The sequence below is a fragment of the Microtus oregoni genome, unplaced genomic scaffold (genome assembly GCF_018167655.1).
Source record: "Microtus oregoni isolate MIOR12 unplaced genomic scaffold, Mior012 000029F_ref0000214, whole genome shotgun sequence".
Classification (NCBI taxonomy): Eukaryota; Metazoa; Chordata; class Mammalia; order Rodentia; family Cricetidae; genus Microtus; species Microtus oregoni.
The window spans coordinates 1,017,572-1,078,990 of record NW_024543088.1 but is presented as its reverse complement, the minus strand read 5'-3'; the positions used below and the strand labels follow the sequence as shown (position 1 = coordinate 1,078,990).

General features: G+C 54.6%; 2 protein-coding genes across 5 annotated transcripts; one reads left to right on the top strand and one right to left on the bottom strand.

The window, feature by feature from the left end:
- Window positions 1–4,681: 4,681 nt before the first annotated feature.
- On the top strand, window positions 4,682–33,407 carry LOC121465001 (protein tweety homolog 3). 3 transcript variants are annotated; one of them, XM_041678154.1, is made up of 15 exons: window positions 4,682–5,024; window positions 17,570–17,739; window positions 17,990–18,101; window positions 18,207–18,427; window positions 18,762–18,857; window positions 19,982–20,054; window positions 20,306–20,381; window positions 21,419–21,474; window positions 22,138–22,230; window positions 24,171–24,263; window positions 24,457–24,593; window positions 27,111–27,284; window positions 27,873–27,948; window positions 28,882–28,984; window positions 30,478–33,407. In XM_041678154.1, the coding sequence occupies exons 1-14, from the start codon at window positions 4,902–4,904 to the stop codon at window positions 28,960–28,962; spliced, it is 1,581 nt and encodes a 526-aa protein (XP_041534088.1). In that variant the 5' UTR covers window positions 4,682–4,901; the 3' UTR covers window positions 28,963–28,984; window positions 30,478–33,407. The 3 variants fall into 3 exon arrangements, with proteins under 3 accessions (XP_041534088.1, XP_041534089.1, XP_041534090.1); XM_041678155.1 differs by lacking the exon at window positions 28,882–28,984; XM_041678156.1 differs by lacking the exons at window positions 27,873–27,948; window positions 28,882–28,984.
- Window positions 33,408–38,270: 4,863 nt separating this feature from the next.
- LOC121464623 (beta-1,3-N-acetylglucosaminyltransferase lunatic fringe) lies at window positions 38,271–46,644 on the bottom strand. 2 transcript variants are annotated; one of them, XM_041677651.1, is made up of 8 exons: window positions 46,131–46,644; window positions 42,008–42,056; window positions 41,500–41,599; window positions 41,252–41,405; window positions 41,059–41,144; window positions 40,570–40,735; window positions 39,504–39,589; window positions 38,271–39,383 (listed from the first exon to the last, which is right to left on the bottom strand). In XM_041677651.1, exons 1-8 carry the CDS (start codon window positions 46,557–46,559, stop codon window positions 39,317–39,319), a joined length of 1,137 nt encoding a protein of 378 aa, XP_041533585.1. In that variant the 5' UTR covers window positions 46,560–46,644; the 3' UTR covers window positions 38,271–39,316. The 2 variants fall into 2 exon arrangements, with proteins under 2 accessions (XP_041533585.1, XP_041533586.1); XM_041677652.1 differs by having other exon boundaries at window positions 41,255–41,405.
- Between the last annotated feature and the right edge of the window lie 14,775 nt (window positions 46,645–61,419).

Here is a 61,419-nt window from a genome sequence, read left to right as displayed (position 1 = left end):
ATGCATCTGCCAGGTGTTTCAATGGCCCAGGTGTCACGGTGCCACGTATCAGCATGCACGGGTGGTGGGGGTCTGGGCCTCCAACCCTCTCCTTTTCCTGCTAGTGCTTGTGAGTTCTGTCTCCGGATATTGCGAACCTCACTGGATGAGGTCCAAACACAGGGAATTCCATTGTTCTGGCTGAGGCCCCAGCATCTGGGGGCTGGGCCCAGGCTGGACATAGGCAACTGGGTCCTGGCTTTCTCCCAGGGGCTGAAGGGAAAGCCACTCAGGAGCCTAACCCCACCACCTCCCTTCCTAGGGGGACAGCCCCTGGAGGACTCCTGACCTCAACCCCAAGGTCTTTTGTTTCAGTTGTTTCTGCCTGGTGTGCCCAGTAGCTCAGCCTTCAGTGTTAGCTCCACACCAATTTTTTTTTATTATTATTCTTTCCAAAACGGGGTTTCTCTGTCCTGGAACCCACTATGTAGACCAGACTGGCCTTGAACTCAGAGATCCACCTACTTCTGCCTCCTAAGTGCTGGGATTAAAGGCCTGCGCCACCGTGCCATGCTCACATAGACTTTCTTATTCCTGCCTTAAAAAAATTGTATGTGTGGTATTTGTACATGTGTACATTGCTGTGCAAGTACACTCATCCATGGAAATGGCCATGGAGGCCAAAGGCTGACATCATGTATCTTCCTCTACTATTTTCCACTTTATTTTTGAGATGAGGGGGGTGTCTCTCACCAAAACTGGAGCTCACCAATTGACTAGACTGGCAGGCTGGCAGGTCCCCAAGATCCGCCCATCTTTGCCTCCTACCTCCAATACCTGGCTTTTTTTAAAAAAATTTAATTTAATTTAATTTTTGAGAGAAGGTTTCTCTGTAGCTTTTGTGCCTGTCCAGGAACTAGCTCTTGTAGACCAGGCTGGCCTCAAACTCCCCAATACCTGGCTTTTATGTTGAGTATTTAATGAATTTGACTTCAGGTCTTCATGCTTGTACAACAAGCACTTTACCCACTGAGCGATCTCCCTAGCCCCTCATCCCAGCCCCTCATCCCCATCTTTGGCTCACAAACCCTACTTTAGTCAAATGAAGGAAGAGAAGGAAGGAATGAGGGAGGGAGGAAGGAACCAGTGGCGGCCTGAAGCTGAACCATGGTGCTTCCTTGACTAACTGGCGACTCTGAATTTCCTGGACAATGGTGAGGCCTAGGTCTCAGTCTCTCTTCCTTTTTTTTTTTTTTTTTTTTGGTTTTTCGAGACAGGGTTTCTTTGTGGTTTTGGAGCCTGTCCTGGAACTAGCTCTTGTAGACCAAGCTGGTCTCGAACTCACAGAGATCAGTCTGCCTCTGCCTCCCAAGTGCTGGGATTAAAGGCGTGCGCCACCACCGCCCGGCATCAGTTCAGCCTCCAGCTAGAGTTGTTCTGGATGAGCAGGAAGAATAACAGCTCTGGCCGGACAGTGCTAGCCAAAGTGGGCAGGGCGGAGGGCCTTCCTTCCTGCCCTGTGCCCGTAGTCACCACTTGGCATTCTCTCCTTTAACTGTCTTTCTCCCGGGAGATGGGTTCCTCTCTCCTGCAGCTCTCTGACCAACATTAGGATGGGGGCTCTGCTCCCCCAGGGGAGGTGCTGGCTGTCCTGGTCCACACCGTGTATTAGGGAACCTTTTCTCTATTATGTTCAATTTTTTTACTCTGTGCACAGTGCACACAAGGAAGTTAGAGGAACAATTTGTGGGGTCTCTCCAGGACCACGCGGAGTCCAGAAATAGAACTCAGGTCATCAAGTTTGGCCGCAAGCACCTTTACCTGTGGAGCCACTTTCTCCTCCGTGCCTTCTCCACTTTAGACAGCTCTTTAACTCTTCCTTCTTTTCCTTCGAGGACTCTCAGGAAAGGAGTTCACTGACCAGACACACCCACCACTAATTAATCAAATTAATACATTTCCTGTCTCCCCTCCCTCTCCGCTGTCCACCCGCGCCCTTTTAGAAAAGGTCTTACAATTTAACCCAGGCTGACTTCAAATTTGCAATGTTGCCCTGGCTTCAAACTTGTGATCAGCTGGGCAGTGGTGGCGCACACCTTTAATCCCAGCATTTGGGAGGCAGAGGCAGGCGGATCTCTGTGAGTTTAAAGCCAGCCTGGTCTACAGAGTGAGACAGAGAAACCCTGTCTCAAAAAAACAAACAAACAAACAAAAAATTTTGCAATCATCTTTCCATGTATGTATATCCACACCTGGCCTTTACACACATCTTTTGGGGAATGCAATTTGCTCATCCTTATGAGTTATCTAATGCCAGGCTTTGTGGGCCTTATCAGAAGAAAAATCTCCAGTTTGCTGAAGCTTCTGGAAATGAGGCAAGAAACCCCTAAGCGTCATGCCTACATGTATGAACTCTGTCAGTACCATGCCATCATCACTGTTGTTGGGACCAAGCAAGCATACAGCGGCTCTCTATGGAAGGTGCTGTAACAGGGACCAGACACTGTCCCAGCCCATCACTATCCCTGATGTTACTGTTCATCTTTGGAATTTCCAAATCCTGATGGCAAGGAATGGGGTGAGACAGGGCTGGTTTTCACTGTACAGGAGAGTCAGGGTGACAGCCTAGCCAGGTCCACTGGTGTGAGCATCTTACCTGCTATCTTAATTAGGGTTTCTATTGCTGCAATGAAACACCATGACCAAAAAGCAAGTTGGGGAGGAAAGGGTTTATTTGGCTTACACTTCAGCATTGCTGTTCACCACTGAAGGAAGTCAGGACAGGAACTCAAACAGGGCAGGATCCCGGAAGCAGGAGCTGATGCAGCCAGCAGCTATGGAGGGGAACTGGCTTGCTTCCCATGGCTTACTCGTAGCCTGCTTTCTTATAGAACCCAGGACCACCAGTCCAGGGATGGCACCACCCACCACGGGCTGAGCCTTCTCCCCCTGATCACTAAATGAGAAAATGCCTTACAGCTGGATTTCATGGAGGCATTTCCTCAGCTGAGGCTCCTTTCTTTGATGACTCTAGCTTGTGCCAAGGTGACACACAAAGCCAACTGGTACACCTGCCGTACTGACTCCAGCCAGCATTCATCAGACACCAGGGAGGATTGGCCACTGGGGAGGATAGCTCAGCTGGCCAAGTGGCCTTAGTCTTGGGAAGCTTGGAGACAATTCACTGTGATTTGGTCCTAGAGTCAGAAGAGTAAGCCAGATTCCAGGCTTTATGGGCCTTTAGGGATGGAGAACTTCTCTTCTATTGCTCCAGGCTATTTTCCAGCTGTGTGGCTTCTCCCAGCCACCCAAAGCACAGAAACCCACAGTTCTGTAAGGACCTCTGCCCTAGTGCAAGAAAGCAGATGCCTCAGGCAGTTGGATAAACTCAAATACAGGTCTGTCAGGAAACCACTGCCCTGCTGGTCAGGAGGCTGCCTGGCATACGGAGGACGTGTGGCCAGTTTCTAAGAAGACAAGGGGTCCTGCAATAAGGTCTCAGGGTTGTGAGGGGACAGCACCTCAAGGATATGCTGGTCAATCCGGGAGAAGAGCAAGAACATGGAGGGGAGGGCACAGAGACATGCAGCTTTTGTGCCCCTATCCCATTCCCTTTCTATAGGTTGTGTCCTGACCAACAGCCTAGTTTCCAAGATGGGGACTGGGAGCCTTCTGTCATAGTCTTTAAAACGATACAACCCTGTGGAGTGTGGTGGTTCGGGCCTGTCATCCCACTACCTGGGAGGCAGAAGCAAGAGGATTTTAAGTTTGAGGCTAGCTTGGGCAACTTACTGAGATTCTGCCTCGTATAAAAAAAATGTAACACGGGCGCACACCTTTAATCCCAACACTCGGGAGGCAGAGGCAGGCGGATCTCTGTGAGTTTGAGGCCAGCCTGGTCTACAGAGCTAGTTCCAGGACAGGCTCCAAAGCTACAGAGAAACCCTGTCTTGAAAAACCTATGGGACGGGGGAGTAGGCCAGTGGTAAAGTGTTTGCCTTGCATGAATAAGGCCCTGGGTTCAATTACAAAAAATAAAGCAGGCCTCCCCACAGAAAGGGCAGGTGGGTATACAAGCCCAATATCGCCTTACACATGTCTTTGTGGCTTATGCGCCGGGGGCTTTGTTTCGAGCACTAAACTCGTTTTAGTTCCACAACGATTTTTCTCACACTACTACACTCACTGATGCTGAGAGGCTAAGTCATTCGCTCAAGATCACACAGCTAGCTGCAGCTCCCGAATGCAGAAAAATCATGTCCATCCTACAGACAGGCTACTGACTCTCTGACAGACTCCTGCGAGAAAACGTGTAACGATCGAACCAGTAATCAAACGCAGGGGACGGAGAGCAAGCTACATGTGAGATTCGGGTTCCAAGCTCCACGGTCTACAGGGAAGAAATGGCCGAAGACGCTGACGGTCCTGCCTAAGCCGAGGGTTGGAGACTAGTAGGTAATAGGACCAATGGCAATGCCGGGGCGGGACAATAGGCTTGCTGAGGGCAGGGCCTATGGGAGATACGCCAATGGCAGCCCAGGGGCAGGGTTTGCGATTGCATGGGCGGGGCCTGCGGGCTGCCGGCCAATGGCGGCGTGCAGGCGGGGTCTGAGCCCGGGGAGGACGGCTAAGGTGGGGTCTGTGGGCGGCGAGCCTATGGCGGTGCGGGGGTGGGGCCTGAGGGCGAGCGGGCGGGGGCGCGGAGGGGGCGGCGGCAGCGGCGGCGAACAAAGAGGCGGCGGGCGCGGGTGACCGAGAGGAGCCGAGCGGAGCCGAGCCGGGCCGAGCCGGGCCGAGCCGGGCCGGGCCAGGGCCCACGATAGCGGGCACAATGCGGGCAGCTGATCAGGCGTCGGCGGGTCCCTGAGCCCAAAGCACCGGGCAGCGAGAGAAGCCCGGCGCAGCGCCCGCGGCCGCCCGCCATGGCCGGGGTCAGCTACGCGGCGCCCTGGTGGGTGAACCTCCTGCACCGGCTGCCGCACTTCGACCTGCGGTGGGAGGCCACCAGCAGCCAGTTCCGGCCCGAGGACGCGGACTACCAGCAGGTGACGCGCGCCCCTGGGTGCGGGATCAGGAGTCCTGGGTCTTGGCCCCTCCCGAGGGACTGGAGCCTCTGCATCTCTATGTGGGGTCGTGGCCCTTTCCTTCTAGGGGGTCCCCTCTGGTCCTCTCCAGGGGTTAACGTCGAGCCACCACCCCCCCCCCCTTTAGAAGGTGTTCAGTCCCTTCGTGTCACCAGGGCCTCCTATCTGGATTGGTGGAGCCCCCTCCCTCCCCTCATGGACCCCTTCGGATCCTATGGGTTTCTGCCAGGCTCGTCTCCATCCTTTGGGCGATCAGCTGCTCCCTAGCAGAGAGCCCCCGCTAGCCGAGGCTGGAACCCTGGGTTCAGGCAGAAGGGGATTCCTCACCTCTTCCCCCAGCTAGGGAATCCCAGTGCCAGGCTGTTGGTGGGTGAGTAACCTGGGCCATGGCCAGCCCTCTGTGGCTGCTAATGACCCCTTGCTTCATGGTCGGCCTGTGGGATGTACACAGGGTGTCCTGCGGTTGTGGGAAACCAGGGTGCCAGCAGTCTTTCAACCCAGGGTGGGAAATGAGGCCTGGCTTGAAGTGGGGTGAAGTGGGCCTCAGTCTGGGCTGGGGGCCATGGGGCACTTGGCAGCCCTCTCCCTGCGAAGCCCTAAGCCTGGCATCTTGCCAAGTCCCAGCACCACCCCCACTTACTGAACCACTGTCATTTGAGTTCAGAGCAGGGGGACCAGGCTGTGGGCTTTTCCTTCCCGCTCCGGATTCTAGAAACAGAGTAGTCAGCCACCTGGTCCCCCAGCACCTCAGAGGTGTCCCTGGACCACAGCCTGCGAATCGTACTCCCGGGACTGTGTCACATCTCTCTCTGCAGCCACCCTCATCCTATTGAGAAGTTCAGGGTGAGAGCACAGGGTTGCCCATGCTCCCACTCCCTGATCCCACTCGATGCCACCCTGAGCCCAGGATCGAGGGCTTAGACCAAGCTTGAGCCTGGAGAGGCAGCAAGGGGGAGGGAGATCTGAGCCCACCTGGGGATTTTTTGGGGAAGACAAGCCCTGGGTGGGGGTTGGGGAAACACATGTGCTTCTCTTACTGTGTGACGGTGTTGTCACCCTCCTTCCTGGAAGAACTGTGTGAGCTATTCTTAGAAAGTTGCCTACTTAGGGTTTACCTGATTGTCATTTCTGATGGTCCACCGACACCTGGGGCTACCTGTGTAGCATTTCCTGTGGTCAGTGGGCTGCCACCTGCTCCTGCTGCAGACTTGAACTTGCTGTTGCTTTGTTGGCACAGTTGTGACGGAGAGGGTGAGGGCCCAGTGCCTGCAGCCCTTGGGAATCTGAAGCCCAGGCCCTTAGCTCCATGGGCCCTCAGCCCCGTGGCCCTGGCTGAGCTTGGTCCTGCCTGCTTTTGCTCCTCTGCTCTGGGCTCCGCTGTGGGAGGCCTCTGACTCACTCTCCCTCCTGCCTCCTCTCCCAGGAGCAGAATTAGCCACTGAATAATTCACGGTGTGGAACCCAGCCTGGCTCCATCCCCCACCGCCTCCGCTCCTAAAGTGGGGCTGTGGATATGCATGGGGTCCCTGCCCTCTTTCAGCAGGTGTTTTAGGCAATTGCTCAGCCTCTCAGAGCTTCATCCCTTCATCCCGGAATGTGATGGTTGTCCAGGGTCACCTGTCGGGAGGAAGGCAGGAGCTCCCTTTCTGAGCAGGGAGGGGGGCAGTGGATCCTCACAGGCTCCATCACGTCTTCCCTGGGGAGGTGTTGCAAACTCTGTGGGTGGGGTTGTATATACACGCATGTGGGGGTGGCCATCCTGTCCCACTGTGTCTAGTGACCTCTCACCCATCTTGACCTGGAGTACCCTCTCCGCTATCCACCCTGCCCATACCTGCACTGTGCCCCATTAGGGAAGGAAGCTTCTATGTCTCCCAGCGTGGGGATGCCAGGCCTGTCCTTTGCTCTCTTCTCCATTCATGGCCCACTGTCTGGAACTTGGTGGAACCCACAATTAGACTCCCAGTCAAGCCCCGTGTGGAGCTGCCTGTACTCGCCTCCTTTCACATGGGGCTGTGTAGCTGTCTGTAGTGTCCAGACTAAGGCTTAGCCTCCTTCAGGGAGCACTGGGGGCAGAGTCTTCCCTCGGACTATTTATCCTCCGTCCTGGAGACCCAGCAGGGCTGGGCTGGCTACTCCAAGGGTGCAGAGCTTCAGCATGCCATGCAGCTTTTACACGGGTGATGGTACGAGATCGGGGTGAGATCCGGGGTGTCGGAACGTGACGCGTGCCTTCTTAGAAGCCTGTAATGGTGCCGAGTGGAAGGGCCGCCGGGAGTCAGTCGCTGGTTGAGTTGTATGGATGCCGATGGCATCTTCGTGACAGAAGGGGCTCCTCCAGTCTCGTCTAGTTCTGTGCTGGTTTCTCGCTAGACTGTCCCCAGGAGCTGCTGACTGCTCTCTTCTGGGATGAGGCCATCCTCAGCATGCCCCAGCTCCCCTACCTCCTTCCCTCACTGAGGTACTTGGAATTTAGATAGTCTGTGTGGTAGGTGCCTTCACCTGCAGGGAGGAACTGAAGTTCTAGCGGCAGACAGCACAGGACCCAGAGACTTTGGACCTGACATGGTGCGCAACCATCTTGTCCTGACTGAAGTCTTGATTTTCATTTGGGCCTGTCCTGGCGGCCTGCAGTCCCTAAGTTTGGGCATCAGGCCCCTCTCCGAGTAGATTATTGACACCTGGATACAGCCTGCTGACCTCATTCTGGTGTGGGGGGAAATAGCTGTTTTCTTGTCCTCCATTAGCCCTCGTGACCCAGCATGACTCTGCTGCCTCAGATACAGGGTCAAATTCACACTCTTTGCTTCCAGTTTTCGCTGTCTCTCAGTTCGAGGCAGGCCAGGAACTGTTTGCTGACAGAGAACTGTTATGAGTAGGGATGGGATCTTGAGCAGGAGCTGGCTGTAAGGCTTGGCGGTCTGGGGCGGGGGGGGGGGGGGGACTCCTGAAGCCGTTATTACCTAGCCTGCCATGGAAACTGCCAGCCAAGGCTTGGAACTCACCAGCTTCTCTCCAGCTCACAGTGCTCCGGCCAGACCTGGTATACAGTGGGCCAGTGGCGCATTGGCCATTCATGTAGTTGGTAGCACTTGGCCTGCTGTTTAGCCGGCGTGTGGGACCCATTTCCCATCAGACTTAAGGGAAGTCAGCCATGGTGATACAGACCTGTTAGCCCAGCTGCTCGCCAGAATGAAAGTTCAAGGCTAGCCTAGCTTGCAGAATGAGTTCAAAACCAGCAATTGAGTTGATCTTTTCTCTTAGAAAAGCAGGTGGGAGTAGAGAATGCTCTTAGTGGTAGATCGCTTGCCTAGCATGCACAGGGCTTGGGTTTGAGCTATAGCAACATCGACTAAGAGGGGGGGAGGGACCCAGGTGGTATAGTTAGGGTTCGAGAAAGGGTCTTAAAGGGTGGAAACAAAGTAGGCAAAGGTGTGAGGCAGAGAAAGCAGGTATACCCTCTGCCTGCGTGGCACAGGGAAATATGCTGCCTAGGAGTACTGGCCATCCTGTGTCACAGACTACTTTCTAGGCTCCAGCTTAATGTCCCTCAGGACCAGCTCATAAGAGTTGGGCCTCTCAATGTACAAGGTCAGCGGCATGGTTGGCAGCTTGGCTGTGTCCTCTGGGCAGGGCTGGGTTCATTGTCATCCTCCCGACAACTCAGGAAATGAGCTCTGTCTGAAAAAGCAGCCTTATCGCCTGTTTCCAGCTTATACAGGCAGCGCACGTCTGTGGGACATTCGGGTGTGTATGGGGGGGTGACCATGCGAAGACAAAGGAGCCACCCAGCTGGAGTCCGTCCATGCACTTGCATTTTTGGGATGACGCCACTTGAAACCAGAGTTGTATTGCATACTGCCATGTCACGTTCGTTCATCCTTTCCTTCCTTCCCTTCTTTTCACCCCCCCTCCGCGTGCTCGAGCTCAGACTCAGGGCCTCCTGCACGCTAGGCAAGTAGTCTGCCACTGAACCACACCCCAAGCTTTGTCTCCTTTTTTTTAAATTGTTTGCTTTGTTTTTGAATTGTGTATATGTGTGTTGTGTGATGTGTATGTATATGGTATGTATGTGTGCATGTTCAGTGTGTGTGTGTGCATCCCTGTATGTGATTGCAGGCATGTATGTACCATGGTGAGCATATGACGATCAGAGGGACAACCTTAGATGCCAGCCCTTGCCTTGGACCGTGTTTGAAGTAGGGTCTCTTGGTGGCCAGCAAGCTTCTGGGGATTCTCCTGTCCTTGCCTCTCATCTCACCATACACAGGAGTGCACACTACCCCATTCAGCTTCCTATTGGTTCTGGATATCTGAACTCAGAGCCGGCTCACATAAGGGCTGGCCTTGAACCCAGCATGTTAAGGATGACCTGGTCTCCACTGCATCCATACCCCTGGTCTGCATGGTGCAGTAGATAGAAACCAGGGCTTCATGCCTTCTAGGCAAGGGTTCTCCCAACTGAGCCATGCCTCCAGCCTTTGTTGCCTGCCTGAGCTTAGATACTGCGTACTTTAGACATGGCCACTCATGTGCTTCTGGGTGCTTCCCCAGCGTTTCATGGTGCTGGCCAGAATTCTGAAGTTGCAAGGGAGAGAAGGAGGCCAAATACAAACCACTTCTACCACGACCACCCTGCCTTCCTCCCCATTCCCGGTTTAGTTCTAGATGGAGGCTGCCAGAGCAACCCCTGGGTGGGACATTATGGTACAAGGAGCAAGGGCCCTAGGCTGGAAGAGGCAGGTAAATCCCTGCCAGGCCCAGCTGGCTGTGCATGTTTGTGCATTATGACCAACACTGAGTCCCAGGGAAGAATCATGGAGCAAGTCTGAATCAGTACAGCCAGGAGATGCTGAGACTGACTCTGGACCATAACATCCACTCTACTGGGGGTGGGTCCTAGGGCCTCACTGCTTGGACCTGGAAAATGCTATGCCACTGTATCGGGCCCTGGTGTTCAGCCATGCAGTGGCTGCTGCTTTAAAGCCTCAGAATGACAAAATCAGCCCAGGGGACATGAGACTATGAATCTCTGGTCATGCAGCCCTCGGCCCTGCAGAAGTCCCAAGAAGAAGGGAGTCTTTTTTTTTTTTTTTTTTTTTTTTTTTTTTTTTTTAAATATTTATTTATTTATTTATTATGTATACAATATTCTGTTTGTGTGCATGTCTGTAGGCCAGAAGAGGGCACCAGACCTCTTTACAGATGGTTGTGAGCCACCATGTGGTTGCCGGGAATTGAACTCAGGACCTTTGGAAGAGCAGGCAATGCTCTTAACCACTGAGCCATCTCTCCAGCCCAAGAAGGGAGTCTTTAAGGTTTGTGCAGCTGGGCAGCGGTGGCACAGTGCACACCTTTAATCCCAAGCATTTGAGAGGCAGAGGCAGGTGGATCTCTCTGAGATCAAGGGCGGTCTGGTCTACAGAGTTCTGGGGCAACTAGATCTGTTACACGGAGAAACTCTTAAAAAACAAACAAACAAACAAACAAAAAAAGAAGGCTTCTGCTAGCCAGGAGGTGGTGGCACATGGTTTTAATCTCAGCACTTGGGAAACAGAGGCAGGCAGAACTCTGTGAATTCGAGGTCATCCTGGTCTACAGAGTCCTAAGACAGCCAAGGGTACACAGAAAACCCTGTCTCAGAGTGGAGGAAAGGCTTCTGCTGTCGAGGTATGGTGGTACATGTCTGTTCCCTATAGTCCTAGCATTTGGAAGGCCGAGGCAGGACTACCATGAATTTGAGACCAGTGTGGCTACATACCCTGTCTCAAAATCAAGCAAATGGGCCAATGAGATGGTTCAGTGGGGTAAAGCGCTTGTTGCACAAGCCTGAAGACCTGAACTCAGTCCCCAGACCCCATGTGAGGGGGAAGAAAAGAACCCTCTGACTTCTGTGTGTGTATAGTAGCATATATGCCTCCCCTACACATAGTCAATTTAAATAGAATGATCAAATTAAAACAGCAAATCGTGCTAAGGCTGTAGCTCAGTTGGTAGCAGGTTTGCCCAGCCTGTGCAAAGTTCAGCACCACAGAAACCAGGGTAGTGATGCACACCTGGAATCCCAGCCCTTGGAGGTGAAGGCAAAGGATCAGGAATTCAAGACCACCCTTCCCTACATAGGGAGTTCGAGGCCAGCCTGGGCTACATGTGACCCTGTCTCCAAACAACCACAGAAATCAAACCCAAAGGCTCCTGAGTAGAAGTCGGGGTCAGATGTCCCCAAGGCCATTGTGAGCTTTCTCCGAGGATGCCCGCCTCCCTCTGGCTTCCCGCTGGGCTTGCAAGTGGCACTGTCTGCCAACCTTTCCCCTTCCTCTCCCCTCTCTGTCAGGGACCCTGTCTCACCTGATGTGGCACCCTGCTACCAGGGCCAATGCCAGTTTATCTGGCCACTTTTTGGAGCTCTCTCTCGGTCATGCTCTGGGGAGCTGTGCACTTTGTTGCCCTGACCCCTGGACGGCAGCTGCCTCGCTGAAGGGGCTTATATTGTTCATTCCTGCAGCTCTTTGCTGTTTTCTAGCCCCTTCTCCTAGTAGTCCCCTCTAGGCAGAGGCCTTTGGACTAGACACAGGGATTAGGGCTCCTGGCTTCTCCCAGTGAACCCAGGTTTGGAGCAGTAGTGGTTCGGCTCTGCATCAACCCCTCACCCACAGGCAGTTCTGCTTAGGCTTAAAAAAGGGACCTTGCTATGTAGTTAGGGCCTTGGGGTCAGGGATATGGGAAGTACCTCATGTGGTCACCAAGGGATTGGACATGTGACCATAGAGACCAGACCATACTGGACTTCTATAGCCCTGTCAAACTGGGGGTGCACATGTCCCTTGGTGGTTTCTGATGTTGGTCTGGGTTGGGTGGCTGCTGCAGCCAGAACTGAGAAGCTCTGACGGTAGCTGTGTCGCAGGGCTGGGAGCCACTTGTCCTGCTAGAAATGGAGATGGAGCCACTTTCTGGAGGGTTCCCTGAGATGAGGGTCGAGGAGGGGCCTGTCAGCTTATCTGAGCGGATTCCTCCAGAATGAGGCCAAAGGGACACTAGTGTATGACTACCCAGCTGTGGTGTCTCGGCTTCAGACCTCAGGGTGGGGAGACAGTGGTAGTAAGTTGGGCCCCCACTCTCCCCTTCTTCCCCTGGCTCCCGCTATCCTGCAGCCATCCGCTACACTCTGTCTAGGCCCTGCCACGAACTCACTGTTATGGAATTTGTGAAACCCAAGCCTGGCCTGGTGGAAAATCTGTTTTTAATTTCTGGCCGGCATCACTGGTTCCTCAGCCCAGTGTGTTGGGGGTGGGGGCGTCCGTGGTCATGCAGCCAGCTCAGCACCCTGGCAGCCCATCCAGGACCCCCAGATCCCCACTGCGGGGGTGAGAGTGGGCTTCCTGGCCAGCACTAGATGTCTAGAGGCACAGATGAGTTCCTGCTTGGTGATCTGGGGACCCCCAAGCCTCAGACTCGGGGAACCAGGCCTGCGGCTTATACATGCTGAGCCAGCCCTATGCATGCTCAACTAGTTGCGTGTCCCTCGTGATCCAGAGGCATGGCTCAGCCTGGTGGGCCCTCCCCTTTCCTTACTCTGGCCCAAGATGCCTGTGGAGTCTTAGCCTAACCCAGCCAGCCTTCTGGACAACCTTCCTCCCCCATATGTGGTCTCTTCCTCTGGCAGACGGAGGTTTCCCATTAGAAGCTTTCTGTACTAGGAAGGGGGGGGGTCCCGCTTCCCTGCTTTCTCTTACCCATACTGTGCATGTTCCAACCTTGTGCCCTAAATTCCTTTTTGCTCCCTGATCCCGTCCTAGTCTCTAGATCCCAAAGCCATCTTTGAGCCCTGGCTTTTCTAGGTGCCCAGCCAGAAGCCTGTGACCCCACAATGGCAGTCTGAGACCTACTTCTACTTAAGATTCCCAAGGCCGCTGAACTGTGCTGCTGGGGGTCCTTGGAGCCCTCTGGTGGCCCAGAAGGAATGCACTCTAGCCTACATCCTGATTATCTTAGATCCACTCGGTGACTTATCCCTCCTTGGAGAAAGCTGGTGCGATGCTGCGGTGACTCTTCCCTACTCCGAGCAGGCAAACGGGACCCTGGTAGCCCATCTCTATACACAAAAGTAGATGTTACTGGGGCCGTGCACTCTCTCTAGACGATTACCCAGATGCTTCTGGCCTTTTGCATGTGTGAGAGCTCACAGGTATTTACATCCTGGGGAGCTGGGACAGTCACAATAGGAGGCCACTGGGAGCTGGAAAGGAGGGTGCTGTCCCTACCTACCTTAACCAAGAGCCTGGTTCCTGCAGCCCACACTGTGGCCAGGAGCTTAGGACAGGGATGGGTGCCTGCCTCACCCGCCTGAGCCTCTAGATCACTTTTACCATAGACGGAAAATTCCATGTGGTCAGAACCTAGATGCTGAGTGGCATTTCCCATTATCATCCTCAATGGCCTGTGGGCAGTGGTGGCTGCTCTGCCAGTGAATACATTGGCCTGGTGCCCCCACAGAAGCATGTTCTGGGGATCTGGCCTCAGAGGCTAGGAGGAGGCCATGCTGTCTCAGCCAGCTGTCCCACAGGGCCTCAAGGTGTCTATGCTGACATGCTTTTTTTCAGTGTAAATCAGAGGGTGCTATCCCTTCCATTCCTGGAGCTGGGACAGATTCTACTGGCTGCCCCTGGACTCAGCACTCATTACAGTTGGCCCCATCTGGGAGGAATAGATGGAGCCAGAAAGTTCCCCCGGCCTCTTGGAAATCGGGGAACGGAGATCTCAATTTATCCCTGCTATGGTTGAACACATTCTCTGAGCACAAGTCCTGAGTTGAATGGATAGTCTCCCCTTAGCTTTCAGTAGCGATGTTAGTGTCGTTCCTGCCCCATCTGTGAGCTTAGCAACACCTTCCAGCCATCCACTGACAATATGCAAGCTGACCCCAAGGCACGAAGGGTAGAAACATGTTCAGAAAGGGCATCCCATCAGGGCTGGAGAGATGGCTCAGTGGTTAAGAGCATTGCCTGCTCTTCCAAAGGTCCTGAGTTCAATTCCCGGCAACCACATGGTGGCTCACAACCATCTGTAAAGAGGTCTGGTGCCCTCTTCCGGCCTGCAGACATACACACAGACAGAATATTTGTATACATAATAAATAAATAAAATAAATATTTTTTTTTAAAAAAAGGGCTTCCAGAGAAGGCCAGACCAGGGTGGAATCAGGGAGAACATGGACAGACGGGTATTGAACCCTTGGCTGCCATAAGAGTAAGAAATTGAGAATGCTAGACACCTGCTGTGACTGTCACTACTTCACGGGATTTGGGATTTGGGATGACTCCCTTTCTTTGAGCCCCAGGGTACCAGTTTTGGGTGACGGATTTATTAAGGCTTTCTCTCTCTCTCTCTCTCTCTCTCTCTCTCTCTCTCTCTCTCCTAACTGGAACTTACTATATAGCCTAGCCTGGCCTCAAACTCACACAGATCCGACTGCTCTGCCCCCAGTGCTGGTATTAAAGCCGTGCACACTCACGAAGCCACACCTATTGGCACTGGTGTGTGTGGGTGCAGCTGTGAGCAGATGTATGGACATAGGGCCAGAATGTTTGAATGTGGACGAGGGTGTGTGCTTTCCCTGGCTTTCCCCCCACACCCATCTGAGGACATGTAGATTTTCCTAGGGGCTCCCCACAAAGGTGGAGCTCAAAGCCTTTATTCCCAAGTCTGTATTTCCCCGGGGACTCCAGAGACTCAGTTTCACACACTGACCTTGCTGCTCTTCACTACAGATGACCTGACATCCCTGCCCATCTTTTTTATTTCTTTTCTTCTTCTTTATGTGTTGTACATGTGTGTCTAGTACACCCATCTTTCATGCCATGGTGTATGTGTGGAGGTCAGAGGACAACTTGTAGAAGTTAGTTCTCTCCTTCCACCATGTGGCTCTCGAGAATCGAACTTGGGTCTTCAGACTTGACAGCAAGAGCCTCTGCCTGCTGAGCCGTCTCACAAGCCAGCGTTCAGCTATTCGTGGCCTGTCTCCTTCCCTTCAGTAAGCTTAGTGCCAAGATCACCTCCCTGTACAGGGGCTGTTGCCAGCTGGGTCCCTGAATGTCCCTGGCATCTTGTGGCATTTTGTAAGTGAGCATCAGCCCTCTGCAACACAGTAGTGCCATTTGTGAGCAGAATTGTCACCCCCACCCCAGATCCTGCCATGATTGGAACTTATCTTATAAAACCTGTTTTCTCTTCTAGCAAATGGGAGGATGTGGTCTTAGCATCAACCAAGTAATACTGGGTACACAGGCCCACCCTGGCCACAGAGCCAAAGCCTGGTGCCTGCCATGTGTCTGGGACCCATCCCTACTGCTCTCCAGTGAGAAAACGTACATTCTAGATGTATGGCCCAAATTGGGACTGGTTGACATGGGGAGCCCTAGGATGGCCCTGTTCATGGAAGTGCAGGTATCTTTGGCCCCCAGGGAGAGAGTGATCAGTTGCTCTCACAGGCTTGTATAGCCCTTTGCCTCTGACTTGTGACGAGGGAACCTGCAGTGGGTTGGCACCTTTGGCCCAGGCCTAGGTGTAAGCAGGCGACAACAGATCCAGACGAAAGCCAGGGGATATTGTAGCTCAAGTGTGCTGGTGATTACTCATGGCCACTGTGTGAGAACGCTGTGACTGGCCTGTGCCCTGTATAGGCGTGTCCTAGGTTCTGTCTGCATTGCCTGCTGCAAACTGGCATGCTCCTGTCCCCACCTCCCTGTGTACTCCTGGGCCAGTCGTCCTGGGCTTTGGAGGCCTTTCTGATGTAAGCACTAGGGCTCACAGGGTAGCTCTGGCACCCCTACTGCACCTATTCCCCTCTGTGCAGGGATGGTGGGCCTATACTGTACACTGCAAAAACAGTAAGATGCCTGTGTCTGGTGCCTTGCAGCACTCAGACTGCTGGGTAGCTCCAGGGTACAGGGTAGAGGGACAGGGTGAAGCTGGTGGGGGATGGATTGTAGCATCAAGGTGGAGCTGGCCTTTCCCTGAGGTTTTTTCTGCACTATGCCACAAGCAGAGGTCTCATCTCCAGTGGCCCATCAGCCTCCAGGGCAGCGCCATGGCTCTGGATTACAGAAATCTAGTTCTTGGCCTTCATTGACTGGACGTGCAGGCAGCACCTTCATGGCCAGATGGAAAGTGCAGAGGCCTGCCTCCAGGTGTGGGAGCCAGCTGGCTTCTGGGAGGGCAGGGAACGCCATCCTTTTGCTGCATGGCAACTGTCTCCTGGGAAATGGCCCACTGGGTGCCAGGGTTGTTGATGGAGCAGCCTGTGGTCCCAAGGGGGGGGGGGCAGGCAAAGGGTTGTTCTGCCTCTCTAGCTCCTCAGGCATTGGCCCCGAGGATGGCGCATCTGTCCCAGGGCCATCAGCAACCCCTCCCTGACTGAGGAGGAGCAGAGGTTGGGATGGGGCCAGGAGAAGCGCAGAATCAGGGAGCCTGGGGACAGTCTGGGTCACGTCAGAAAAAGTAACTCTTCAGCATCCGTCCGCTGCCCCATTGACCAGTAACTGACACTGAACAACACCCTGCTTCCGTACCCTGCACAGGAAGTGAACGGAGACCACATTTCCTGTCATGTGGCTCCTAAGAGAATGCATGGTTACTAGCCTGTCCTTTCTATTTCTCTGACACATGATGGGGGGGGGGCATATTCCACAGAGTACGACTAGAGAGAGTCAGGGGCGTACTCTCCTTCCACCATGAGAGTCCTGGGATTGAACTCACGGCGTCCGCCTTGGTAGCAGGCACTTTTATCTGTTGAGCCATCTACAGACCCAGCTTTTTGTTATTGTTGTTGTTGGTTTTAAATTATGTATTTTTGTTTTATGTGCATGGGTATTTTGCACCACGGTGTGCCTCATACCCTCAGAGGCCAGGAGAGGGCACCAGGTCACCTTTCAGTAGTGTTTCAGACAACTCTGAGCTGACCTGTGGGTGCAGCGTATGGAACCCTGCTACCTGGGAAGAGCAGTCAGTGCTCTTGGCCACTACTGAGAGCCATCTCTGCAGCTCCACCTTTTTTTTTTTTTTGTCGTTGTTGTTCTTTTTTTAAGACATGGTTTTTCTGTGTAGCTTTGGAGCCTGCCCTTGAACTCACAGGTTCAGGCTGGCCTTGAACCCCCAGCCTCTGCCTCCAGAGGGCTGGAATTAAAATCATGTGTCACTACTGCCTGGCTTTTTTGTTTTGTTCTGTTTTGTTTTGAAATAGAGTTCTGTCGTGTATTCCATAGCTTTGAACTCACTGTATAGCTGGGGCTGGATGCCACCTCACAGCAATTCTCCTGCTTCAGCTTCCCGAATTTTGGGGTTACAGGAATGTGCCACCCAACACGTGGCTTCTGAAGTTTCTTTACTGGAGAAAGCACGTGGTCAGGCAAACTTAAAAAAAAATGCAGAGCCCTTGGGAAGAAGGGCTGACATGGGAGGCGCCCTAGCCCCACACCCTCCAACGCCCTTCTGTCTACCCCTGCTCACAGGCGCTACTGCTGCTGGGGGCCGCCGCCCTGGCCTGCTTGGCCCTCGACCTTCTTTTCCTGCTCTTCTATTCCTTCTGGTTATGCTGCCGGCGGCGGAAGACAGACGAACACCTAGAAGCCGACTGTTGCTGCACCGCCTGGTGCGTCATCATCGCCACGTTGGTCTGCAGGTGAGCAGGAGAGGGCCGACCCAAGCCTGTGACTGTTCAGGAGGGAGGGGCTGGAGGCGGGGTCGCTTGGGGGTGTGGTTAGGGAGGCTAGAAAATGGGGCGGGGAAGTCTGGGCGGGACCAGGGCCTAAAGGATGGGGTGGGGCCATTAAGGCCTCGGTTGAAGAGCGTGAGGGGTAGGGGCAAGGAGGGGGGGAGCGGTGGGAAGGTTTGGCTGCAAGCCTTGCATCTGATGGCTCTACCTCCCCCAGCGCGGGGATCGCCGTGGGATTCTATGGCAACGGGGAGACCAGCGATGGTGTTCATCGAGCCACTTACTCGCTCCGCCATGCCAACCGCACAGTGGCAGGGGTCCAGGACCGCGTGAGTGACTGGCTGGGGAGCGTCCTGTCTGCTCTAGAACCTTCTGTGTGCATGTGGGTTGACCCGCTCTGTACCTGGCTCCGGCTCATACTGCTCCCCTCACAGGTGTGGGATACCGCTGCAGCCCTGAACCGCACAGCAGAGCCCAACCTACAGACCCTGGAGCGGCAGCTGGCCGGGCGACAGGAGCCACTGAGGGCCGTGCAGCGGCTGCAGAGCCTTCTGGGGACACTGTTGGGCTACACTGCTGCCATCCCCTTTTGGAGGAACCCCGGCATATCACTGGAGGTGCTGGCTGAACAGGTGGACCTCTATGACTGGTACAGGTGAGCCAGGTGGGGTGGACCCTTCCCCCTAGGGCCCACTCCACCTGGGTAGAGCATCACCCTCCTGGACCACTTTGTACCTAGTACCTAGTGCCTGAGGTTGCCAGCCATAGTAGGAATCCCTGTGGGAGGAGGTGGTGCTGTCTTTTTCAAGAACTGACTTCAAGTCAGACTTGGTGGTATATAATCCCAACACAGTAGAGGCTGAGGCAAAGGGGCTGGGAGCACCAGGCTAGCCTGGGCTAAATGGCAAGACCCTGACCCAAAAGACTAAGTCCTGGGCTATTTGCCCAGCCATTATCCATGCCTGGCCCACACCTGTGTGTGTCCACAGGTGGCTGGGGTACCTGGGCCTGCTGTTGCTTGATGTCATCATCTGCCTCCTGGTGCTGGTGGGCCTCATCCGCAGCTCCAAGGGTATCTTGGTTGGGTGAGTCAAAGGGGAAGATGGGCCCTTATGGGCCCACAGATGGAGTGATGGTGTGCGATAACATAACTCTGTCTCCTTCTGTCAGTGAGACCCACGAGGCTCTGGCCATGATCATCTCCTAAGGGCAGCCTTCTTCCCAGAGATGCCGTACTGCTGTGACCAGTGCCATGAGCCACTTGCCTGTGTATAGTCTTTAGCTATGCCCCTCCGCAGGAGAGTCTGCACAGGGTTTATGTATAGCTACTCTGGTGGGGGACACCAGGCAACCTGACTGGGTCCCAGCTCAGCTCTGCTTCTTACCATGTCAGCCACTTTGAACAGCTGACCCATCGGGGCCAAACCCGTCTTCTCTGAAAGACAAAGATGTCAACTTGCCAATGGGGTGGCTGCGGGGTGATGTCACTGTCCCACCTGAGCAGCCGCCTTTCAGTTACTGTGTGGGTCTGGCACTGTGGAGCCCCCATGACCCTCCAGCCTCTGCACCTCCATGCCTCCCAAAGATGAACAGATGAACCTGCCGGGGCTGAGGGTCAGGTGGTGGTGCTGAAATGGGAAGCGGAGCCAGAGCCAGGGCCCTCTTCAGTGTGTGTGATGCAGCCAAGGCACTCTAAGAGAGGGGATGGCGGGGCTGAGGCCCTCAAGAGCAAGCGATGCATGGACCCTGGGAAAAGATGTGCAGGCTGATAGGCAGACCTGCCGCTGGGTGATGTGTGGAAGAGCAGGGAGCCCTGTGTGGCTGGAGCAGGCCTGAGGGAGGGAACAGCCAGCCATGCATAGGAATGGGCGTCATTGGCATACTCAGAGGGGTTGACGCCATCAAGGGCTCATGTAGACAGGATGTATGAGACCTAGGGTGCCACAGGGTCTTCCTACCCAAGCCTAGGTTGCTGTCACTTGTCCCTAGCCACGCACTCACAGGGTGAGTCTCATCCCTGCTTGGAGGAGCGTTTGTGCAGGTCCTGGGCCTTGAGCGACTGAGACCAGGTCACGGGAAGACTCAACTGTCTTGTGTGGGTCAAACGGACTGCCCAGGCTTACAGGGCCTGGCATTTTGTGCTGCAGCTGTGTGTGTGGCATGTCCCCTATCCCCTATTCCCAGCCTGACGGGCCTTCTTTGCCCCAAGGGTCTGCTTGCTGGGTGTCTTGGCCCTGGTCATCAGCTGGGGTGCACTGGGCTTGGAGCTGGCCGTGTCTGTGGTGAGTGGCAGGGGGACCAGGAATCCCCATCTAATGGGCTTTGGTTGGGAGGAAAAAGCCATACTTCTGTCCCCTGTCATCTTGCCCTGGTTCACACAGACCCATGCTCCTTATATCCCACTCTGCCTCTCTGAACTAAGGGGAGACCCTGGGGGGTGAGGGACAAAATCTCCCTGAGAACTCTGGGTGGTCATGGCTTGCTTCTGAGGCCCATCTTGGTCACCTGCCCTTTCATGCCTCACCCATTTCAGGGCTCCAGCGACTTCTGCGTAGACCCTGACACCTTTGTGACCAAGATGGTGGAGGAGCACTCAGTGCTGAGTGGAGGTGAGTCTGTGACCATGTGTGGGGCTGGACAAGGCTGAGGCGTCCTTACCCGTACAAGCCTTTGACCTTAGGCAGGTATGGTACAGGCCAGGAAGCTGGTGTCCCAGGCTGCTTCCAAGTGGGCAGCCAGGGGGATAGACACCTGCTTGGGAGCTTGCAACTCTAGTGGATGCCTGAGGCGAAAGCCCCAGCCATGTTTGTGAGGCCGCTAATTGGGAACAGAGAGTGGGAAGCCAGGAGGCTGCGGCACAACTGGGAGTATAGGCTTTCTTGTGGTGGAGGAGAGAGAGTATCAAGACATGTGATAAGCCCGGTAAAGGCCTCCTGAGCTTGGGCATGGCACATGCCCTGAATCCCCGTACTCGGCAGGCTGGAGTAGTAGGAGCTTGAGTTGCTGGCCAACCTGGGTGAAACTGTTTCAAAACCACAAAAATACAAACAAAAGCTTCCCAAGGCTGCTGACTGACATGTAGGGCAAAGGAAGGGGAAGCTGTCAGAGAGCAACAGGCCTGAGGCAATGGAGGCTTGAACAGGTGGAAGTGGGCAGGGATGCTCCTCAAGGTGGGACCAACAGGACTTCCTGATATGCTGGATACCGGAAGAGATTGAGGAGCCGTCCCTGGCCTTACAGCCCCTGCGTGCCTAGAAACCGAATAAAACATAGAACCTAAGGCTGAGGGTGGGTGCTGGCATAGAGACCCCACTCTGCCCACTATCACTGCTTCAGAGCAGGAAAACCCACCCCTGAGTATCCTGCACCTTTCAGGGGCCCACTCTGAGGACAGGATCTTGGCTCAGCCACAGTCTTCCTGGAGATCACTGCTCAGCCTCACACACAAGCACAAGCGTTCATACACATGTATGTAAATTCATGTACATGCAAGTATGTGCACGCACAAGGATACAAACATGCATCATTTGCAAGCATTGGCTCATGTAGGCACCCAGACGCAGGCAGGCCCACTTGAGGACAATGCATGAACTTGCATGCAGACATAGACAGGACTGTCCTCAGCACCTCCTCTCTCTTTTCACAGACATTTTGCAATACTACTTGGCTTGCTCGCCCCGTGCCACCAACCCCTTCCAACAGGTGAGAGCCAGACTGGTCCTAGGTAGCCAAGGCCAGAGACACAGGGTGTGGGAAGAGGCAGAAAGGACCATGAGCTTGTCCTCTAAGCCCACATAGCTGAAGCTACTGGCCCCTTAGGCTCTGTGCAAACTCATCGGAGGATGCTAATCTTTCACCCCATCCTTGTAGTGACCTATTTAATGTGGATCCTTGAGGTGCCTTTCGTTCTTTGGGGTTCCCTCAGCAACCCTGCAGGACAGAGGCTAGCTGACTAGCAAATGTAGACAGGTATGGGAGGAGCCCTGGGAGCACCTCTGTAAAATGCCACCTGTTCAGAGGTCTCGGTGGTGGCATTTGAAGAGTTTGGCAGCCCCAACTAGCCATACCCTGTACCCACTACTTGTCCCCCCAGTGGGGTGAAGGTACCCTTTGCATCCTGAAGACACACCTCCATTGACGGTGCTTTACTTTGCTCTCTGGAGTGGGCGCAGGGTTTTGTTACCACCTCAGGGGTGTGTATCATCCCCTGTGTGGGCACCTTCAGGGAGAAGGGGTGACCTGTAGCCTACAGGGTGCAGTCAGGCATAACTGGCCGACGTGGGGCCTTGGAGATCACTGGGGTGGGAGGACGGCGGTGGGAGAGCAGCAGGCAGCTGCTGGATTCCACACTTCTCCGTGGAGCAGAAGCTGTCGGGAAGCCACAAAGCTCTGGTGGAAATGCAGGATGTCGTGGCCGAGCTGCTGAGGAGTGTCCCGAAGGAGCACCCAGCCACCAAGGTGAGGGGCTGTGGGCAACGGTGGCCCTGACGAACAGAAACTTGAGGGTCTTGATTGTTCCCCTTCTGTTCCCATAGCCTTTAACCCTCCTTCCTTTACCTTCTACCCCCTTTTTCTGGGCATTGGTCATGGGTTTATAAAATATCTGGGAGGCTGAGGTGGCTCAGAATGTAAGGGTCTCTGTGCCACCAAACATGGCAACCTGAGTCCAATCCCTGAGACCCACATGGTGGAAGGAAGTGACTCCTACAAACTGTCGTCTGACCTCAGTTTGTTCACTGTGGCATGCTTGTGTACACACACGCGTACACACACACAAAATAAAATGTTTTTGTTCTTTAAAAAGTAATACAAGCTTGGCGTAGTGACACGCCTGTGATCATAGGACTCAGGAGGCTGAGGCGAGATCTTGAATGCTAGGCTAACCTGGGCTACATGGCCAAACCCTGTCTCAAAAATGCAAGGCCTGGCCGGGCGGTGGTGGCGCACGCCTTTAATCCCAGCACTTGGGAGGCAGAGGCAGGCTGATCTCTGAGAGTTCGAGGCCAGCCTGGTCTACAAGAGCTAGTTCCAGGACAGGCTCCAAAACCACAGAGAAACCCTGTCTCAAAAAAAAAAAAAAAAAAAGAAAGAAAGAAAAATCTAGCCGGGCGGTAGTGGCGCACACCTTTAATCCCAGCACTCGGGAGGCAGAGGCAGGCGGATCTCTGGGAGTTCGAGGCCAGCCTGGTCTACAAGAGCTAGTTCCAGGACAGGCTCCAAAGCTACAGAGAAACCCTGTCTCGAAAAACCAAAAATAAATAAATAAATAAATAAAAAAATTGCAAGGCCTGGCTGGGTGTGGTGGCACATACCCGACTTTCAGTACTAGGAAGGTAGAGTCTGGAGGATCAGTTCAAACTCCTCCTCTGCTCCGTAGGGAGTGAGAGTCCTGCCTGAACTGCAGTGAGCCCACAGGTCTCTAGGTAAGCTGGAGAGAGGGCTTAGTGACCAAGAACTTGGCAGGCACATGCAAGGAATTCCTAGGTTCCATCCCAGCACTGCAAAAAGGCAATGAGAAAAAGATCTCTCTCCAAACTGTGACTTTCTAGGGGTTTGGGTTGGGCCTTTAGCCCACAATTTGGGGACCCAGTACGTCATACCAGGTTCTGTGTTCCCGATGCAAGCTCCAATCTGTTAATAATGTTCCACAGCCAGGTGAGGTGACACTTTCCTTTAGTCAGCATTCAAGAGGCAGCCTACATGTACTTCTGGGATGCTGGGGTTGCAGGCGACCAGCCTAAAATCTGACTTTTGTAAAATTTATTTTTAATTCCATTTTATGTAATGGGTGTTTTGCCTGCATAAGTGTCTGGTATTTGTGTAGACCAGAGAAGGACATCAGATCCCCGGGAACTGGAGTCACAGACAGTTGTGAGCCACTGTGTAGGCGTTGAAACTCCAACCTGGGTCTTCTGAAAGAGCAGCCGATGCTCTTAACTGCTGAGCCATTCCTTCTGCCCCCTAACATATGTTTTAAGAGCAGAACGAGGCCCAGTCGGGGACACATAGTCAGGTTCTCCCACAACACTGAAGAAAATCTAGCTAGGTGTGGTAGCGCATACCCCTAACCCAGGCCTGAAGAGGTTGAGGCAGGAGGATTGTGAGTTTGAGGCCATCTTACAGTATGTAGCAAGACTCTTGACAAGAAAATTAATTTAAATTAAATCTATCTTAGAAGTGACTGTATTGGACAGGTATCTGTGGGTTCTCTGGTCCCTGTGTTTCCAAGGCACAGAACCCAGGCTTGCCATTTTTTTTCTGAAGACCCTCAGGTGCTGGCATGGAGTCGGGATTCAGGGGATGGGCTCTGGCTAGTTGTAAGATGAAGGAGACTGGGGGCTCCATGTTCATTTGGGTCTTCCCAGTTATCCTGACATCAAGTGTTGTGTCCACCCCAGGATCCCTTGCTCCGAGTCCAGGAGGTGCTAAACGGCACGGAGGTGAATCTCCAGCACCTCACCGCCCTGGTGGACTGCCGGAGCTTGCACCTGGTGAGGCCCCTGGGCATCCGGGGGCGGGGCAGAGGGGAGCCACTAGAAAGAGGTTTGTGGTCCCTGGGTTGATGGCGGGCCCTCTACACTGCCTCATGTAAGGAACATCCAGTGTGGCCTAGCAAGTTGATCTCACCACTTGTCCCCAATTCTCTCCCTGTCCTTGGCATCGTGTCCCATTCTTCCGGCTCAGGACTACGTGCAGGCACTGACAGGCTTCTGCTACGATGGTGTCGAGGGCCTCATCTACCTGGCCCTCTTCTCTTTCGTCACAGCCCTCATGTTCAGCTCCATCGTCTGCAGCGTTCCGCACACCTGGCAACAGAAGAGGTGAGGCTTTCCCTGGGGTCCTGGAATTTGGCCCTTCTGGACACCTGGTCCTGTCTCCAGCGCTGAGAGACATACACTTCCTCAGCTCTTACTGCTTCCCAGGCCTCTGAAGCATGTTGGGGCTGCCTGCTGTTCTGGGAGCCTGTGCTAATGATTTGAGTAGTGATGGCAGCAGAAATTCCCATCCAGAGCCAGGCTCTCCTGCCCCCTTGTGTTCACTTTATGCCCTACTCCGTGAAGACTACATCAGACTGTGTCTTCTGTGGTCCCAGGGACAGATGTGCACAGCTGTGGGTGGTGAGGACTTGGCTCCTATAGGAGGATGTTCAGGTGGCCATATCCTGCTGGGGATCCAGATGGGGCCATTGTGTCCTTATCTTTGGAGCCAGGAGTCCTCACGGCTCCTGTCTCGGTCTCCTCAGCCTGGGAGAGTCAGGCTTCCTAGCCCTTTCAGCTCCTTCTCCTGGGGCCACGATGCTGTTTGTGGTCCAACTGAGATGGCAAGTATGTCGGCTCAGGTTTGTCCCCCGTGCCTGTGCTGTTATTCTGCTCCCTTTCCCTCTAAGTGTGATGGAGATAGTGGTGATAAAGCAGGTGATGATGGCTGGGAGAAGTGGCGCACGCCTTTAGTCCCAGCACTCGGGAAGCAAAGGCAGGTGGATCTCTGTGAGTTCGAAGCCAGCCTGGTCTACAGAGAGAATCAGTTCCAAGAGGGTATGATGATGGTGGGGATGATGAGGATGGGTGGTTTGTGGTGGCAATGAAAATGGCCGTGATGTTTGAGGTGGTGCTGGGAATGGTAGTGTTAGAATCATGGTGATGTGATTCTGCTGCTCATGATAATAAAGGTGGTTACGATAATGGCGGTAATGATTCCGAAGATGACAGCAGTGACAGTGGCAATGGTGGCATTCATGACAGTGGTACCGGTTGTGGTGTTGATAACAGCCTGGTGCTGGTGGTGGTGATAATGAAGATGGTGATGGTTGTAATGGTGGCAGTGATGGTGATTTTGGTGGGGATGGTGGCAGTACTGATGGTGCTGATGAAGGGAATGGCTGATATTAGCGGGGATGATGGTGACAATCGTGATTCTAGCGATGGTTGCAGTTGTGATGTAGTTCTGGTGATGGGGATGTTGGGGGGAGTGGTAGAAGTCACAGTGACAGTGAGTTGTGGTAGCTGTGGTTGTGATGGTAGCAATGGTGGTGATGATGGCGGTGGTGATTCTGGTGACAACAAAGATGGTGGTGGTGATGGTGATGGTGCTGAGGATTTGCTGGTGGCTCTAGCAGTAGTGACGGTGGTTGATGGTAGTGCTGATGGCAGTGGTAACAGATGAGGAGACTGCAGGAGAGTAGCCACGAGCCCTGGACCTTCATGCTTGTTCAGGTCCTGACTCTACTCTTGCTTGCTGTGTGACTGAACAGGTCACCATATTGCTGTTGTCAAAGTGAGCTCTAAGAGGTCACATGTTGTGGAGCCCGAGTGATGGATCAGGGTGAAGAGTGTGCACTGCTCTCCCATGGTACCCAAGTTTAGTTCCCAGCACATACACTGGGCAGCTAACAGTTGTTTGAAGTCCAGCTCCAAGAGAGCCAGTGCCCTCTTCTGTTCTCCACAGGCACCTACACTCAGGTGCACAAACCTTCTTCTCATACAAGTACACAAAATTAAAAATAAAATAGGGCCTGGAGAGGTGGCTCAGCGGTTAAGAGCACTGACTGCTCTTCCAGAGGACCTGGTTCAATCAGCATCCACTTGGTGACTCACAACTGTCTGTAACTCCAATTCCAGAGGATCTGACACCCTCACACAGACATACATGCAGGCAAAACACCAATGCACATAAAATAAATAATTAAAAAGAAAAAAATTAGGGGTGGTGGCACAATTTAATCTCAGCATTTGGGAGGCAGAGGTAGGCAAATTTCTGTGAGTTCAAGGCCAGCCTGGTCTACAAAGGGAGTTTCAGGACAACCAGGGTTATACAGAAAAGCTTTGACTCTAAAAAAATAAAAAATAATTCTCTCTCTCTCCTTTTTTTTGGGGGGGGGGTGGTTTTTAGTTTTGGTTTTTCGAGTGTGTGCCATCACACCCAGCTAATAATTCTTGTTTTAAAGAACACTTATCGAGGGCCAGGTGGGAGCTATGCGTGAGGTCCTGCAGGGCTCAGCCATGGTCACACCAGACATTCACACTGTCCCACCTCTGAGTGCTTCCCACACGGTGGTCTCGCCTTGCAGTCCATGTAGAATAGAAGCACAGCGCTGCTGCAGAACAACCGAAGTCTGTCCCACAGCCAGTAACGGAGCAGAGGGTGGGAAGCCAGAAGGGAGCAGGGCAGGTTACCTCAGGCCTCCCAAGGTTGAGAACAAGCCCCACAAAGCCAAAAGAGGACCCCATAACTCAGGGAATGATGCATCTCAGAGGACAGATTGAGCAGCCCGCGGCCCTGCCACACATCAGCACCCCAGAGTAAGCACACTGAGCCTGTGCCGCTGTCCCTCCCTGCAGAGGCCCAGATGAGGATGGAGAAGAGGACAATGCTCCAGGGCCACGGCAGGCACACGACAGCCTTTACCGAGTGCACATGCCCAGTTTGTATAGCTGCGGTAGCAGCTACGGCAGTGAGGCCAGCATCCCAGCCGCCGCCCACACCGTCAGCAATGCGCCAGTCACCGAGTACATGTGAGTTGTGACGGCTGGGAACAGGCAGAGGTAGGGCCGGGGATGGTGTGCATATGCAACTGTGGAGCCTACGGACTACCGGGCTGTCAGAGGGGATGGGGAGGCGGGGTGCAGGGCCTGTACAGCTGCAGGAAAAGGGGTGGGGGGCACTCTCACCAAGGCTGGGCAGCCAGGGCTTCAGGTGGAATGGCCATGGGGTGGCCACAGGGCCAGGTGGAGGGTGTGTGCCTTTGTGGTAGGCAGGTAACCTGGTGGGAGATGGGTTCTGACTGCCAGGGAAGCCGGCGTTCATGGAGGACTGTTCTGAGCTTGACACTATACAAAGTTAGCATGGACAGAGCTGGCCAGGCATAGGACCTGTCTGGCTCTAAGGTGGTCACACTTGTAATCCCATCACTCAGTTGGTAGGGGCAGGAAGATCGGGAATTCAAGGTTATCCTTGGCTACATAGCAAGTTTGAGGCCAGCCTGGGCTACACGAGACCCTATCTAAAACAAAATAAAACAATAAAAAGATGGGCCATTTCCCCCAGAGTAAGGACCATATGGCCCATGACCATTCACGTGCTCTCTCTCCCCTTCCACTCAGGAGCCAGAATGCCAATTTCCAGAATCCCCGCTGTGAGAACACCCCCCTCATTGGGCGCGAGTCCCCACCGCCCTCAGTAAGTCTCAGGGCAGGAGGGTGGGTGGGGAGATTCTCTGGCTTGAGGGCTCTACAGTCTGTCGCCATGGTACCCTGGTGTTGTCTCTCACAGGCTGCCTGGGCTCTTGAGAAAGCTGTGAGCCTGTAATACCAGGGCCTAAACAAATCAGACTGGGTGGGTCCTCCAGCTCTTGGCACTCTTGAGGGGCCTGGGGGTTAGCGTGGGCAATCTTGGGGTCCTGCTACCTAGCAGTCAGCCCTTGGTTCTTTCTTGAGATAAGCAGGTGGCCAGCAGGGCCCCAGTACTCTCTTCCCATCTTTACCCTGGGCTTCCCAAAGCCTCGGCGAGGCAGCTCCATCATTAGAGCCCTGTTTCTTCTTCCCTCCTTCCGTCCTCCACCCAACCCTCCATCCCTTCCTCCATCTCTCTCTCCTCCCTTCTCTTTCCTTTCTTCCATTTGTCTCTTCCCTCCCTCTCTCCCTCCCTACCTCCCTCTGTCCCTCCCTCCCTCTCCCTAAGAATCCACCCATGTCTCAGCCCCAGGCTGTTCTAACCCAGGCCTGATGTCTCTTCTAAGCCCCAAGAGTGAGCTGTAGACAAAAGAATCAGGGTGGATTTGGTGTCAAAGAGTAGGTGCTGTTGGAAATGTGGGGGCCCCTGGGGCTCCCCTGAGGACTGGGCTGTGAGGACAGGCTCTAAGAGGCTGAAGGCCGCCTTGTTTTAGGAACATCTGCAGTGTGTCTTCCACAACACCACAATGTTCCCTAGCACAGAGCTGAGCCAGGGTGCCAAGGACGTGGACCAGGAACTGTCAGGTCTCTGTGTCACACTCGACTGCCCTCACCCTTGCCCTCTGGTCTTGTGGTCCACTTGGGGCCGGCCACGCCTGGCGTTGAGGACACCCCTCTCTCTCTCTTTCTCCTGCATCCCTCCCACCCTGGGCCCTCCTAGCGCTACCTGGCTGCCCTGGACTCTGGCAGCCATGCAGGCTGGCAGTTTAAACCCATGGACAGCGCCCGAACACTGTGGTAGCTGTACCCTCAAAGAGTGACAGGTACTGACCCGCCCAGCCCCCCACCCCGCACGGCTGCCCGCCTGTACCTCCATGCCTTGCACCCTCTGCTCACCACTGTCCCCCATCCACTGTTTGGGGGACCGGAGGCCTCTGAAGTGGTCCTGAGCCCACTGCTATCACAGTGAACCCCATTCCAGGCTTGACTCTACTGTCATCAGCTGCAGGAGGCCCAGCCCATCTTGTCACTTCTACCCAGACCCTCTGTGCATCTGACCTTGGATGCAGAGCTGGGTCCCTGGGTATGTGGTCCTGCATGCTGGCCCATGCACACAGGTATACAGGTGTGCTCACATGGGTATGAACCCCTGTCCCTGTCCCAATGCCTGCTTGGGCTCCTCCAGGTCTCTGGGCTGCCATCTTCCGTCCCATCCCACCAGTGTCCCATCCCAACCTCCTGTCCCTTGTCACTGCTGCATGTCCATGGAATGACATGGCTCTGGGGCCCCTGCTGCTCCCACTGCTGCTCCACGGCCGCTGCCCGCGACCTTAACCTAGAATGTTTCAAGGAAGCACTCAGGTCCCCAGGAGCATTGTCCCTCTCATCTGGGGACTGTGAAGCCAGCCTGTGCTCCTTAGGGTGGGTGGGAGTCAGCCTGCTCAGCCTTCTGAGCAGTGGTGGCCTTTGTCCCTGATACAGGAATGCAAACCCTTTGCACACTGCCTGACATTGGCACATCCTCTGTGTGCATGCATGCACACACACACACACACACACACACACACACACGCACACACACGTACACCCCACACAGATGCACTACCCAAACCTTTACACCTGTTCTACTGTTAGGGTGGCCAAGATGTGCAGACTGTAATATGCAGAACCAGCCGTTCACCTCCATCTCAAAGCACACATCTGGAGGAGTTAGTGTCCCCATCTGAGGGGTGGGCAGAGTCACTCCAGCCTGACACTCCCCTTTCCTGGGAGCAATGGGGTTGAATGGCTGGGGGCGGGGAGGCTTAAGCCTCCTGACTCCAGTGGACTCCCCAGCAGTAGGCTGTGGCCTAGCTTCATGCAGACCTGCCCTGGGAGACCTTGTCTTGGCCCAGGGCAGAGCTCTAAAGCAGTGGCGTAGAGATGGGGTCTGTGTGGCCTTCAGGTTCTTGGCGTGTGTGATGCAATTAGGGCCTTTGAAGTAGCAAGTATCCAACTGGGGCTCTAGGAGTGGCTTAGTGACAATAAGGGACTGAATGTACTTAATTGGGAAAGGAAGCTTGCCTCTGTGGCCCAGCCTGGGTTATAGAGGCTAGCCTCCATCCTTCCCTAATCTGTACCCAGTCCTTGGTCCTGGCCCTGGGCCAGCAGCTCTTACCGTAGGATTCTGCCAACCACGCCCTGCACTGCTGTGTTCTGCCCCCCAAGGGTCGACTGTGGCTCACCCTACCAAGGCCCACATCAGTGAGGCTACTGGCTGCTCAGTCCTGCCCAGAAACCCAGCTGACCCTGCTTCCTCCCTCCCTCTCTCCTCTAGTACACCTCCAGCATGAGAGCCAAATACCTCGCCACGAGCCAGCCTCGCCCCGACTCCAGCGGCAGCGGGCACTAGACCACACACCGGCCAGCCATCTGCCCCCACGTGCCAATTGCCCCACCCTTCCTATGCCAGCACTGCTGCTTCTACCCTGCCGGACCCTCTGCAAGCTACACCAGACCAGCCCTAGGCACATCTGAAGCCCCGCCCCCACTGTCCCCACCCTGCAGGAGGCATGTAGGTGCCCAGCATGAGCTCTGGGCCAGCCTGAGAAGTGAGACTTGTGGGCACTCACCTGGACAGACACTGCCACCAGCAACCCGACCCCGCCTGCCTCCATCTCCCTCTGTCCTCTTGGGCTCTCTGAGCCCTGCTCTGTGCCAGGTGCTTCCACCCCCATGTTCCTTCCGCAGGTGGCCCTCCATGCTGTCCCCTACACTCCGGGAGTTCCCTCCCCTCCAGCTGTACCGAACCTTTCCTGGCGTTGCCCTGGCCCCTGACCCCTCTGAGGATCATTTCTCCATTCGTAGGCAGTGGAAGCCCCTGTGCCTGGTGCCCACCTGCTCGTCACTGAGTGGCCCCTTCACACACGCCCGTCTTTGCGACATCCAGCACCTGCCTTCTTTTTCCCACCCCACTTACTTGGCCCTTCCTGTCAGTTCTGAGCTGCCTCCAGGGTGGGGCTCTTCCTGCACCTTCTTCTCCCATGGTTCTCTCCCTCAGCGCCCAGCCAGCTCTCCCCAGACAGCAGGTGCCACACAGAGCCCAGGTCACTCCCTGGCCCCTCAGTGCTGGCTGCCTTCTTGGTGCCAAACCCTCTTTCCCATTCATCCCGAAGAGTGGCAGCTTCATCCGTTGGTTTTTGCACGGACCGCATTTATCATCTCCAGGGCAGTCTGGGGCATAGGAGAAGCAGGACACTGCCCACTCCCCTTCCCTCTCAGTTCCATTCTTGCCCAGGACAAGCAGCAGCGCCCTCTGGAGCCTTGAGGGCTGGACTTGAGATGGCTGTGAATGCGCCCCCAGCCTCAGGATGCCGTTGTTGGGATTAACCACTAACCTCACTCTCAGCTGCCACGGGCACTCCTGGCTGACCCTAAGTCTAGCCTGGAGCCAGGGCTAGAGTCGTCATTTCTTTGTGGGGTGCTGCCAGGGAGGGGCCAGACCCACAGGCAACTCAAGGGCCTTGAGACCCCTCCCCAGGCAGGTGCTGCCCCAGGAGGAGCATGTCCCAGGAACTGTGGACTGAAGCCCTTTGACCTCAGTCCCCACCCTGGAACACTGCTCCCCTAAGGTGCTTTTGGCTTTAGTGTGTGATGTTTGCTGTGCTTCCTGCTGTGAGGAGCCGGATCAGCTCTCAAATCAGGACCTGGAGCCTCTACCCTGGCCCAGCCAGCTAGTGGGAGCTCTGGCCTGTGGGGTGGGCAGCTATAGGGCTTGGAGCAAGCAGCATGTGTAAGGTAACCAAGGCTGGGGCCCCGTGGCAGGAGGTGGTTTACAGACCTGTGGTCCTCCGGGAGCAAACCTGGCAGCTACAGATCCCAGAACCCCAGGCTTCAGCTCTCCCCAGAGGGGAGAGCTCTGCATTCCCTTCCTTCCAACAACCCCTTTCATTGTACTGGTGTCCGGGACCAAAAGGAGTCGGCAGAGGACTCGCTGGGCCTAGGGTCCAAGTCTGGCCGTCTATAGCTCCTGAGCATGAGAAAACCTCAGTGGAGGGGACCCTGCCTTTGGCCACAACTGGGCTGGCGCCAGGAATCTACAGGGCCAGGGAGGCCCAGCTGTGGCCAGTCTGCCCCATTGTAAGTGTGTTCCTGGCCTCAGGTTCTGAGGGAGGCATGGGGTACCCCCGCCTGGGTGCCTGGGTGTGCCCTGGGGCCTCTCAGAAGCACAAATGCTGCCCCCTGGCCGTGAGCTGGCCACAAGGTGAATGTATATAGCATGAGAGGCGGGCACTGCCCGGATGTGGCTGTGAACTTGTGCTGTCTTGGGAGTCCTGACCGTCGTGTGCGTGCGTGCTCCTATCTGTGACTCTTCACTCACCGAGGCTGAAGAAAGGAAACAAGGGGATTCCTACCCTGACCTCCATGGAGGAGACGGCTCCTGCCACTGTGGTTATTGTTTTTGTTTTGTTTTCTGACTTTTGGGGTGCCCCTTGTCTCCTCAATCCCTCTAGTCCCTCCAGGGGGTGAACAGTCCAGTGCCAGCTGCCTGGGACTGGTCCCCACTCACTTTTACCCCAGGGGATCCTACAGCTCTGGTGGGTAACAAGGAAGGCTGAGCCACCAAACCAGACCCAGGTCCCTAGCCAAGCCAGGAGGGACCTGGCTGGGACAGTAACGCTGATAGGACTGATGGTCACCATGCCCCACAAACATACTGACTTCTTCTGTGAGACAGAGCTTAAGTCGCAGATCTTGGCCTGGAATAAACTCCAAACCCTCCCCTCAGTGCCCGCCCACCCACCCACCCTCTTTCACTATGCAATTCCTGGCCCCTTCCAAATGCCTGCCCTACCCAGGTCCCAACTCTGCCCAGCCCAGAAGGTGGTTAGCTCCTGGGCTAAAGGTGACCAGGGTCTCTTGTTTGTTTCGAATCATAATGATGGTGTGCCATGCCCTTCCTCATCTATATGAGTTTGTGAGATTTGCCTCCCAGTTACTGTCCCCCTGCCTGCATCTGCCCCCAGTGGATAATGTCATCTGAATTGAGCCAGCCCCAAGTTACCCCCCAGCCTCTGTAGGACCATGGCTGTGTGTTACTGTTGCTGTGTTTTTGGTTTTTTTTAAACCGGGTTTGGGGTTCAATTTTTATTTCTTTGGGGAACTTTATTTTTCTTGGCAAATAACTAAAGTTCTTGTCCATGTAATTTCTGTGATCTCTATTCAGCTTGGGTTTCATGTTTTAAAATAAACAATTTTAAGAAAAAACGGGTCTGACTTTCCTGAACTGCCTTTGAGGATCCAGAGCCATAGGCTGTACACAGGGTGACTGCCTGCAGCTCAGGCTAGGGACACAGGGCTCCTGAGTGAAGTCTGTGGGGAACCAACCATATTCAGTAGGGCCAAGATTTCATGGGTAGAGACAGGAACTTACTGGCTGGGAGGGAGCCATAGAGAGTGGCACCATCTAACCTTCATTTCAGTTGAATTGCTATAGTTGCTAAATCAGGAAGGGATCGAGGAAAGATAGAAGCAGGAGATCAATCAGCTCCGAACTGGAGTAGGGCTCCATTGAGAAGCTGGGGGTGTGACTCAGTGGTAGAGCCCCTGCCTAGAATCCCCAGAGACGGGCTGGGGTGTGACTCAGTGGTAGAGCCCCTGCCTAAATCCCCAGAGAGGGGCTTGGGTGTGGCTCAGTGGTAGAGCACCTGCCTAGAATCCCCCAGTGAGGGGCTGGGGTGCAGCTCAGTGGTAGAGCCCCTGCCTAGAATCCCCCAGGGAGGGGGTTATATGTGAAAAGCTGGGACAAGGTTCATGGAAAGCAAACGCCCATGAAGGCACTGGTTCCCCCTCAGGAGTCATGATAGGTGTATTTCTCAGAAGTCCCCAATAGTCTGTATCCAAAATGCCCAGAGGTTCCAGTGGGGTTCATGTTTCTGTTGGGGAGGAGAGCAAGCAGTGACTCTGCTAGCACCTGCTGCTTGAGCCACACTCAAAAGCCAGCACATGAACAACCCATGCGCCTTGCACCTGACTCATACCGCATCAATCTGACATTAGAAGTCTAGGAATGTGCTCGGTGGTTTGATCATTCACTTGGTATATTGTTGACCCAAGGTTCAATTCTCAGTACTACAAAGGGGGAAAAAAGGAATAAATCAGAAGTTGGGGACTATATTTAGTATCACGTGGAACTTTGAGGCCAAAACAAAGGCCTGCATTTCTTTTTATTCACCCCTAGATTCAGGGGAGGGTTTCTAGAAAGCAGCGACTCAGACCGGGGAAAATAATCAACTGTGGCCACCAGGAGGCGCCCAAGGACCATGGTGGGTAGTGGCAGAGGCACTGGATCTGAACGAACCATTGCAACTGAGTCCCTTAAACTCCATGACATCTAGGCAACCTCCAGGGTCCAATATAGAGTGCCTCTTAGTCTTGGGATCCCTTCCAGACAAGTGTCTATGTAATCGGGCAGCAAGCAGGGTTGGTGATATTTTATATATTTTCTCCCTCTCTTGTTTTACTTATTTTAATATTTTTATGTTATGTGTATGGGTGTATTGCATGCATGCAGTACCCACAGAGGCCCAAAGAGGGCGTCAGGTCAGATATCCCACCATTCGAATGCTGGGATTTGAGCCTGGGTCCTCTGAAAGAGCAACCAGTGCTCTTAATCACCGAGCCAACTCTCCAAACTCTGTTTGACAAAGTCCAGGCTGGTCTTGAATTCTATGTAGCCAAGGATGGTCATGTGGTGCTGGGGATTGAACCCATGACTTTTCTTTGTGCTTGGCAAGCATTCGACCAACTGAGCCGCATTGCCAGCCCTGGTGTGCGTGTGTGCACAACTTTGTATATGTGTGTGTGTGTGATGATAGTAGAAGTGGGACTATCTGTGCAAAGCAGAATGATGATCCAAGAGGAGGAGGAGACAGTAGAAGGGGTGGGTATGGTCAGAGCATGTGATGAATGGGGCTATTTTTATGAAATTAATTACTGTAAACAATGAAAATACAGCAATAAAAAAAGCATCAAAAGACCAATGAGATGACTCAGCTGGCTACGGCATTTGCTAAGTTTAGTCCCTGGGTCCTACGAAGTGGAAGAACCTATATCTGTAGGTAGTCTTTGCCTGTATGCATGCCTTTGCACCACATGCATACCCGGTGCCTGCAGAGGTCAGAAGAGGGTGTTACATCCCTTAAGACTGGAGTTACAGCCGGTGTGAGCAGCCATGTGAGTGCTGGGACTCAAACCTGGGTCCTCCGCAAGAGCAGCCAGTGCTCTTAACCGCCAAACCATCTCTCCAGCCCCATTATTATTATTATTATTATTATTATTATTATTATTATTATGCCAATCATCAAAAGGAAAAAAGTGAGTTTTTTTGGGGGGGGGGTCAAAAAAGTAGAACTTGGGTCAGGTGGGCATAGGAGAATAGGAGAGTGTGCCACAGGCCTGGCCGATAAGTCTTTTGAACTGCTGTCTGCTCTGAGCCTCCTGCTTCCTCCCGAGACTTCAGGCCCAGAAGTCAGGGAGAGCAGGCTGAGGAAACACAGTGGACTCTTGATTCTGACATCAGAGGTCAGGGCCATTTCTGGCAGGGAGAGTGTGGAAGTCTCGGGTCCATTGCTCATTGCTCTTCTCAGACTGCTCCTGACCATCTCCACACAAACCCCACTCTGGGGTGGCTTTGTCTGGGCTGTGCCACGCTCACACACACACACACACACACACACACACACACACACACGCACACACTCATGTTAACTGACTTTTGCTCATACTCTGTGGTTTTGGCCTTCCGGCTCCAGCAGTGAGGCACCTCTTCCAGGAAGTCAGCCCTGCTGACCCCAGTGGGGAGGGAAGTTCAGAGAGGGAAGTTGAAAACATCAACCCCACCCTGCAGCCCTCCCCCAGACCCAGCTCAGCTAGTCCTTGCCACTGCTCCTACCACTCAGCATGAGAGAGGAAGCTGGGGACTGAGGCTGCATTCAGCACCCTCCCTGACACCCTATAACTTGCAATTGCAGTTCGACTTTTATTGGGGGGGCACATCGTTCTGCAGGTAGCCTAGGCTGGTCTTGGACCCTCGCAGTCCTGCCTCTGTCTCCCAAGTGCAGAGAGTGCAGTCATGAGCCACTGGGATACTTGGCTTGCAGTTTTACTTTTGGAAGCTCTCCATGAAGGGTGGTTTGGGACAGGACCCCTGACTGGGCCCCTCCTGGTGCTCTCAGCCTGGGTTGCTCACTCACCTGGAGGAGAAAAATGAGTTCCTTCCCTGCCTGAGTAGCTGACCTAAGAGGAGGACTCTTGCTCAGACCTGCATGGAAGTGGGCCTTAGAAATAAACTTGCAGCCAGTTGGTAGGGCATGCCTTTAAACCCCAGCTGTAGCTCTGAGTTCGAGGCCAGCCTGGTCTACAAGAGAGTTTCAGGATAGCCAGGGCTACATAGAAAAACCCTGTCTCAAAACCCCCACCCAGAATTAAACAAACAAACAAATAAATAAATAGGTTGGCTTGCTTCCCTTCTGAGGAAAAAGCTGACCTGGTCAGCTACATGGGAGAAGTAGTTGAGGCTACTGGCTATGCCCTTCCTGGGCTCCTTCCTACTTGGCTCCGGTTTCTCAGATACCTCACTTTGTAGCCCAAGCTAGCCCTGATCTCATGATCCTCCTGCCTCAGCCTCTAATACTAGGGTAAGAGACCTCTGCCACTTCACGGGGTTCCCACCATGCTCCTTGCTGCTACCATGTCCCTCCAGGATCAGGATCCACTATGATGAAAACCTTTGACTCCATTTCAATTCCAGTGGGAACCCAACCCTGGCTGAGGCCCCCACTCCATGCCCACCAGGCCAGTGTAGCCGTTGTGCCTTCCAGCTCTGTGTGGAGGCTGATGCCAACTGCAGGAGACTCTGTGAGGACCAGGGTAGAGGGCAACAGGCCTCTGACTCATCCGGGCAGGAAGGAGGCCCACAGACTGTTCCACCATGACCTTTCCACCCCCTAGCAAATGTCAGCTTCCTCATCCATAAGTGGGGCCCTGAGCCACCACCACCAGGCACGACATGCTGAAGACAATGGCCACGGCTGAGGGTCCTCTCTTCCCATCCCCTACTCCAAAATCTGCAGGCCTTAAAAAGTCAAACTGCAGGGCCAAGGTGGGGGTCAGGATCTGGCCAGGTGCCCCGCAAGGCAAGAGCGGTTACGAGCATGGTCATGCCCCGCCTCGCTTGCGGGTGCTGAGCCATTGGGCTAAGTTTCTGGTGGAGTGGGAAGGGGCAGATCTCTAATCAGGGGTGGGGTAGGGAAGGAGGCAGAGGACACAGAGGTGCCCAGTAGTGAGGACAGAGTTCCAGGTGAGCCTGGATCCAGGTCAGAGCAGGCAGGCACCTGCAAAGGGGCAGTAGGTGGCAGACACCAGTCTGCCAGCCTCAAGGAGCTACACTGTAAAGAGGAAGCAAGACCACAGGAAGGGGGTAGGGTGGGGAATCCCCGTGCTCAGCCACCCTCCCTCCCCACCCTTCGTGGCTGGATTTGAGGAAGCGCCCTGGAGAACCTCAGAAAAATAGGCGTCCTCACCAGCTCCGCTTGCGCCCATCCCCAGAGGATACCTCCAAACTTGACAGATGCGAGGCAGTGTTGGCAAGGTTAATATGTCACCGAGATCTAGGGACTGTCAGCCTGGCTGCCTGACCTAGGGCACACTGAATTAACCTGCTTTGAGTCATAGTTTTCCTGTCTGCAAAATGGGTCTCTGGCTAGCCCACCATAGCCACTGTCCCTCCTGCAGGAAGAGCTGCACTCCTAGCTGTCACCAGCAGTATTAACAAAGGCACCACGACCTTAACAGACCTGAACAAGCAGCTACCTCCATCAGCTCTGCCCAGCCCCCCTCCTCCCATCATGGTGGCCACTCACCAGTGACAAACCTGCATGGAGCTGTTCACTCTCACCCATTTTTAACGCCAAGCTTCCCTCCCCAATAGTCGGCTTGTAGGATGCCTATCAACCACCTTCTCCATGGCATGAGCCAGCTTCCCCTGCCCTCATCTGAGTGTCCCCTGGAGTGACCTTGATGGACGGGTGGCTCAGACCCAACTCCCAAGCAAGACTGAGGCCCCTGGGGTTGCTGCAAAGAGCACCTTTATTCAGCGGAAGGACGTCACCATGGCAACAACACATCAATTCCCTGAGAGCTTTTCCCTTATCATCATTAGCTTGCCTAGCTAAGGTCTTTGCAAAAAGAACATAGAACGCAGCCCATGGGGTGGGGTGAGGTGAGCCTTGGGGTGCTGGGGAGGATGGTGGGGGAGAGCAGGATTCCAGATACTGGAAAGCATAAATACAGTACTAAGGCATTCATGGTCCAGCTTTCCAAAGACCAAGCCTGTTTGGCTTCTGCTTTTTTCTGATCCACAGAAAAGATAAAATAAGACCCTCTCCAGCCCACCCAGAAAACAACCCCCCTCCCTTCACACCCACCCTTCCCATCTCAAGAAACAGCACAGTAAAAAAATACTGTCACAATATTTACAGGCACACCCACTATGGGTGACTTTCTCTCTACTTTGGAGAGGAGATAAAATTCATAGCTCTGAACTCCCTAGTGTGGGAGACAAAGATAGGACCTCAAGGGGTGGGGCTGAAGACTTCACCCCACCCTGGAGGGCTGGAAGAGAAGCACTGGGTCACCTGAACGGTCACTGGCAGTGCCCAAGCTAGAAGGAGGGCCCCAGGCCTTTTACTACCTAAACCATTTTCCCTAGCACTGGGCATGGCTCAGCTGACAGGGAAGGTTTCAGGTAGGTGCTGGCACCCCAACTTAAGAGACAGTGCTATAAGACAGCACCCATGTACCCCTGAGGGGAGCCCTGAGGCCTCTCCCCACACTGCAGAGATCCAAACACAGATCCCACAGAACTGCCCTTGGAGTGGGTCTCAGAATGTAGAAAAGATAGTTAGGGACAGACAGGCCACTCCCTGAAGAACACGACTGCCCAGCAGTCTGCAACATGAGTGGGCACACCACAGAAACACACAAATATAGACACACACACACACACATACACACAGCCCTGAAGAGCCTCGTACACCAAGGTCAGGACACAAACAGGGGTCCCTGGGCCCTTTGGATACCAGGGGCGCCCAGGGACAGGGTCTCAGCCACAGCTGTTAGAAAATGGCGGTGCGGGGACACCAGGGTGTATCCGGGTACAGGTGGCAGTGGACAGAGCGGAACCTGTAGGGAGAGAGCAGAAGACTGGTCTGTGTGGGGTAGGGGTACCATGCACCCTCTGGGAGTCCCAACAGCACCAGTGAGGTTCCTGGGGGTATTTAGTGACCCTCCGCAAGCCCTTACCTGGATGGGTCAGCCTCCACCGAGAAGGGTCCCTTGATGTGCACTGCGTTCCGCTTGTTTTCAAACATGCCATAGCTCAGGGTTACCTGCATTGGGAGCAAGGGAGAGATGCTGGATGGGTGGCAGTCTGCCTGGCTAGCTGTTCCCTCGACAAACTCATCCTTGGGCCAAGGACACCTGCCTCTGCCCACCTGGGGATGAAGTCCAGGGGGAGGACCTTCAACTATGAACAAGACAGAGCAGGTGTGTCCCCTCAAAGAGCAGAATCAGCAATTTAAAAGAGTCTATATCACAGGCGGATGGAGCTCTGTGAGTTCAAGGCCAGCCTGGTCCACAAAGCAAGTTCCAGGACAGGCTCCAACGCTACAGAGAAACCTTGTCTCAAAAAAAAAAAAAAAAAAAAAAAAAAAAAAAAAAAAAAACACAGGGGGGAGTCTACTTCACTATTTTTTGAGGAATTGAAGATTAAACTCGGGTGGCTCATACATGCAGGTAAGAGCTCTACCATTGAGCGACAGCCCCAGCTCTGAGCCAGCAGCTCAGGACAGATGTGACTCCTGTTAAAACAGTGACCCTGTTCTACAGATGTAATGGGGAAAGTTCTTGTCTAGCGTACCAAAGCCCTGGTTCTTTCCCCAACACCTGTACTCCTAGCCCAGGGAGGTGGAGGCAAGAGAATCAGGAATTGAAGGTCAAGGTCATCCTCAACTACGAGTCAACTTCAAGGCTAGCCTGGAATACAGGAGACCCATACACACACACACACACACACACACACACATATATATGTACATTATATATACATATATGTATATTGTGTGTGTGTGTGTGTGTGTGTGTGTGTGTGTGTGTCCCTAAATGACACTGAGCCAGATATGGTAGCACACAACTGAATCTTAGCATACGGGAGGCTGAAGCAAGAGATCACTGGTTCAAGGCCAGTTTTGGCTACGTAGTGAAACCCCCAATCTCAAACAAAAACAAACAAGGAAGGAAGGAAGACTGTCCCTTCTGGCCCTGTTGAGTTCACTCCTTGGCCATCCAGGCCTTCGGGAGGCATGCCCACCTGCTCGTGGAGCTCGGTTGTGGGCACTTGCTGCAGATTCTCCAGGTGGGAGTGGAAGAGACCGCTCCGGATGAGGGGCACTCCCAGCAGCGCTTCCACAATATAGCCAATGGTGCAGTCGTCGGGGAGCCGGATGCGCTCAGCTGTGCTCATGAAGTGTCCCCCACTGCAAGAGGGAAGGGCCCAGGGGACAGTAAGAGGAGGCTGAAGCCAGCAGCTGGGGAGAGGGTAGACAAGACCTTGCCAAACGGGGCTCCCTCCCTCTATGAACCATAATTCTTCCCTGCCAAAGGGTTTCATCCAAGGGTGCTCTAGGCAGGGCAGAGGTGGGGGAGTGGCTGTAAACACAGCTGCATTTGGATACCTAGTGGAGGAGTGGGCAGCTGGGAGAGGATGGCCCACCAAGCCAGGCCCTGCAGTGGGGCGCCCAGGACCACAAATGAACACCCTGCTGTGTGGGATGGTCTTACACGTGCAGAGGGCACTCACCTGGCCCATGGGGCCATCTTTAGGGCTAGCCCTCGGCTGATACAAAAGCCAGCTCCTCCGGTGGCGAACCAAAAGTGGACAGGTCGCTGGGGGAAGCGAGATGGCTGTCAGGAGACTCCTGGATCCCACCAGGTGGCAAAGAAGGCTCAACCCCCTTCCCCTAACAGCAGGGATGATGTCGGGAGACACTCACCACCTTGTGCTCGCTGACCCGCTCTGTGGCCTGGATGGGCCGGTCCAAACTGGGTTTGCCAAGGTACACATCCTGAGTGTGGGGATAGCTGGCCAGCAGCCGTAGCAGCGCCCTGAGGTTCACGTAGTTGTCATCATCCACATGGCAGAACCACCTGAACACAAGGCAGGATGGTGTCAGAGGACTGGACTGCCAGGCTGCCAGGGAAGGGGTATGGATGGGACCCGGTGGGGAAGGGAAGAACTCACTTCTTCCCTGACTCGATGAAATGGTCGTACTCAACGGCCATCTTGCAGGACAGAGCCTGGCGGCTATGCGCGGCAGAGCAGTTGGTGAGGACCACGTTGCCTGTGGACAGGGAGGGTTGTCAGCAGGCCCGGGGAGCACAGCAGTAGGCTCTTTTCCAACTGCCTCAGACTTTACCCCCAGTCCACCCCCTTCCCAGGGTAGCCGCCCCTGCCCATTCATTCAACCAGCTTCCCCCCCCCCCCCCCCCCCCCCGCCCAGTACTGGCCACCTGTTGCTGCCTGCAGGACTCAAAAGGTCCCCAGAGGATTGAAAGGGGCTCCTCTGCATAAGAATTGGGGGCCCTAGGAGTGGCGGAGCAGGGCAGGAAGCAAACCAGCAGAGTAAACTGGCTCCTGAGCCCAGTGACTGGTGACCTCTGAAGGTGACCTCTGAACCCCAGGGTGCCTCAGGGGAAGAAGTTGACTAGAATCAGGTCCACCTTTTCCTCGCCCCAAGTCTGGGACACACCTGTGAGCTTGCTCAGAGCTTCGTCCTCCCCATCTGTGAAGATGAATGTCTGCAAAAAGAGACAGGACTTGAGTTTGCAGCTCCAAGTCCCCCACCAGAGCCACAGTCAAGACATCCTGGAGTGCCCTCAGCTGTAGGTCTTATACTCCCACCCCCTCCACCCTGCACAACAGCCCGAATTCTTCACTGCACATAGAATGTGTTCAAGTGTCCAGGGTGAGTGGCAGCTGGGCCCAAGGTCGCCAAAGGCAGCAGGGAGGCACGAGCCAGGTGGGGTGTCCCACCCACCCGCCAGGTAAACGGGCTGCAGCTAATCCTCCCGCCAACTTGTGCACCTGGCGGGGCACACACCCTTATTGACACAACCTGCCTGCCCGCCCAGCCTGCAGGCTTTCCGAGCTGTGTGTGTGTGTGGGGGGGGGGGGGGGAGGGATAGGAGGAGGAGGTCGGCTTTGGGAAGCTGAGCTTCACTCAGTAGGGTCGGGGACAAAGGCCTCTGCTGGGCTGCTGCCAAGCCCTGGCAGACAAAGGGCCCTGGAGGGAGGGTGAATCACCAGCCATTGTCCGCCAGCTTTGTCCTGGGCTGGACCAGCCTTAACTCTGCCGAGTTAAGCAGGAGTGGCCCGGCTGTCATTTCCATACAGCTGGCCTAGTTAACTGGGCCGGCTGGGCTAGAGGTCCCATACACGGGATATGGGTAAGACCATTGGCCATGCAGTACTTTGGCCTGCACCTCCTGCTGCGCCCTATAGGGCAGGTTCCCCCAGCCACAGCAGCCAGCCAGGTTCTGAGAAGTCACTGGTGGCCACTGTGGTAGTGGCAGAAAAGAACTCCTGTTCCCAGGCCCGCAGTAGGGCATCCAAGCACTCAGCCCAACTTAGAAGAGGAAAAAACTCTTCCCAGCTCACTGAAGACCTTGCCCAAGGACCACAGCCAAGACTCCACCTGGCGCGGCACAGGGCCACCCCCTGCCAGGATTACTTTGCGGAAGAGGGGGGGGGGCGCCGGGGCGGGGCCAGGAGCTGCCGGCGCCCGCCTGGGCCCGTCAGCACACGGGAAGGAATGTTCCTTCCTCCGCCGGCCCGCCCAGCGCGTGCCGCCTGCCGCACCCTGGCATGGCAGAGTGCAACCCCGGGGCGGCTGGGGGATGCTCAGCAGAGGCAGCAGTCCAACCCCCCTCCCAAACCACCAATCCTCCCTTTCCTTTTGTGCACAAAAGGGTCCCAAGGAAACCCGGGTGTGTGCAAGCCTGGAGGTCAGCATTTACCTCAGTTACCCAAGGAACTAACCACCCCAGGCCTGAAAGGGTGGCACACCATGCCCTGAGCGGCCCCAGTTCTTTGCCCAGGCTGACCAAATGCCTGGATGCTCACTCCAGTGAGGCCCCGGGTAGGAGAGCAAAAGGTGAGACCTATATCATCTGCAAGCATGCACCTCTCCCTCCAGGGCTCTGCAGACACCCAGGGCAGCCCACACGCACAGACTCGCACCCACCCCCCCTGCACCCCAGCATCTCAGCCCAGGAATGCCGTGGGAGGTGCAGCGGGCTGGCCTGTGCAGACGCTGCTGCTGGATTAAAAGGAAAATGCTTTCTTAATGAGATCAAGAGAGAGGCCTGTTCTCCCGCGCTTCGCTGGTGTCCTAAAAACCCAGCCCAAGGCTACGGAGATTAAAGTCACCTTTGTTCAGTTGTGTGTAGGGGGGGCAGTTTGCAGGAGGCCCGCTCTGTCTTTGAGGCAGAGCTGTGGGTGCTCCCCCTACTGTCTCCCCAGTACAGGGAAATCAGGAGAGGAGGGGGCAGGGGCTGCACCTGTGGATATCACTCAGCCCCCAGAAACACTCTAAAGTGGGTATAACACAGCCCGCCTGTGCAGAGCCAAGTTCTAGGAATGGACTCCTCCTAGTGTCCCGAGGAGGTGGGTGCCATCTCCTCCTTGGTATGCAGTGAAGAGACCAGAGGACACCAGTCTGTGACCATACTCAGGAAGAAATAATGCCTTTCAGGGACTCACATCTCCCAACATCCCCCACCAAAACTTCCCAAAAGAAGGACCATCAGGGCAGTGAGGGCAGCCCAACTGGTGAGGGCAGGCAAGGGGGTGGGGGAGAGACACACAGGAAGCAGCATTGTTCCTGGAGCTGAGATTCAAAGAAACACAGGATGCCAAGTTCTGCCCCAGCCATTGTGGCTGTGGCGGTGGCAGCCTGCAGCCTGGCGCACTCCTTAGTGGTGGGGGAGGAGCAAGCAGGCCAGAGGCCAGGCGGCCCTGCCTGTCCCCCACTGACCAGCTTCTCCACTTCTCCAAAGGTTGCCGGCTCTTTTGTACAACCCCACAATCGTGCTTGGTGCCAAGATTGCCCGTCCTGGGCCATAGGACTCTGGTTCAGATGGAACAACCTCCTCTTTCTCCTCTTCTTCCTCCTCTTTCTCCTCTTCCTCCTCCTCCTCCTCCTCCTCCTCCTCCTCCTCCTCCTCCTCCTCCTCCTCCAAGAAGCCCTCTTCCCATTCATACTCAATGTAATCTAATGCAGCCTCTCACCTTCCAGCTGCCCTGACCAGACAGAAGAGCCACCCTTTGCTACAGGTTCCATTGACCCTTGTCCATAGCACACCAAAAGGAGATTTTGTTTGCCATGTGCACATCAGCTGACCATGGGGGTCAATCCAGTCTTTTCTGGGTAGAGGGGACCCCTACTCTGAATGACTTCAGGGATCACCACAAGCCTCCAAAGTTACATAGTCCACTTTATGGAATGCCTTAATGGAAAGACAATCATTTCCCTTTTCAAGGAGTAAGAGGCTGAGGGTCAAAGACCCTAGGGTTTTTTCCAGATCGCATAGCCCAACTGAGACTTTTTTCTCGGTCCTTTCTGCCAGAGAAAGTGCCTGAATCCCAAAATGAGAGTTTTTCAGAACTAGTGCTGGCCCAGAGGGGGATAGATGCTATCCAATACCACACAGCAGGAAGGTTAAATGCAGGGGGTGGGGGTGCCCTGGCTCAGAGATCGTGCCCCACGAGGGCTGTCATTCAGGGTTGGGGGGGAGGACAGAGGTCCCCTCATCGCCAGGCAACCTGAGTGGCCAGCACGCCAGCCAACGGTTCCCATGGAGTGCATAGCAGTACACAAGAGGCCGACGCCTTTCTCGGTTGGAGAAAGGGGCTTTGTTGCCTTGCCCAAGGGGCCGGCGTGAGAGCAGCCTAGCGCTGGGAATCCTAACGGCAACGCAGCCAAACAAAACCCATGGCCCCCGCTGCCCCCTCCCGAAGGCCTGCTGAGCCCCTGGGAAAGGGACGCCTCATTCTCAGGATGCTGCCGTGGGGTTCTCAGGGCCCCTCTCTGACCAAGACTAGATAGGAGCCTGTCCTCTTAACCTCCTTTCTGTCCTAAAACAGAGCCTAGCCAAGTTTGATGGCCCTGGCTCCCTGGGGCTGGAGCAGGAAGGAAAATGAACCTTCATCTTCACACCAAATACCCAGTGCTTCCCCCGCCACACACACACACTTAGAGTGCACTCTGCTCTCCCCGCCCCAACGGTCCTGCCGTAGCCTCCAGGGAGATTTTCAAAGTGGGGTGTGTCTTTTAATATGTGTATGAAGTTGATGTCTAACTGGGGGGAGCTCGGCTGCTAAAGACACGGTTCGGCACAAGCCTGGAGAACCAGCACCTTATTTCTTTCAGTATATCTGGGGTCCGGGGGTGCTACTCTTCTCCTTCCCTTCCCTCCCTTCCCTCCCTTTCAAGGGAAGTACCCCCTAACCAGGAAGAAGGGGATCAGTTCAGAGTGGAGAGGATCCAGGATGGAGCTGTGCCAATTTGTTTGGAAAAGTTTGGAAACAAATAAGACCATTCACCCCAGGGTTTAGGGGAAGCATCACAAGGCCAACCCCAAGCTGGAGGCTACTCATCCAGACCTAGAGCATGTGGCTGGGGTGACCCTGGCAACACGGGAGGAAACTTCCAGGGCTGTAAGGCAAAGTGGGCCCCAGTAGCCGCACATGGATGGGTCAGATTAATGCCATCGCTTCCCAGATAGACCCAAAGCTACAAATGCAGTCAGAGCGGCTATGGACAGAGGGTAATCCCTACTCCATCCTCCTGCCCAGACCGCGCGGGGTCTCACCATCTCCTTGTGGCGCGAGATCCAGGTCTCGAACAACAGGTCGAGACGCGCGCGGTGAAACTTTCTGGTGGTCTTGACCGCGATGAAGACGTCGCGGGGAGACAAGACCTCGGCCGGGGGACGCGGGTGGCCGTCGGCCGAGCGGGAAGCAACCCCGGGCGGTGGATCCGCGTCTCTGCGCGCGCGAGTGAGTAGACTAAAGTATTCGGAGAGGCTATGCACCTCGCGCGCGAGGGATCCGGGCTCCGCGGCCGCCCTAGACCCGGAACCCGGAGCCGCCCCAGCGGAGCCGGCCAGACTGCGCAGCGCGCGGCGTCCACGCTCGGCTGGTACTGGTGTCGGCGGCGGGTCGGCCGTGAGCACCAGGAGGCAAGCCAGCAGCGCTCCCGCCAGCGCCAGCAGCAGGCGCCGACCGCAGCGCTGAAGCATAGTGGCCGGCGGCCGCACGTTGTGCCCTCCCAGTGCCAGCTGGTCCGGCTGCCCGAGGCTCCCGGTCCAGCTGCGCGCCTCTACTTCCAAGCGCTCTTAAACCTCTCCTGTCGGCCACGCCCCCGCGCTCTTATTGGCTGCTATCCTGGGGGCGTAGTCTCTAGGGCCCTCGCTCGCTCCCACGTGGGACATAGACGGGGTCGGCGAGCTGGGAACGACCCAGCTGGGGCACCCACGGCACCAGCCCCCTTTACGCAGGAGCACGTCCGGCCCGCACCTTGTCACCCTCCTGAGCTACTCTGGGCCACACCCAGGCTGACCAACGCCCGCCACGGCTGCACGTGAGGGACGCTCCCCACACACACACCCACCCCCGGCGCTGGGACCTGGGTGATAGGACCCGTGCTCCTCCTCGGGCGACATCCTTAGCTTCTCGCTATGCACTTCCTGTCCCCGAGCAGGCTTCCTTCCCTGGGGACCGTGCTGACAGAGCCAAAGTGATGGCCTGCGGGGTGTCCTTGAGCGATTAGTTCTGGGCTGCCCCTACGGACACCTGTACCTTAAGTGTGGACCTGAGGTTCAAGTAAGAAGGTACCTGTAATCAAATTCTACATACCACCCCCCAGCAGGCCTGTCCTGGCATCATGTTGCTATATGGGGAGGGTTGGTCTCCAAAAACCTCAGGCGCCCTGTGGCGAGCAGACACTCTGGCCGCCCCTTCCCTTGCGGGATGAAAGGCTACCTTCTGTTCCATTTGGTTCCTCCGCACTCCGACCAGATGTGACCCAGCTGTGCGCCCTCCCAGCCCCGCCTCCCCGGCACACGGCCCCCTTCCCACGGGCGGGGGCCTTGCCTGCTCCCAGCACGAGCGGGGGCGGCAGGAATGCGAGCCTGATGGTAGGGTGAGAGGCAACGGGTCCGGAAGTGGCCAAGGGTCCCCGGAGTGGGATTAGGGTCCGAGCCCACTGCTTCTTCCGGGAGCGCAGCTGGGGGCGGCTCTCCGCCTGGCTGCCCCTGGGTCTGGTTGGCTTCAGTTTCCGTGTCCCCTTCCAAAGGAAGTCTGAGCCAACCCTGCCACCACGGATAAACCGCTGTTCCTTCTGTCGCCGATTCCCGAGCCCTTATAATTAAGACTGGAGTGGCATTTTTAGTTATTTATATACCGCACTCTCTTAATGTTCCTCTCCAAGAATGTCAACATAAGGCTGGATCTCAGGCTGGATCAGGTACTCTGAAAAAACTTTTTGAAGGGGCTAGCCAGATGGCTCAGTGGGTAAAGGCAGCTGCTACCGGGGCAGCCGATTTGACTTTGTTTCCCAGGATCTACATGGTCAGAAAGAATCAACAGTTTGTTGTCTCCTCTGACCTCCACACGTGCAATTTGGCCTGAGCAACACACACACAACTGCCCTCAAAATAAACAAGCAAATAAATAAACATTTTTATTAAACTTTCTGAAGACAGGCAACCCAAGGAACAGGCAGGAGGACCCTTGAGCGTTTAAAGGCAGCCTGACTTACAGTGACTATCAGAGTGAAAAAAGGGATGGAAATGGAGCTCAGGCGGCAGAGTTGGTAGACACTTGCCTAGCATGCGTGAAGTCTTGTTTCCATCCCAGCACCAAACAAAAACGGGTATAGTGACCCATACCCATAAGAGGTCAGAGGTCGAGCTCTTCCTCCGCTAGTAATGAGTCTGAGTCCAGCCTGAGCTACATGAGACCCTATCTCAAAAATAAAATGACATTGAATTGATGTGTAGCCGGGCTCCTCCACCTACCTCTCCACCCTCCCACCCTACCCCCAGGAGTGGATCTGTGGTCCATTTGCTCTGAGGGCCCTGTGGGATAACACTAGCCCTCTGTGGTGGGAGGGAGTGGGATATAGTGGTTCCCAGGCCTCTTTTTGACCCCCCCCCCCAGGTAATTAGAAGACACCACCTCTGGTAGGCAGATGCCTAAGCAGATGGTGCTGACTGTGCCTGAGTGACAAGTCTCCCATGGCGTCACCTCCTGCTATAAACCCCTCCCCCGTCTGCAGAGCCAAGTTCCTCAAGGACAAGAAGGAAAAGGTGGACTGCCCCCCCAAACATTAACTCATCCCAGTTTCAGCTTCAATCTCGGGGATGCCGATCCTTTCCCACTACCAACCCTTGTCTCTCTGCCATCCAAATATTTTAGGATGAGGTTCCTCCCCCCGGACCACTTAGCAGCCTCCAGCCTATTCCCCTATTCCTCTTATCTACACAAAGACTCTCCTGATGTCCCCGTGTCTTGTGGCAGTCCTAGCCCCCACCACAGCCTTCTTCATTTCCCAACAGCTCAAGCCTGTTAGTCACCCTGCCCCTCAACTTTCTGCATGGCTTCAGTTTAAACCAAGGGCAAGGATCTTCAGTGGGCAAGTCTTTGAGGGGCAGGAGAAAAAGCAAGAATTAACCATGCCTTCCACACCCACCCAACCAGGTACGAGCTGGACATCAGTCTCTGTGGGACTCCACCCCAGACCTGGGACTCCCACAAGGCCATAAGAACCAAGCCTCCAGGCTCCCCATTCTTCATAGCTATTTTGGCTTTGACACAGCAGGGAGAGTGAGGAGTGTGCCCATTGTAAAGAAAGCAAGCAAGGGGATGCTCAGAGAGGGGCTGGAGCAAGGACGATCCAGTCAGCCATGCTCATGAAGCGGGACTGAAGGGGAGAGAGGAGCCCTGTTCTGGCTGTGGTTGCTGATCTGAGAATGGCGGGTCAAAGCCTTACGGCATTCTTGTGGGGGCTGCAGGCTCTGGCAAGAGTGATTCAGTGTCTTTGCTGTCAGGAGAATGGAATTCCGTGGTTACTCCTCAAGGTCTGAAAAATCAGAGGAAGATATGACTGGCCAACCTCCCGATTGCTTCCTAGGCGGGGCTCTAGCCTGACACACTCCCTTCCCCTACACCCTAAGGCTCCCTGCAGGGACCTACTGAGCTTAGCTGGGCACTTATTCCAGGGCAGGAAATGAGGGGCTGGAGAGGGAAGACCAGGACATTCAAGAAGCCCCTCAGGGTCCTCAGAAAAAGTCCTGGGAAGGGAGATCCTGGGACCCAGGCCCAACAGGAGCATAGAGAACACACAAGAGGAGCTGTTTAGCAGCTTTAGACCTGTGACCTTGCCCTGTCTAGCCTCTGTATCCCCACCTGTGACCGCAGGATGACATTACTGTCCTGTTTTGTTACTGGTGTTATTAGTGGTGGTGGTGGTCTCCATGCTTGTTAGGCAAAAGATCTACCACTGAACCATGCCCCCAGGCCCTCACTGGGGAAGTCTAGGCAGGTGCTCTACCACTGAGCCACACCCCAGCCCCTCACTGGGGATTCTAGGCAGGTGCTCTATCACTGAGCCACATCCCAGCCCCTCACTGGGGAATTCTAGACAGATGCTCTATCACTGAGCCACATCCTAGCCCCTCACTGGGGGGTTCTATGCAGGTGCTCTACCACTGAGCCACGCCCCTAGATTCTTTTTATCTCTTTTTTTAATGACCACATTTACTTTGAGGCTGTGAGTTCTTGGACTTGAACCTCATTTCCTTTCCTTACAGCACTGGGACTTTGCTGACCCTGAAGCTGGAAAGCAGGTTAGTGGGCCACAGAAGACCCCCAAGGGAGAGCATCTGGGTTCCAGGTTCTGACCGTGATATTACCACCTGCATTCCAGACAAACTCTTCATTCTCCTATTGAGTGGGAGGCACATTGAGAAGTTCACAGTTGTCTTTCTGACTCTGCAGAACACCTGTCCCCACGGTCCCATTGCTTTCCACGTCAGCTTTCTCCCCTCTAATCTGAACCCATTGCACAGTCCCCCCGCAGATCCCCCCAGTGAATTCAAATTCATTGAGCAGAATTTGAATCCTTCATGTCCTCTATGTTGGATTCTATTTGAATCCTCGATGTCCCCTAATGAGACACCTGAGTCACAGTTTTCATTTCAAGTGGCCAAAACTAACTTTTCCTTATTTACTGACAACAGGGATATAGTTGGGTCCTGAAGCTTCTTGGTGACAGAGCAAGTAAAAGTGCCAGCCTGACCCTCAGACTCAAGGCATAGCTTTTGCGTCCCAAATCACTCTGTCAGTCCCTGGCTGGTACATGCCCAAGTGACTACTTAGGTCTGCTCAAAATTGGTTTGCTGAGAAATAGAACTCTGTCCCCAGCTACTATAGTTGCTCTATGGAATGAACCAGAGGGTCTCCAGTTGGAGTCAGACACACAAAGTCCTTCCCTTGCCCCCCTAGTCTCTTAGAACTGGTTTAGAACCTGCCATCTGCCTACCACCCCCCTCCTGGTGTCTTGAGGCCCCTGAAGCAGCCTGCCCTCCCATGCAAGGTCCTGGGAAGATCCATGGAGACTCAATAAGTGACCCATTAACTCTGCAGGAAGCCATCCGAGGCAGCCCAGCACCAATCCCTGCTTGGAGTTGGCAGTCTGGAAACCAGCCTTCCTTTGCAGGGCAACAGAGCTCAGAGAGACTGGCCATGGTGGTGGGCACACCTGCAATCCCAGCACTCGAAAGGCAGAGACAGGAGGATCAAGGCCAGCCTGAGATACATGAACTCCAACACTAGGGGACAGAGGAGATAGCTCAGCTGGCAAAGTGTTACTGTGCAAGCTCAAGGACCTGAGTTCAATCCCCAGCACCCATGAAAACGCCAGGCATGCCGGTGTGCATGTGCAATCACAGCACCGGGGAGTCAGAGACCAGAGGCTTCCTAGTGCTCATTGCCTGCTTGTTGACTTGATGCAGGCCAATGAGAGACCCTGTCGCAAAACAAAACAAAAACAAAATGGATGAGTTTGAGGTCGAGACCTCAGGTCTTTACTGGCCACCTACATATGCTCAAGAGGGTAGGCAAGATCCCTAAAGCCATAGCAAGGTGACACAATGACATAGGGCTGGAACTCTCCTTACCTGGTACACAGACACCAGAGATGGGACTCAATCAAGATGACCTGGGGGAGGAATAGTGCAGAAAGTTCTGTCTCTCCTGGCAGAGGGGGAAAGGATGGGTTTGGCACAGCCAGATCTGTTGGGAAGAGGGAGAGGGCAGGAGCTCAAGGGGGGGGGGTATGAGGGTAGGAACAGCATGGCGACTGATTCCCATCAGCTGAGGTGGACACTGGGGTGGGTACTACCCAAGAACAGATCAGACAGACTCCAGCTGCAAGAGAGAGCCTTTCCATCCAGACCCACCCATCTGCCTACTCTGCCCAACACCCCTGACCGCTGCCCACACTCTGTGTGGTCCTGGGTCAGTTCCCAGATCACTGTAGGCTGAGGGTTTCATGCTACCCTGTAATAGGGACGTGGCTGGCGCCTTCTGCCCTGGTGCTTTGCAGACACAATTCAATGGACCCAGAAGCTTAATTGTTCCTGGACCCCAGTGTGGTTTAAAGCCTGGTTCCTTTGACTGGGTGTTTACGCAAGACCTCAGAGGGCACTCTGGCTTGGTGTGTCCTGACAAGCCCCAAATGATGCCCCTTTACCAAGCCTTGACACCCCCCCATCTAAGTATTTAACATGCGATCGAGAATACCATGCTTACAAGTCCTTCTCCCTGAAGGCAGGGTAACATTTTACTCCTTGTCCAGGTCTGACACAAAATAGGGCTCAGTGAGCATGCTACACAGAGGGTAGAGGATGGGCAAACAGATTGTGAGTGGATGAATGGGATGGCTGAATGGGTGGAAGGAGGGATGGATGTGTGAAAGGGTGGTGGATGGAAGAGTAGGTTAATGGAGTAAGGATAGATAGATGAATGGGTATGAGGACAAATGTATGGATGAAGGGATGGGTGATGGAGCAGGTGGGTGGGGTGGGAGGATGTATGTATGTATGGATGGATGGATGGGTCACAGAATAGGTAAATGATGCGGATGGATGGACAAACACCAGGGAGAACTGTGGATATCTGTGAAGGTGCCAGATGTCAAATCCATGAGAGTAGAAACCACCAAGGCTCAGCCTGTGCCTAGAGGAGAGCCTGACATCGACTGTATGAGTAATGGACACGTGTCAGACAGACAGGTGGGATAACAGACAGACACACATACTGTGGGCTGAGGAGTCATTCAATTGCCTCTATCCTCCAAAGCATGCATCTTGGGAATAAGAAGTTGTGGCAGGGACATCTGCTCTGAGCTGGCCCACAGCTACCACACAGGCTCCGAAGGGTCTTCCACAAATGGGGTTGAAAGGGAAAAGGAGGCAAGCCCTGGACTCCACAGCATGGGGAGAACCCATGTGCCTGGAGCTGGATCATCCCTGCCTGGGCTGGTGGTTGAACCTCCCTATGACCCCATGAGGGCAGCTGGACGGGGACTGGCTGGCTTAATGTGATTTTCAGTCTTCAGCGGCAGAGTCTGACCACCACCCAGATCTACTTCCTGACATCCCACAGAGGCCAGACACCCTCGAGGGAGACACCAGAGCCACCGCAGCCCAGCCAGCCTTTGTTTCTTTAAGAATGGCCAGCTTGTGCAGCTGCCACGGGCAGGCAGGGGTGGGCTGGTGGTACTGGAGCCTGCTAGTCGTGACCCCATGCCCAGTGAGTGGAGCAGGATCCCAGGAACATAAGGAGGAGGCTCTGGGCTGGGTGGTGGTAGCTGAGGTCAGAGTCTCTGCTCAAATGGGATGCTGCTTACTAACTGACGGGAGTGTCTCCCTGACCATCAGCTCTTCCTCAGTAAAGTTGTCTGATGCTGCTCCTTCCCCTTTATTTTATTTGATTTATATATTATTTAGTAGTACTAGGGGTTGAATTTAGTACCTCAGTATGCTAACAGGTGCTCTGCCACTGAGACACACCCCAGCCCCTCACTGGAGAACTCTAGGCAAGGGGTTCTACCATTGAGTCGCACGCCAGCCCCTCACTGGGGGATTCTAGGCAGGTGTTCTACCACTGAGTCGCACCCCAGCCCCTCACTGGGGGATTCTAGGCAGATGCTCTACCACTGAGTCACACCCCAGCCCCTCACTGGGGGATTCTAGGCAGATGCTCTACCACTGAGTCGCACCCCAGCCCCTCACTGGGGGATTCTAGGCAGGTGTTCTACCACTGAGCCACACCCCAGCCCCTCACTGGCGGATTCTAAGCAGGTGCTCTACCACTGAGCCACATCCCAGCCCCTCACTGGGGGATTCTAGGCAGGTGCTCTACCACTGAGCTATATTCCCAGCTCTCTTTTCACTTTGCTTGGAGACAGAATTTCACTAAGTTTTCCAAACCGGCAATCCTCCTGCCTCCATTTCTGGAGTAGCTGGGATGACAGGTTCCTATGGCATCTGAGGTAAGCCAGGATGGTATGGAAAGGGGTGGGAGGATACATAGTAGGATGCCAACCACACCTCCAGAGACAAGCTACCATCATAGCATCAGATAGTCAATGACGGGCTCTGAGGGTTTCTATTCATTTGTCTGTCTGCTTGACTGACCACTCAGCCTCTCTCCTATTTCACCCAACCATCTAACATAGTCCCTAGATCTCTATCCTCAACCTTGCTTGGCAGGTGTGAACTTACTTAGTTTACTTATTTATTGGTGTGTGTGTGTGTGTGTGTGTGTGTGTGTGTGTCTACATGTGCTCATCTGTGAGTTCATATGTGGAGGACAGCCATCTATATCAGGTGTCATCCTCTGTAACTCACCACCTTACTTTTTTTGAGGCAGGATCTCTCACTAAACCTAAACCCACTCAGTTCAGCTAGACTTGCCCGTTAGCAAGCTCCCTGGCACCCACCTGCCTCTACACCCTCCCCAGCCTTGCAATTACAGGTGAGATGTGTGCCATCGTGCCTGGCTGAGGATCTGGTCAAGTTCTCATGCCATAAGGCAGGCCATGGGACCAACTCCTTAACTCCTATTAACTATAACATCAGGTCTCCAGATGTACACCCCAGGGTGTACAATCCTTTTGCCTCACCTTCCCAGTGATGGGTTAGCCTCAACCACTATTCTTGGCTTAGCATTGGGGAATTAGAAAAAAATGTATTATTAGAGTTCTTTATTCGTGGACGTGTGTGTGCGTGGACATGCGTAGTATTATGTGGAGGTAAGAGGACAACTTGCAGGAGTCAGTTCTTCACTCCCATCATGTTGGTCATTTTGTTGGTGCAGCCTGAGGACTAGACATCCCGGGCAGGTGGAGGGATACTGTCATGTGGAGAGGATGTACGCTTAGGCGTACGTAAGGATAGTACCCGATGGGCGAGAAAACTAGCTTGAGCCTGTCAGGATGCTGCGTGGAAGACAGTAGGGAGCACAGCAGGTTGGCGAGCCCAAGGGAAGGGCCACAAGCTGCATAAATGAGGAGATGATTGTGAGGCCCATGGAGGTCCACCCCAAGCCTCTGCCTGTCCTTGGAGCCTTAAGAGGAGGAGAACTGGGAGGCACCTGGGGACTGCCTGGGCCAGCTTTTGTTTTTCTTTCCTTGTTGACTTAGGAGGCTTTAGGCAGTGTTAGAGTTTAGTCTTGCAGGGGGTGGGGGAACTGTAGGAGTAAGCATTGCCAGGTAGGTCAGGGGTGCACCAGAAGAAGGGACAGGAGGCTCTAGGAATGCAGAGGCCAGCTGAGGCCAGCATGGAAGGGAAACTGGGCTTCTGAAGCTCTGCCCTCTCTGTAGCCAGGACCACTTTGTTCCTTTGCTGTCTTCTGTGGCCCAGTAGGTTTCATTCAGGGTGATTCTGGTCCTAGACATCTGACATGAATGCCAAGAAAGAGCTTTGGTTATCATAATTGGGCAGAAATGAGTTTGGGCTATGGTTCAGTGGTAGAGCACCTGCATAGAATCCCCCAGTAAGGGGCCGGGGTGTGACTCAGTGGCAGAGCACCTGCCTAGAACCCCCCAGTGAGGGGCTGGGGTGTGACTCAGTGGTAGAGCACCTGCCTAGAATCCCCCAGTGAGGGACTGGCGTGTAGCTCAATGGTAGAGCCCCTGCCTAGAATCCCCCAGTGAGGGGCTGGGGTGTGGCTCAGTGGTACAGCACCTGCCTAGAAGCTCTAGTGTGTGTAGCTCACAAAGTCCTTGGTTTTCTCCCCAGCATGGCACCAATGTGCAAGCACAGCCGTGGGGGGGGGGGGGTGCTGGTGTACATATGCTGAGCACTGGGGAAAAGCCAGGGTGCTGTTAAACCGCCCAGGTCACACAGGACGTGGCATCCCACAAATAATCTCACCCACAATGCAGCTGCCGAGAAGTGGCAGGCCTCTGCTCAGGGGCGCTCCAGGGTGACTTTCTTGCCATGCCTGGGTTCCTCATGAGCTGGGCATGTGCCCAGCAGAGTGGCTCCGGAGTTGTTTTCTCCCGCCTTCTTGCAGGGGGTCACTCGAGGGCAGAGGATGTAGCTGCAGTCAGGACATGTGGCCGCCAAGAGCGGAAGGATCGCACTGGGGGCTTCCGCAGGTAGTGGCCTTGATGGGTTGGTGGCACTGGGACAGGAGCCAGGCAGTTTGGGGGTCTGAACAAGGGCTTGCAGAGGGCAGAAATGGCAGAGTCACCCCACACCTGTCCCTGGTTCCCCCAGGGCTTCCAGGTGGAACAGGCTGAGGACACAGCGGAGGGAGGAGCCTGGAGCAGCTGTTTGCTCAGCTAAGGTTTAATCTCCAAAACAGGAAGGCTGGTATTGACACACGCCACAGCCACAGACGGAACTGGGCCTCATGCCTGCCAGGTTCAGCTCCCGGCCGGCCCCCTCCTGCCTAGTGCAGGGACCTCCTCAGAGTCCCTGCCATCCAACACTGGTGCTTCCAACCCCCTCACCCCACCACACACACACACACACACACACACACACACACACGCCCCGGACCTCAGGGCTAAGTATCTCTCCTGCTTTGCAAGCATGGGTGGAGGATGGGGAGGGGGTGTTCTGATGACCAAGGTCTGAGGAGCAGGAAGGTAGAGGCCCTCCCTCCCCCAGCCCCATTTTATAAACAAGGAAGCCACAATGGCTCCTTGAGGGAAGTGAGCCAGCCTGGCTCACACAGCATGAGTGTTTACCCCCACCACCACACACAGGATCTGCCCAGCAGAGGGGTTTGATCCCAGAGAGTGGGGGCACCCCACCCCCACCCCCATCTCCTGTCTGGTACACTTGGAAGGGACCAAACTGGTATGATGGCGGGGGAGGCATCTGACACTGAGAATCTGTACCCCTACCCAAGGAAGTGGGCCAAGAGGCAAGGGGATGATCCAGGGTGCTGGGGCAATCATTCTAGGCAGCAACCTCACCAGGCAGAGAGGTCTGGCTCAGCAGGTGTGTAACGGTCCCCCAACTGCCCCTGGCAACTGCCTAAGAGTCTCTCATCAGGGCTAAGGCTACCCCACTGTGCTAACCCCCAATCTCGCTGGACCAGCCTTTCCCTAGACCACAGTTCCATGCCAGCCCCGTGGGCCAGTTTCCTCTCATTTCTTCTGAGTTGGAGTAGGTGAGCTTTGTAGACATGGGCTCTGGTCTGTCCCCTTCCTTGGGAGGCCACCATGATCTGAACCCTGATGACCTCCCAACTTCATTTGCTGTTGAAAACCCTGGACTTGGCCACTCTTGGTGGCTTCTGGAATCTCCCCACCCCACCTTTCAACTCTATCAGGAAAGCTCCACCTCGCTGCTCAGTTTCTGTCTCCTGCAGGAAGCCTGGGTTTGCACGGCTCGTCCATCCACCCTCCGTTATCCTCGTCCCCCTCCAGCCCTGCACACAGCCTGGGACCAGATAGTGACAGCTGCCCAAACACAAAGGTAGTTCCCTGGATATGATCCTTCCCTGTGCACGCACAAGGTCTCCAGGGGCTTTAGGGCTATAGTTCCATTTCACAGATGAGAAGAGTGAGACTATAAAGGCAGGCTCTGCCTGAGGCCACACCCAGGAACTGCTATACATCTTAGGGTCAGGTTTGAAAGGGGGGGTGCATAGGCCTGACTTCCCGGTCCAGTCTGCAGCCCGGCCTAGCGTGTGTGTCCAGTCTCAGGGCTCACCTCAGCCCTCCTAATGCTCTGTCACCCCCACACTCTTCAGCTCTTCTTCTAGACTGTTCCATGCTCAGTGCTTTGTCTGCAATGGGCCACCCCGCCCGCCTGTCTCATCCAATACAACCCTGCTGTTACTCTATCCCTGTGACCCAGTTTCCCTCCTTGTCTATGCCTCAGGACTGGAGACCCTGGGGGGACAGTGTCCCCTTTGAGGCAGGTCCAATGATGGATCAGGTGTCCCAGGTGGGGCAGGCAGGCGCGTCTGCCTGCTGGGGTAGGGACCATGGCTTTCAGGTCTTCAATAGCCAGCCCAAGATTAGGTTCCCTCCCCCGGGACCCCTGTTGTGTGGCCATTGTGATGGCCTGGGAACCTAGGCCTCCCAGACAGACAGAGCCTGGCCTGCCTGCCCCTAGGACCCAGCTTCAAACTGGGTCCCAGCATCCTCTAAGCTGCTTGGACCAGCCAGGAGGGGGAGAAACTCCCTTAGCCTTAGCCGTAGTGGGCACCAGGGAAGACTTGGACCCCAGGTCTGTGGCACATTTTGTCTGCCGCTCAGGGCCACTGCTTTGAGGGCAAGGAATGGCCTTCTTGTGTTTCCATGCAGAAAGACTGGACACCCAGTGTGTGACCTTGGCCAGTGTGCAAGCTTCACAGAGGTGTGCAGAAGCCCTAACAATGCCCTCAGCCCACCTCCGTAATCTTGAGACTTCAGCTTTCCTTCAGCATTTCGACAATGTCCCCACCCATCCTCCTATCCATGCCTTCTTAGATAGCAAGGCCATCTTACCTGCCCCCCTTGAGGGTAGAAGACCCACTTGTTGGCCTTGTGCAGAAGCCCAGCTGCCCTCTCTTGGTGCCTCATCACAAACACATAGGAGATCATGTGGTTTATTACCTGCACTGGTACAAGTGAAGGTGCCTGACCTTGTAGCTTAGAAGGAAGGAAAACCCTCAGTGAGGCAAGCAGATTGCTGGGTAGCCCTTAGGGTTCCCCTTGCTCAGTCTTGAGTGACCTCTTGTAGCTAGAAACATCACTGAAATGTCATCGCAAGTGGGGTGCAGATGACGAGTGACTCACAGGCGGCCTTGAACCCCGACACCCAGGCAGGACTCTACATAGATCAGCACAGTCAGGTGAAAGGAGACAGAGAAGGGGGCTGGAGAGGCGGCCCAGCAATGACAAGCACTTGCTGCTCTTGAAGAGGACTCAGATTTGGTTCCCAACACCCGCATCGTGGCTCACGATTATCGAAGTTCCGGGAGATCTGGCCGCTGTGGGTGCCGGAAATGCACGTGATGCACATACATGCACACAGGCAAACACTCATACACACAGAAAAATCAATCAATTGTTAAAACTAGAGACCCAGAGAGAAAAGGGCTTATTGCCAAGCCTGCCAACCTGAGTTCAGTCCCTGGGACCAGCGTGATGGAAGAAGAGAATCGACTCCTGAAACGTGTCCTTTGGCCTCCATTTGTGTGCACACATATCCACATGTGCACAGGTACACATACACGTACATATGTGTGCACACGTGCACACACACCAAAATAAATAAGTTTAAATTTCTTTTTGAAAAAAATGGACAAACAGCAGGCTCTGGCGACACATGCCTGGTAATCTCAGCACTCAGGAAGCTGAGGCGAGGGAGTTTTCTGTTCAAGATTAGCATGGGGGTAGGAGGCAGAGAAGGCAAGGAGTCCAGGCCAGTGCTTATTTAGACTGAGATAAGGAAGGTGTCCTGGGCCTATAGGGACATCATCACGTGTGGGAAGCACCGAGTACAAAGGCCCTGTGCTTCTACATTGGCTCTTTCAGCGAGAGTCTGTGGGGCATTTCCTGGAAGCCATAGCCGTGCTGAATAAGAAAGGTTCAACTGTGTAGGGAATTGGGGCGCCTACATCAGAGTTGGGCTGGGGATGCAGCGTGTGTTTCCTCAGTCAGCTAGAAATCCCAGTCTGTGAGAAGCATGGGGTGAGAGGGAGTCCACCTCCTACCTCCTGGGTGCAGCAGGTATTTTAGCTGGGCTCACACTCATTCTGGTCTTTTGGGGAGCAGAGGTCCTCATTACATCTATCCTGTGATGACCCGTAGCCCCAAACCTGAGCGAGGACTCAGGTCTGTGGAGTGGCTCCTCTCATTCATGGAAGGTTACAGTTTGCTCGAGTGATACCCAGTGGGCCCCCCAGTCCAGGCCCCTCCCAGGCACTGGAAAAGAAGCTTGGAGCTGCTGTAACAGGTGTGGAACCAGCTGGGTAGATTTAGCAAGAACGAATCCTTTCCCAGTTCTCAAGGTCAAGGTAACAGCTCCCTCCGATGTTCTGGGGGCCTCCATCTGTTCCGAGGCAAACTGATGCCTGGACTGAGATGTGGCGTGTGGCCTGAGGGCTGTGGGGGCATCACTCAGGCCTGGAGAGCTCAAATCAAAGGCCCTGAGGCTGATCAAAGAGCAAGGCCACTCACTCGGTTTCCAATTCCCTCATGAAGGCTTTGCCGGGTCTCACAGGAACCTCAGGGACTTTTCCTCCAAATAAGGTCCCTTTCTCTTATTAAAATAAGAAGTGTTTCGTGGGGGTTGTTTGTTTGCATTCGTTTGTTGTTTGTCTGATAGCATGGCACACCTGTGGAGGTCAGAGGACAGCTCGCCCAGAGTCAGGTCTCTCCTGCTACCCTGCGGGTCGCAGAGACTACAGTCAGGTGGTCAGGGTCAGGCTTGGTGGCGAGTGTCGTTAGTCACTAAGCCCCTTTCTTTTAGGGCAAGAACCTCAACGACCTTTTGGGGTGCTGTTAGTCACCCAACTACCAAAGACAGGACCTCACAACAGGCGGTAGTGATGCATGTCTTTAATCCCAGCACTCCAGAGACAGAGGTGGGTGGATCTCTGTGAGTTTGAGGCCATCCTGCTCTACAGAGAGAGTTCTAGGACAGCCAGGGCTACACAGAGAGATTCTGTCTCATAAACCCAAAACCAAAACCAACAACAACAGCAAAAACACACACACCCAAAAAGACAGGACCTGAGAGGCCAGCTCTTCCCTCACTGTTAAATAGCTCTCCTGAGGCTGGGCGGTGGTGGCGCACGCCTTTGAGGCAGGCGGATCTCTGGGAGTTCGAGGCCAGCCTGGTCTACAAGAGCTAGTTGCTAGTTCTGGGACAGGCACCAAAGCTACAGAGAAACCCTGTCTCGAAAAACCAAAAAAAAAAAAAAAAAAAAATAGCTCTCCTGACTCAGGAGTCATGGGTGACGACGTCTTCTCCCGTGGAAGACTGGGGTAGACAACCCTCCTCATGGTGCAGGTGGGCATGCCAACTCAGAAGGCTTGCCTGTTGGAATTGTCAGCTGCAGCCCCACCCCAGATGACAGACAAACCAAACGTCCCTGTGCTGCTCCCGTTCATGCTGAGGCCCCCTAGAGAGCAGCCTGATTTAAGAGACATATATGTTCATGACCCTTCCCCCTCGGACATGCCGAGGACTCTGTGCGTGGCCTTTTCACACCCAGCCCTCAAGTCCAGGCATGAGGGCTGGGCAAGGGGCCACTGGATCTTCCGGAGTGAGATCAGGCTCCCTGGGAATGTCCCAGCAGCCAGAAGGCGCAATCTACAACACACTCATCCACATTCTCCCTGAACGACCCATTCGTTACAGGTGGGTCCTACCCTGCCCTGTGTGTGTGTGGTGTTGGGAACGGAACCCTGGGCTCCGTGCATTGCTAGGCAAGCACTCTAGTAACTGAGCCGCAGCCCCGTTCAGCGTTCACTGGCCAAGGACGGAAACTAAGGCCAAGAGGTCTGAGACCCTCGTCCGGCAGATGCAGTTTGGGCAGGCTTGAGCAGCAGCTCGCCCCACCAGCTGCTGCCCT

Bases quoted from the DNA above. Each gene is read 5' to 3' on its own strand.
- LOC121465001 (XM_041678154.1), top strand. From the start codon at position 4,902: ATGGCCGGGGTCAGCTACGCGGCGCCCTGGTGGGTGAACCTCCTGCAC. The intron at 20,382-21,418 runs GTGAGTCTGTGA...CTCTTTTCACAG, and splicing joins GCACTCAGTGCTGAGTGGAG to ACATTTTGCAATACTACTTG. The intron at 27,949-28,881 runs GTAAGTCTCAGG...GGGCCCTCCTAG, and splicing joins GCGAGTCCCCACCGCCCTCA to CGCTACCTGGCTGCCCTGGA.
- LOC121464623 (XM_041677651.1), bottom strand. From the start codon at position 46,559: ATGCTTCAGCGCTGCGGTCGGCGCCTGCTGCTGGCGCTGGCGGGAGCG. The intron at 41,600-42,007 runs GTGTGTCCCAGA...CCCTGTCCACAG, and splicing joins AGCTCTGAGCAAGCTCACAG to GCAACGTGGTCCTCACCAAC. The intron at 41,145-41,251 runs GTGAGTGTCTCC...CGCTTCCCCCAG, and splicing joins GGGTCAGCGAGCACAAGGTG to CGACCTGTCCACTTTTGGTT.